Below are 72,089 nucleotides of genomic sequence, written 5' to 3'. Positions count from 1 at the left end.
CTGGAGTTGGCAGAGCTGTAGGGACCAGACTGAAATCTGGAAATATGAAAACTAGAAAGACCATCAGCTGTATTATTACAAATGCTCAGTAGATGGGATTAGAAAGTTATTTGATAGTGAATTCTGTATTAACTGCCACAGTAATTGCATAACAGGTGAACTGGAACAGACTTTATTGATAATATGAACTGTAGATTTGTTTTCGCAAAAGAAAAGTATTGATTTCTTTGATCAACGATGACCCCATATATGTGCTGCTGCGACTATTGGATACCTTTCAAGAAGATCTGTGGATTTTTGTGTGATTCCAGGCGATTGTGCATCAAAGGGTATCGTTGATAGTTGAATAAAAGCTTGCTGTCTTTATAAAAGGCCAGAAAGATAATCTGTGCTTGTAACGTAGTCTAAGAGTAAAATGTTGGCGTCCTGAACAATGGGGGATTGGATCTGCAGCTTAAACCCTGGATTGCAACAGAAAAATAAATACCATTACAAACAGAGCTTTCAAGATTCTGTGAATATGTCAATCTTTAAAAATACGCACTGGAAATGTGAGCCAAGAAATTCCGTTTAGCTCAAGTGGTCAGAATACTGGGTACAGTAGCATCAGGATTGAATCCTGCAACATAGCAGCGTCAGATGTGGAAGGTCAGTGTTGTGCAGAGTCGAAGAGTTGCTATGTTGGTAGGATAAAACAGGATACCGGCAGATTTCTTTAGCTATTTTATCTGCTGGATTTTGAATAGAGGAATGATGCCATCATATGAGATTTCTTGATTCACACCTAGTAGGTTATCATGTATGCCTAAATATCCCAAATATGCTTTTTAAAATTCTTTAGATATGAAGCTCAATTTTTATGCCAGTAAAGAGTGGTTTAAAGCATAACTTATTGATTTTAGTAATCTGCTATTATATTTTGCATCCTTATTTATTTATTTATTTTATTTACATGTTTTCAGGTGGGTAGTACTGCTTTTTGTAAAATTAAAAATATAAAAATGTAATATTTAGCTGTAAAGACATTTCCTTTAATATAAAATATATATATATTACGATATATATATATATATATATATATATATATATATATATATATATATATTACGTAAAAAAAATTATGTACTGAAACTTAAACTAAATAAAATTATGAAAATAAATATTCATAAATGTACCATAAATGTTTTCGTCTTATCGCTCGACCAACTGGATCCAAAACAGAGTCATTCATGGCCCCTCGACCTTTGAACCCTTAATTCCCTTTGTACAAGACTACCTCAGATATAACTGTCTCCAATGTTTGGTGTAAGCTGCAAGATGTTGGGTAGCTCATGGTCAAGTCTGTTGTCATTGATGTCATAAAATCTGCTTTGGTGTGAAGTGAACATTTCAAATTAATTTATTCTCTGATACAGTGTAGAAACACTGATCCCAAGACATCTTCCAATTGCAGTCCAACAAAATCCAACACTTCAAAGATGGTGATGTCTAGTAACCCTGAATCTAAACAGAGAAAAATAGGTCGCTCTTCTTTGCACTCTTTCTAGAGCAGCAATATCCTTTTCGTAGTGAGGTGACCAGAATTGAACACAAATTTCCCTTTCCAATACAATGGTGGACCCTGTCTGACATCATCAAAAAGGCATCAAGCACAGGTCTGTAGTCGTTCTTTATCCAGAAAAAGCTGAGAAAACCTTTCAATGGCCGAGTGAGACCGATAGGAGCTAAGAGAAGCCAAACAAAAAAAAGGGGGTGGATCTGAGCATTACACATTGTCCCAGCAACACAGACCTAACATGGACATAAACAAAGAAGACAGCTACTTCCACATCCAGCGCTCAAAGAATATCCCAGACATTTGCAGAGCTTTTTGAGATGTTTCAGTAATAAAGTAATGACTGGATCGCATTATTGAGGAGTTTGATGATAAAACGAGTGATCAGGAGATGATTTATCTGTACGCACGACTATGAAGAGGTATGTGAAAAATACAGGGAACAAGGAGTGGGGCTTAGCTGAAGATGTAGTACTGAGTGACCTGTTGCTATGCAGTGCCTTTTAAACCTGCTTTACTGTGAAAAATAATACTTTTAAACAGCGCATGTAACAATAAACTGGACCTGACACGCCTAACAGGTGCTGAATAAATGGACCGCTAAGGGTTAACACTTTTGCCTTTTTTTCTAAAGTTACATGTTGGTTGTATCGTCCTTTGTAAAAACTTGTGAAAAGTAAACCTTTAATATATTTTCCATATGTTTCTCTTCGTCTATGATTTTTCAATTTATATCTCTTAGACATTTTATCTCCTCTTTGAATGTTCTCTTGCTGTTATAATATTGGAAACACTTGTTGGAATTGGTTTTAGCCCCCTTAGCAATGCTCACTTCTATCTCTCTCTTGACCTTTCTAACTTTCTTTTTGACTTGTGTTTGCAGTTCCACATACTTTATTCTGACTTTACTTTCTTTTTGGTCTTTTTTTTTTAATGCTCTGTATATATATATATATATATATATATATATATATATATATATATATATATATATATATATTTAAACCATTTTGGCAATTTTGTTTTAGATATAGATTTGTATACTTTTGGGGTGTAATTGTTTTGTGCCTCTAGCACTACATTTAAAAAAAAAAAAAACAACCATCCTTTTTTCCGTGGATGTTTTCTCTATTCTACTCCAGTCTACTTCTACTTCTGTTAGTCTCTGTTTCATACCTTTATAGTTTGCTTTTCTAAAATTGTAAACCTTAGCTTTAGTCAGTACTTTTTAGGTTTTAAAGAGCACTTCAAATGAGACCATGTTGTGATCTGAGTTGGCCAGTGGTTTTCTGACCTTTGTTTTAGTTATTCTGTCTTTGTTATTTGATAAGACTAAATCAAGGCATACCTCCCCTCTAGTCAGTGCCTTGACAAATTGCATTAGGAAGCATTCATGTGTCATTTCTACCATTTAAATTTCATCTGTCATGCTCCCCACCAGGTGTTCCCATTTTATATAGGAGAAGTTGAAATCCCCCATTAATATGGCTTCTCCTTTGCTGCATGCATTTTTAATGTCATTGTATAACAGATTATTTTGCTCGGTGCCTGAGTTTGACGGTCTATAGCATGCCCCTATTATTATGCCCTTTGTATTTTTGTCCATTATTCCAACCCATATTGATTCTGCGTTGTTTCTTTCTTCCAGATTTAACATCTGGTCTTCAAGACTATTTTTGATGTATAGCGCTACACACCCCTCTGCCCCCGCTTCTCTTGTCCTGCCTGTCTTTCCTATACAGTGTATACTCACTAATATTATATTCTTCTCCATCACTTTCGGATAACCAAGTTTCTGTAACACATATCACATTGTAATTACTTTTTAGTGCAGTAGCTTCAAGTTCTAACATTTTGTTTCTGAGACTTATAGCATTTAGATAAATACATTTAATGGCTTTCTTACCAGAGTTGTTGCCCTTGTTTTGATGTAGTCACCCTTCTGCTTTTTTTGTTGATTTCTCCCCCCTTCCTTTCTAGTTTAAATGTTTCTAAACCTCCTCAAGGATCCTTTTTCCGAGTAGATTGGTTCCCTTATTTAAGTGTAGTCTGTCCTGCCTATATAGATAATTCTTGTTGTAGAATGTGGTCCAATGTTCAAGGAAGATGAAGCCTTCCTGTGTGCACCATGTTTTCAGCCATGCATTTAGATGATTTATTTCCAGCTGTCCATATGGTCCTTTGATTTCTTAGCAGACACCCTTACTCAGGGTGACTTGCAGTTGTCAGAAAATATACATGTTTCAAGAATACAGTACAGTTAAGAGCAAATATAGTATACGGTAACTCAAATAATAATAATGATAAGTATATATTATTATTATTGCTAACTGTTATCTTAGTTTGATTTATTGTTCATATTATCATTAGTAGTACGGTATGCTTTTTACCTTGGTCTTCCAGTGATCCAGATCTTATTGTTGGGATTCTGTAGGCATTGCCATCGGAGTTAAAAGACATGGAATTTATCTTATTTCTTAATAATTCCACTACAGTAGAGGCCAGTTAGGATTTAGTCAAAAATGGAAATTAGTCAATTGTTTTCGTTCAAGGAAAAGAAACAAGCACTTAAAAATGCTGCACTGATTTCTAGTTTCTGAAGCAATATTTCCAGAAGACTTGGGTCTCCTGAAGATTTGATTTGCGTAAAGCACCTCACAGATGGTGAAAATAATGAAAAAAACAAATACAAATAAGACATGAATTAAGTCCATAATTAATACAAATATCATAAGAAATAATTGATTGATAGTATGATTTATTTATTTATGAATAGGACGGCAAAAAGCTGAGTGTTTGTTATTGTTTGGAAGCATGGATGGAGAAGCCCCATCCCACAAAACCCTGTGCAGAAGGTGACCATCTCCAGATTTAATTAATTGACAAATTTATTGCTAAACGGGAGATGGTCACCACTATAAAAGCCTGCAGCTGTCCTTGTTTGGGGAGAGTGTTCAGTGTGGAGAACGTGAGAGACAGGCGTGGAAAAGAAATGAAAGAGAAATGAAAGTAAAACTAAAAACAATTGCAGTGTGTGTAGGAAGCACAGTGTTTGTTTAGTTTTTGTGTTTGTGATTTGTTTTTGTGCAACCTTTTATATTTGCTCTGTGAGCAGTGTTTTCTGTTTAAATATTTATTTTATTTTTGTGTTAATAAACACAGCGCCACACTTTTGCACCTGAATACTACCTGTATATAGTGCTTGTCTCTGGCCTGACATCTGGCTACCTTATCAGGTACCCTGTAAAACATGAATAAATTATCCTTTCAATACGGGCCATAGTGTTATGCTCCATTGTATTTTTTAATTGTAAATTCAATCATCCATATGTTCCTACTGTGTCTTATGCAGCATGAGGAAATGTATTTCTTAACATTAGTGTATTCTTTAATAGGGTTTAACACATGGCAGCCCTTTCGATTGTTCTCTTGTATCTGGGCCCTCTGGGTATTTTGTCTTGACAGTATAATGAACAGTGCAGTAGGTCCATGATATATGAAACAGTGAAACTGAAATGAAACAACATTAACGCAAAGTGTTCTGATGATATGCAGTGAAATTAAATGTCACATTTGCTGGGTAGTTCCTTTTGTATTTTTAGCTTTGGTGTCTGGTGTGAGAATTATTTATAAGTTAAGAATTGACATAGTTAACCTGAACCATTACTTTAAGCACCAGAGGACACAATTGGGAATTAAGTAGATATAGACTTAGGACAGAGGGAAGGAGTCACTGCCCCACACAAAGAGTGGTGAGGGTATGGAATGGGCTGCCTAGTAATTTTGTTGAGGTAGAAACACTTGGATCCTTTAACGCTTTGCAGTCCTATGTCAGACCAGGTCTGACATTACAAGTTTCCCTTTCCAATCCAATGTCAGGACCTGTCCGATATCATCAAAAAGACATAAAGCACAGGTCTCTAGTCGTTTTTTCTCCGGAAAAAGCAGAGAAAACCTTTCAAAGGCTGAGTGAGACTGATAGGAGCCGAATGAACCGAATTTTTATTTTTTTTAAAAAGGGCGTTTCTCATAGCCCCATGCATTACAGAGATAACACGGACATAACAAAGGCGATAGCTGCTTCTGCATCCAGGGCTCAAAGAATATCACAGACATTTGCAGAGTTTTTTGAGATATTATAGTAATAAAATAATGACTTGGATCAGAGGAGGATTTATCAGTATGCATGTCTATAAAGAGGTATGTGAAAAGTCCAGTGAACAAGGGGTGGGGCTTAGCTATAGATAAAGTACTGAGCGTTTTTTTGCGATTCAATGCCTTTTGAACCTGTTTTACTCTGAAAAAAAAATTTAAACAGCGCGTGTGAAAATAAATTGGACCTGACGTGCCTGACGAGCACTCAGTAAATGGACCGCAAAGGGTTAAGACCCAATTTAACAAAGTTATGAGATCAATCAGCTACTAGGAACCGGACAAACTTAGATGGGCCAAATAGCCTAATCTTGTTTGTAAACTTTCTTATATTCTTATGTTCATTACTGCATCTCAAAGAAAAGAGACAGGTAAAATATGTTTCCAAATGCATTTTCAAATGTGTACGTGCAAAATAACCACACACACCCGTGACAAGGCAGCATTGCAAAGCTCATCCAAGGAGGCACCATGAAAGAGAGCTCAAAAAGTCACTTCACCCCTGGTAGAATGGGCCATAATGTCCCACGGCATGGGGGAGCCTGTCTGTTCATACACCAAGGCTATGGCATCTGCCACCCAGTCCGCTAGACATTGCCTTGATAGGGCTTGACTTCTAGAGGGGGACACAGCAGACAAACAGCTGGTTGGACTGTTTCCAGGAAGCTGTCCTTTCCAGGTAACAGCGCAGAGCCCGCACCGGGCAAAGCGTGTGCTGTCTAAAGTCCTCTGACTCGTGCGGGGGAGGTCTGAAAGTTTCTAAAACCACTGGTTGGTTAATATGGAATGATGAGACCACCTTTGGCAAAAAGGCTGGGTTTGTTCTTAATGTTACCCGCAAGTCATTTCCAGTAAAAGCCATATATGTGTCATCGACAGATGCATGAAGCATCCCAGCCCTGGCTAGAGGCGTCCGTAGTGACAACTTCCCTTCTGTGAGGGGAGCTGAGGGGAGATCCAAGGTGCAGATTGCTGGGGCGGAGCCACCACTCCAGTGTCTTCCGGCTTTGTCTGGACATTCGCACCAGCCGGTATCGATTGAGGACTGGGTGCAACTTGGCTGCCATCAGCCCCAACAACCTTTGAAATATTCTGATCTGTAGAAGAGCATCCTCTCTGAATTGGGAGATTGTGATTTCCAATGACCGAATCCTGTCTTCTGACAGCGAGGCAAGCATGCTCACAGGTCCCCAGGAACACTGTGGACTGAGACAGTATGAAATTGCTCTTCTGTTGAGGTATGGAGATCCTTAACTTCGTCACATGTTCTATGACCTGTTTGGTGTCCACTTTGGAACGCGTGCAAATTACCAATCGTCCAGATAGTTCAGGATCTGAATACCCTGCATAGCCTGAGTGGAGCCAGTGCTGCATCCATGCACATTGAAAATGGGCGGGGCACCAGCGAGAGGCCAAATGGCAGCATGCAGAATTCATATGCATTGCTTTGAAAGACGAAGTGCAGATACTTTCTGTGCACAGGACGGATTGTAACATAGAAGTAGGCGTCTTGCAGGTCAATCAATGTGAACCAGTCGCCCAGCTGGATGGAGTGGAGGATACACTGTATGGTCAACAAGTTGAACTTCCTTTGTTTGAGGAACATGTTGAGGACCCTGAGGTCCAGAATAGGTCTGAAACTGCATTCCCTCTTGGGCACCAGGAAGTACCTGGAGTAGAAGCCGCTGAGGGCATCGCTTGGGTTCACCAATCACAAAGCGTTCTTCTGTTGAAGATTGGCGATGTCCTGTTCAAGGAGTATCGCTCTCGCTGATTCGACAATAGTGAGGAGCACTCCCTTGAAGGGTGGCGGGCCTAAGTGGAATTGCAGAATATAATCCTGTCTTATAACCTTGTCATGGGTTGTGTCCAGTGGTCAACCCAGTTGTGAGGGGGGAAGGAGGCAGCCGGAGCTCCTCAGGGATGGCCTCCCTTGGGCTTGGGAAGGGCACGTCTTTTTTAGGCCCTAGCCTTGGTCTCCAGCCGAAGAAAAGGTTACCCCTGGCTGGCGGTGGTCCCTTGCCGCCGGCTCTTCCTCTGCCTGCTTGTTTGGTCTGGAGTGGAGGGCGGTGTTCAGGCCCAGTTGCCACGGCAGGCTGGAAAGGCCACCTAGGGCGCTGGCGGTAAGCAGGAAGGCGCGAGTATGTGGAATCGACTTCTCTGGCCTTGTGGGACCTCTCAAGGCTCATATCAATGGGCGCTCCGAACGTCTGCCACAGTGTTATAGGGGCATCTAACAACGCAACCTTCTCCATCTCGGCGGTGTCCATCTCGCTTCTAAAGGTGGGGCGCCTACACCTCCGCACTGGTGGTGGGAAAGGGAAGGGTGACCCTAGGGTATGGGGTAGCTCCCTGGTCACAGTGGCAGGTTTGGTTATAGATGCTCTTTGAGGAGTACCATGGACCACGGATCTCATTCTCCCTTGCCCCGAGGAGAGAGAATCTACTGGGGAGAGGGCTGCCTCCTATGCTTTGTTCTTTTAGAGAACTTCTGGCAGGGAGAGCAGTCCAAATCACCCCCCAACACCCTGGCCGTGTGGTCTGGCCCTAGACAACTCGCACAAGAAGTGTGCCTATCTTGCTTGGGGAGTTTGCCCGCACACTGGTCGCACTGGTGGAACCCAGCGGAGGACCCTGCAGAGCACACTGACATGGTGCGGGGCGTCGGTGCCAAGCAATATGAGTCGGTGCCGAGCTGTCTGTGTTGGTGTTCGTAGTCGGTTTTGAGGTGGACGCAATTGGCGCCGAGCTGATCTGACAGGTGCCGAGTTAATCGGTGTCGGGGTCAGCGCCGAGGAAGATGTTCAAGCCAGTGCCGAGTTAAATTGGTGTCGGGGTCGGCTCCGAGGAAGAGCGCAGTCAATGCCAGGCTGATATAGCCGAATCAATTGGTGTCGGTTTCGAGAATAAGCGCAGTAGCGCTAGGAGAACCTGAGCCTTGAGAGGAGTGCGTAGGTCCGAGCTGGATGATAGCTGAGGCCGAGTCAAGCGGCATAGAGGACGGTACCGTGAGCCCGCGGGGTCACCTTACAGCACCACAATAGCTCTAGGAATGGTAATTTAACTACTTGAGGCAGTAAAATAGAAAAATAAACTTATCGCCAAATCTCAATAGAGGGGTTGAAACCAACTCTAATCAGTAGAAACTACCGACGCGAGGCTAAGGCAATGAGCAATCTCAAAAACCCTTATTTCAATTTGTAGGTCGAAACCGTATACATGAGACAATTTTCAGTACAAAGAAAGCACAAGGCAATCTGTGTCCTGTCTCAGTGAGGTGAGAGAGAAAATGGCGATATGCTACTGTGAGGACGTCCCTCTTCAGCAGGAGGTGGGAGGGACTTCCTCCTCACAGCAGGGCCCTGATAGGGCAGCATTTTTATATATGTTCAGAAATTGATGGTCAGAGAGACTTTTCCCATTGGGTAATGGTTGTCATTCCACTTGAAAGGGAACTGAAAGTGACCCAGTTTTCTATCTGGCCAAAAAAATAAGTTTCTCAGGGACAATTCAATGTTTTTTCCACATTCCTGCTAAAATTATTATTATTATAGCTTTGGTGTGTCGTTCAGGGAGCAGAAGTTAGAGCTCCTCCCCCGTTCTGTATATTAATAAAATATTTGTCAATCGCCTTTTATTAAACATTACATTTTCATTTGTGTATCTCAACACAGCCCTGCAAACTCTGACTGAATCATTACAATCTAAGATTATCAATTTAGATATAAAATGGCTTCTCACCCACTGCACTTTTCTTTCTCTTCAGAATCTAAATTGTCGAATGGTGACTGCATTTCTCCTTCTGGACATCTTTCAGCTCAAAATCCAAGCAAAACATTTTTTGAGAGAAATTTGTGTGTCCTAATGTCTGACATCACTTTTGATCCATCTACTCTTGCCACAGCCTGACCAGCTGTCTCAATCTTCTCCGATCCTGCTGCCCGATCCCGCTGTCTCAGTCACCCAGGCTCCTGAAGCTGCTATTATCTTCCCTGCCACTCTAAACGCCTTTGACCCAGAGATGCTTGTCCAACTGAGCTTTTCTTTAAAGTCTGGCCACTGACAAGCTTCTGGGCAGAGACCTGTGGTGGCATAGCGCTGGAATTTACTCCCGCATGGCTTATCTCCATCCTGGGCTGATGTCCCTGAGATCCACAATTGAAACACCTCATCGTATCCAAACTTGCAAACACAACACAAAGAAACAAGCCCCTGTGCCTCGTTTCTTTGCTTTGTTTCTTTTATTGTATAATAAACATACACACCAGTGCTTTCACTGCATCTTTGCAAGCCTGAGTCTCATTCCTGATGCTATCTTGCTTTATATGTATCATAAGTGGGATAGCGCTCCCTAGAGACCCAGAGTAGAAATGCAGTGAAAAAGAAACAAAACAAACAAACAATGCACAGGGGTGTTAATAAACAGTCTAAGCAAAACAGTTATGACTGTTTAGTTTGGGTGTTGGCCTTCACTAAACAGTCCATAACAGAGAACACACACTCAACAAACAAAAGATTTTACATCCTTTATATACATGTGGCCATTACCCAAATAGCCTTGATTACCTAACTGGGGAATGACCACACCTGTGATTGTTGGCAGGGACAACCTTACATTTCCCCTAAACGCCATTTTACATCTGCAGGTCTTTCACTGTTGCAGATTTCAAGTTAGCTATAACATTTTATATGTAACTTGAACTCTGCAACTGTTTAAGAGCTGGAAACAATTAAAAAGGTCTAATTAAGCAAATTATTGTTTAATTAAGGATCTATTTAAGTAATTGAGAGCTCAGTTTCATTGAAAACCAGAAGACACAGGGGTTCCCAAGGTCCAGGATTGAGAACCACTGCAATAGGTGATTTGCATAGCGTTCCACCACTCACACAGCATAGCAAGCCCACAAGGGGCGGCTCACACACACACACACACACACACACACCAGTAAAATAACAGTGATAATCACAATCCCCCGGCCAGTTCAGCACAGAACACACAGTCCCAACTTTAGATGTTGTTTGACTCAACACTACATTATTAAACATGGGAAAAACATTAACTGCAAACCTGAAATGACAAAACCAAAGCTTTCGTGTTTTTTCTTTATACACACTGTACATTTAATAGTATGTAGAAATGTCATTATACAGTTTGAGGAATTCATCAATCATGAAACCAGTATTTGTTTGACCCCATTGCCATAGTAACCAAATGTATGGCATTGAGCCGGACCATGTACAGCGCTACTTCTACTTGATAAAAGTATGAAATGAACAGGGGAGATGAAGAGTACAGTAAAGTAAAATACTATAAGGAAAATAAAATGCATATTTTTCAAGGCAGGCAGTCGAATACACAATTTCCGTGAAATTCGTGATATTGTGAATTTTCAGGGGTATTTCTTACGATGAAGAGTGCAGAGTCCTAACCTTCCTGAATAACCCAGGAACAGAGGGTGAGTACTGGGAAGGGAGACTATTTAGGGTCTTCATTACCCTTTCTGAGCTCTCTAAGGATGAAATTATAGTTCGATACCAGCTATTTCATTGTATACAATTATATCCTTATCATTATGTCTATTTGGTTTTATTAGTCATATAATAATTTGCCTGTCCAAATTACCTACCTATTGTTCAATTGAAGCAGCCCATTTGGAGGGGATGCTCTATTGTTCATATTAGTCTGTTAATTTGTACTACCAGTAGCCCATTTTGAGGGTTTCAAAACATCTGCACAGTGGACTTTTTGCATTTAAATGTGCCAACTTACTCCGAGCCTCATTAATTTTGGGCTAGTTAATACATTTGAGATGGGCTAAAATTTCTGGCATGGCAGAGTGCTACTTTACTTTATCGCTGTGTCAGTTGATCTTGATACGTGTCCCCCTTTCTGTCTTATAAATGTTTTACATGTTGAAAAAATATCTGTATAAATTGTTATCAGTAAAACAAATTCACCAGTTTGACAAGAAAAAGGATGTTTCGTTTTTTGAGTCAGAAATTATGTAAATTACATAATCTCAACTAGTGAGTACAAAAGTAATATTATGGGAAATGTAACAAACAGTCACATGGTGGTAAATCTTTGATGAATATGCCCCTGTCTGTTTAATACTTTCAGATCTTTTAAATGTGTTCATCCATAACTCTAAGCACTTAATCATAAAACTACAATGGTAAAACTATAAAGTCAACAACAATTGGACAAAAGTGTTTTTATCAACTTCCGGGAGAAAACGTTTGTTTACTTGTCTATTGTCTCACCTAATCGAATTCCACCTGGCCCTGCTCCTTTTGTGTAACAGTACACTAATATCAACCGTCCTTCAACAGCACACTTCTGCTGGAGCACACAGACCTCCCCCTTCCTCTCTCTCCCACTCCCTCCCTTGTGCTCCCAACTGCAGCAGCTGTAACTAATTTGCATGGAAGAGGGGCGGCACATTGAGCTACTGGCCAAACGACCAAATAATTATCCAGAGGATAAGTTGAAAGTTCACAGGGAAACAAAACGGTGCCACCTACCCCAATAAACAGCACACAGTCCGAGCACATAGCAAGACTGTCACCTGAATGAGTAAAGAGCACTACTGTACTATAAATCCCCCTTTAAAACTTCAATAGGGATTGTATTTGTGGAAAGCAGGCTGTTGATTAGCTCTGGAAAACTTGGTGAGTAACTCTTTTTTGTTTGCAGTTCTTAATACCAGGGGTTGTCTTAAGAGTACCAGTTAATTAAATCACCTATACAGTAGAAGAACAGTTCTAAAGATTGTACAAGGGAGATAGATAGATAGATAGATAGATAGATAGATAGATAGATAGATAGATAGATAGATAGATAGATAGATAGACATAGAGTTATGCCCAAGTTTTGCATCATCCTATAGAATTAACACATTTTGTTATGAAGTAGAATAAAACCTGTCAAATAATGTTACGTTAACTTACTGAATTACATACCGCTTTGTAGTTTTCATATACAAAAACTGACAAAAGTTGAAAAATGTGACATTTCGAAATCTAACATGAAATATTGAACTATTGTACAACAAAGAGTTATGGTAGACTTTTATGATATCATTTTGAAATTTCTTTGATTACATGATGTTAAATAAAATACTGTATCTAAATTATGTTCATTTTAGTTTTTTAAATTATCAATACTAAAATTCGAGGTGATTCAAAATGTTTGGCCATAGCAGTGTGTGTGTGTGTGTATATATATATATATATATATATATATATATATATATATATATATATATATATATATACACACATACATACATACATACATATATATATATATATATATATATATATATATATATATATATATATATATATATATACATATATATATATATTATATATATATATATATATATATATATATATATATATATATATATATATATATATATATATATATAACTGAGAGGTGAGAAATCATTTCTTATTAGGTAGCGTCTACCTTTTGTAAATGAAGGATGCCCTGGGATCTGGATCCATGCCTCTGTGTGAGCCAAAAATATAGACTACTAGACCAGGCTGACTCCCCAAATCTGTGTTTTATTATTGTATTGAAACATTGTTTAATAACCCCCTATGGCCTTGGTGGTAATCAAAAAATAGGTGGAGGTGAGTAAGAGTTTAAATTGGATGCCAATATCCATAAAGATCTGTCTTCATTTACTTTATGTTTTTGTTTAACATGGAGAACAAAAATAACTAATTTTTTTTTTTTTCCACTTTTTGATTGCTTATTTCTCATATCTATCAACATGGTATTATCTTGTTTTGTGGTGTTAAAGTTCTAGGTCTGTACAGAAATGTAAACTGGCATTCTACTATTGGGTTGCGACAATGGTTTTCTTTTAAAGTTTGTGTTATATAGAGGGTTACAGTTGCTCCAGCCATAATTCTAACTTGGCAGGAGTAACTACAGTACTGTGACTTTCGATTTACTTTACTTACCGTCTTCATTATTGGAATAAATGAAAGGTACTTAGCTTTACTGGGAACTTTAATTGGACTGTAATACATAGAATAATATACATTAAACAAATATTTTCTTGTTACTGTTACTGTAATATTTAAAATGGATACTTGTAACAAAGTAGCTGAGTGGATGCATGTGCAGGGGTGATGCAGTGTGGTAATGGACAGACAGAGAGGTTTTATCCGGTTTGGAAAAAGTGCTGTTTATTTTTTTGTATGCAGGTGTGGTGATCAACAACAATAATAATAAACAATAACGGATTTGCAGACCCAAACAATAACAATAACCCACACATATTGGCTCCACAAGTATACCTACACGGTCACCAGTCCTGGGTGAGTGCACTAGTGCGCCTGGTGGCTGATGCAGTTTATTTTGTGACAGTAGTGGTGCTGTTCCGGCTTTAGTGCTTGACAGCTCCCGAATCGTGTTCGCTGTCTAGTGTGGTGTAACAAATAAAATGATTACACACAGACAAACAAACCAAAAAACACTCACGATACTGCTTTCTCTTTAACAGTCTCTCACCGTCCTTCTCAGTTTAAATGTAAAACCAAATGCAAAGGAACAGATTACGATTCTCCGTCCCCTTCTATACTGTCACACATGACCCCTTGGTAAATGACTGCAACTGCCTCTCCAATCTGAGGCTGCCACTTCATTTCCCTTCCGGGTTAATGTGTTATTGCAACAGAGTCTCACCCCCTTCCTGGCTGGCCGACTTCGCTTGAACACTGGGAAAGAATTGTCAGACCAGCCCGTCCAAGGAACTCTGTACTCGCTGCTTAGCTCCCTCACAGATCGGGAGAGAGATTTACAACCAAGAATCATTTTATATTGCTGTCACAATACTGTATCTGATATCTTGTTATTATCGGGAGGCTTATCTAAATGAAAAAGACCACTAATTCAGGTAAGTGTTTAACCCTTTGTGGTCCATTTATTCAGCGCCCGTCTTTTTGATGATGTCAGACAGGGTCCGATATCGGACCGGTCCTGCACTCTTCTGTGCTTCCACTAGCACTGGTTTGGACTGTGGCTCTGGATCCTGAATTGTGTTCTGCTCAGGTATTTCTGGTCAGTCAGACTTATCCTATGTGCTTTCCTTGGTGCTTTCCTTGGTGCGGTCCATCCTCAGGCGTCATCTGTTCCTCCTGTAATGCTGTCCTGATGCAGATACAACATTATAGGATTTTGGCTCTGACCTCTCTGCCTGCACAATAGCTGGTTTCCAACTTTGAGCAGTCTCCATGCACACTCTATTGCCTGGCAGCAACACTGGGAGTGATTTTGCTTTTGCATTGTAGTTTTGTTCTTGCTTCGTTAGAAGAAGTTTCAGCCTGGGGTGCACTGGAACTTGTCAATGTACTTCAAGACTGGACCATAAGCATCTGTGCAGGAGAGTATTCCATGCCTGCTTTGGAGTGTTCCTGAAAGCGAGCATTGCCAAATGTGGTTCCATGCCTGTTTGTGCTGCTTTTTTTAAGCATCAGTTTTACTGTCTCTATTGTTCTTTCCGCCATTCCATTGGACTGTGGGTAACCTGGGCATCAGTGTGTCAACTTTATTCCCCACAACACAGCAAAGCTTTGCATCTCTTGACTTGCAAATGGGAAGTGGTCACTGACCAGTTCTTTCGGGATGCCATGTCTTGCGGACACTTTAGCTTGGCAATTACTGTGTGAGCCGTTTTGTCAGCTAAGTCCAACACAACACTAGATATTTTGAGAATTAACTATCAATAGATAAGGCTGACCCTTGAGTTCAAATATGTCAGCCGCTACCTTGTGCCATAGTCGTTCAGGGATTCTGTGTGACCACAATGGCCCCCTTTGATTCCTGGGGAGATACTGTTGACAAGTCTTGCAAGCTTCAACCAAGATTCTGTTCTATGTCCCTGGTCATCCCCAGTCAATACATGTGGGATCTCACTTGGGCTTTTGTGCGGTGAATGACTTAATGCGCAAAATGTAGTTTCTGCAGCATTTCTGGTTTGTCACTGTGAGGGACTATTATCCTATCTCCTATCATTAGCAGGCCTTGCTGTACTGCTATAAAATGCCTAATAGGCCAGTATTGTTGAAGTCTGAGATCCAGCAGTTTCTTTCTTCTTTGATGCACCTCCATTATTGCTTGTTGAACCTTGTTTTTTGACGTTGGTTCTTTCAACTGACTTAAATCTCAGAGCTGAGTGCTCTGTAGCTTGCATGGCATAAATTACCTTCTCTTCTGTGAGCTCATCACTGCTCGGAGGAGCTTGTCCTACAGTAGCTCGAGACAGGGTGTCTGTGATGTGCATCTCTTTCCCTGAAGTGTATGCGACCTGAATGTCATAGCGTTGCAACTGAAGTAACCACTAATTCAAACAGCATAACTGTATACTTTATTACTGAGCTGCGTATACATGAGGTAAGAGCACTCATTATAAACCATTATTTACATCATCATTATACACATGTAATGCCCTTTGACCCATATACTACAGATAGAACCGTAATTCCTGAAAAATGCACATCTTGTTTACCTTTTAAATGTTTTTTTCATAAGATAAAGTTTGCTGTGGGTTTGCCAAAAAAAATAAAGTTTTTGAGTATTTCTATGAATACATTGTAAATATAGCATTCCCAGAAACAGGAAACATGCATTTCCTCTCTAAAAGGTAATGTAATTAAAATAAAGCTATACAATCTGCCTTTTCCCTTAGTCTCATGATGTTTTCCCTTAGGCAGTGCTCCCATGGTTCGGAACACAATGAATAACACATTCTACTTCATTGTCAAACAACATGCTTGCTGTGAGGAAATGAATGCATGACCTGAAATAACATTGATTAGTTACAAGTTGTTTATGTTGATAGAAACTTCTTACTCAAAGTGTCATTGGCCACATTTACCCACCTCTTTGGAAGACACAAAGAAAAGAAATGGCATAGATGGCACAGTTTAACCAAACATCACCTACATTTTAATATGTAACAGGAACAGGATGAGAAAGAGGCAGTCTCTTTTAGTGGATCTGGTGGATCTCACCAGGCCCAGAGTTAGGAAGAGGCAGTCTCTTTTAGTGGATCTGGTGGATCTCGCCAGGTCCAGGGTGAGGAAGAGGCAGACTCGTTTAATGGATCTGATGGATCTTGCCAGGCCTAGGGTGAGGAAGAGGGAGTCTCTTTGGAACCTGGAGTTGAAGACAGCCATGGTGAAAGCAGCATCCACGCTGCTTACCTTAAGAAAAAGGAAAACAAAGGGGGGCTTAACCTCACTTTTGAAACAGGTAGTCAAAATCAAGAAGAGAAAACCTGAAGCACTTGCAAGAAACCCGTCTGTGTCAGAAACTGTTCAGCGTGAGATTCTTGGTTATCTCAGCTTACCTGAAAGTTATGTCGAGGTTGATCCACTAAATTGGTGGAAGATGCCTACCCAGTCATTTCTACATCTTTCAACTTTAGCTCTGTATATCTGTGTTGGGCAGCCATGAGTGCTCCGTCTGAAAGGCTGTTCAGTGGATGTGGATTGATAGTGACCCCCGCAACGACAATCGTCTGCTCAAACTGTTAATAATTTATGGATTTTTTATTTTATTTTTTTTTTCTGGAATAACTAGCCTATATTGCAAAATTTGAAAAGCTACCAATCAAACAAATTTGGTTTTATTCATTTAGCTTTTTTGTAATCAATCATTGTTTCATAACTTTATTAAAGATACTGGTCTTTGAAAATGGTCTAGTTTTATTTCTTTTAAACTCATAGAGGCAGTTGTCATGTTGCTCAAGTATAAATAGCTTTAAATTTGATAAAAATCCAGACATTTTACATATGTTATTTATTGAGCCAATAATCATGATTACCGTGATAATTTACAGCCGATAATCGATAACTGAAAATGTCATTATCGTCCAACCCTACAGGTTAGTTGTATTTTATTCATATATCCACCAGTTATTGGTGTTAAGATCCGTTCTACATTCTTACACTGTTTGATGAATGGTGTGTGTTTATTTTAAATGATTTTGTAATTGTAAAATGTATAGAATGTATATGATTATTATTATTATTATTATTATTATTATTATTATTATTATTATTATTATTATTATTATTATTAATACTAATAATTGTAGCCTATCCTGACACCCTGTAGTCAGACGCAGTTGGTTTGAAGTATTAAAAGCACTGTGACTGTCACTGAAGGGAAGTGTTTCTTAATATGTCAGTGCCTTTGATAGTAGGTCTTGTCATGTCATTTCTGAAGCGCTAACAATAAAATTATGAAAGTATTGTTAAAATGAAAGGTTGTAAGAGTTTGCAACTAACAACAAAATAGGTGTGGTCTCTTAAACATTCTGGCCAGGTTGTTTTGTTTTGACAGTATGGGCCTTATTTTCAGAGCATTTAGTGCAGTCTTTATATAGCTAACTTCTATTTTTTAAAGATAAAAACACAACAGTACAAAACTGAGAAACAAACAACTAGGTTGTGCTTAGGAAACCTTCAATAACATGACTTAGAATGTTGGTACTAGTTTTGTAAAATCATAATTTCAGTACACTATCTTATGTGTGTCACCCTGTGCAATTCTAAAGTAAAAATAAATAAATAAATAAATAAACATTAACTCTTTCATTGTTAATTAGTAGTCCCTGAGTCATCTTTTGTGAGTTACAACAGAAATCATGTTACACAGCTTTACTTCGAAACTATGTGTATCTCTTAACAATAAGAGACATCCTATTCATTGTAGGAACAATTCAATAATTGATAATTTAATGTTTATCTGGGTTGATTAGTTCTCTTATTAATAATATTTAATTGACGTGTCACGTATTTCTTTTTTTAAGTACACAAATATTAAACAGAAATCAGAGAAGTCAGAAAGTAAATCTCTTAGTCTGTAAGCACACGTCCAAGTCAAAAAGATCTCACTACACTCATGTTGGTTAGTGTCAAGGAAATTCATTTTAATATAAGCAATTTCAAGATATTTAATTCAGACTCTTGTCTGTGTGTCATGCTGTGGGGAATGGGTTGTTCAAAGGTTGTAGAACACAAACTATGTTAACTCTTTGAAGCTCATCTTTTACAAATGTCTGATTGATTGTCTCCTAAGGTGTCATAGAACTTGACAAGTGACAATGAAGTTGTACCATTTTTGTGTTAAAAGCTAGTTAAAATGCTTTTAGAATCATTTCTAATTACATAACTTGTAGACACAAGTTTAATAGTTGGTTTTAAGTAAGTTTTCCAATAAATCTGAAATGTTTATTGTATTTTAAATGGATATTATAAACTATTTTTTTTTTAATATTATCCTTTGATTGTATTATGATGTGTTTTTTATGCTTGCAATCGTAATTTGGTATAGAGAATGAAACTGAAATTTGTATGCTTCTCCAATGAATGCAGCTAAAGTTATATTGAATATGAGATTTAAATGATAAATATAAAATCCTTTGATAATGAAATGGGTGGATACATTCCATTTCTAACACACCCTTTTTGTGTGACACGCAACTGTCTATCAAATACTGTGAACCAATGGAAGGACCGACAAGCATTTGTTTACAATACAAGGGAACGCCTATAGATCGTGTTATTTAATCTTAAAACAAGGATTTTCACTCACTCAGCTGCTCTGTCTTCTCTGAATTCTCACTGGATTCAATCTTTCTTCAATCTCTTCGCTTTCAACTCATCAAACTCTGAAGTTCCTCAACGAAGACTCTATGAAAGCTTTTGCCTACTGTACAGACTTCACAGAGATATTGCACTGTTCTGCTTCCCAACAAACTTCTACAGAGAGGATGGCTGTGTTAAGAAGACTCTGTTTTAAACCTTGCACAAAAAGAATAAGTAACAAACTTATATTGTGTGTTTACAAGTAACTGAACTGAAGCCATGATACTGATATTGTCATAATACTTAATGTGTGTCTATCCAACTAGATGCTGAACATTGTACTTGGCCACATGGAAGCTGGCGCATGTATATGTAATGTGTGATGAACTATTAAGACTGCTTCACTAATGCAGAACTCTATGACCAGAGAGCACATCAAGTATTCAGTTATGAACATTTAACAATGCATTACTTTTCCTTTAATGTTTTATTTTGTTTCTTCTTTATACATGTTTTAAACTATGAAGCCTAACCTTTATTCTTCTTCCTTTGAGAATACGAATAAATGTAATAATAATTTGGATTGTTAGGTTTATTTTTGTCTTATAAAAAAACATTTATGATTGATTTGAAATACTTAAACATACATAATATTAATTGTTAATCTGTTTTCATCATGAATCTAGGAATAATTAAGCCAGAATCGTTAGTTCTTATTGAGGTATTGTGTTTATTATGGTTAATTATTACATTATGAGCTATAATGGGTATTTTCTTTAATGGTAATTGGCGAGGACACAGTTGTCACATAAACCCTAAATATACAACGTAAATATGCACGACATTAGCAGGCAAATGAAATATGACACCGCCTGTCTCCTCACACACAAAGCAACAACTCAGCAGCTCAAGCAAGCTGTGATGTAGCTAGTAACTTGCACACACACATACACACCCACATACAAACTGAAATGATGCAGACAATCTTAGAATATAACACATTAAGCTTATTAATGATATATAGATTATGGATATGGCAAGTTTACTTTTAAAGAAATTCTTCATACAACAATATGGGGTAGATTACTTATAGTTGCTTCATAAAGTTTCACTAAAAGTTATAATTAACAGTTCAATTCTATGTGAATGTGTTACAATTAATTAATTTAGTTCCATGAAAGGAAAATGCAACTCAAATTATGCTCAACAATTCCTTGAAGCTTAGACTTTTGGTCCGCTGGTTTAGTAACTCAATCTGTTGAAGTGTCCAGTACAAAAAGCTCTCCTCTCAGCAACAAAGTCTTCAATTCCACATTGCTTCAAACTCGGCAACAAAGCATTCAATTCTCGCTGCAACTAAGTCTTCATTCCTCAGTATAGTATCCACAACAGCGCCCCTCCTCTCTGTCCTCTTCGCTGAATCTTTAGCTCTGCTGGTAGCAGGGCACAGCTTCTTTTGGATACTGTGGTTTTAGGTGTACAACAGACCCAGACTGGTTTGTCTGATAACAGTTGCTGTACGTTTTACGGCCATCCTGCAGTTGGGCCTCAGTCTCATTGCTTGTAGTATTGACTCGCTTGCAGCTTGCTTCCTCTTCTTAGGTCTGTCTTCAGTCCTTTTGTGTCCTGTCTTGGGTCCGTTTTTAGGCAGAGTTTCAGCTTTGCTTAGCAGAGTGACAGCACATTGTTTAGCATTTATGGGAAGCACAAAAATGTTTCGTTTTGCTTGGATATTTATATTCTTTTCACTTTCATGAGATAATGTGTGTATCTTGCCTTTTATTAAACTGACAGTCCTTTGATGCTTTAATGTCCCTTTCCACCGGGACATTACTAGTTTATGTCTTCCTTGCGTCAAAATGATTGTTGTTGCACATGTGAATTATCTGTAAGGAATTCAATGGTCCGCTCAGCCTAATCCAGTCAGGGCGCAGGTCCTCTAATCAGTAGGTTACATATTTCAGTATGTCTGTAAGCCAGAGGCCCCCCCTCTCAAGACACAGCAGTTTGCCATGTTTCTCAAGACACACAGTTTGCCCTGTTTCTCAAGACTCGTTGACAAGCAGTCTCAATCTCTAAATGAAACCACATAAATAAGGCTAATTTTAATTAAGTTATTTGAAGAAAAGCATTCAGGAAATTAATTTTCAATTGTATGTAACGTTCTCTATGATAAGTCAAATTAAAATATATTTTACTAACAAAACTTTTCCTAGTTAAAAGATATTTTAATTTAAATCTCAATTTATAATGGCAGGAATCATCCTCCTCTTCATTTTAATGGACTATATGACTTCATGGCTGTGGCGATATCTCAGGACATCACTATGGTTCTCTTAACCTATTTTTGTTTGTTGTTTTTAATGTCTATCATATCTATTGCAAAATCACAACACGGCACGCTAGGGTGTGTGTTGTTTTGGGATAGCACTGCTTCAAATAGCGCATAATGACACACACCCCATCGTGCTACATTGCTTTATAAACACTCGGAATCAAGTCAAGTCAAGTTGGATGGGGACCTTTGGTGAACAGCAATTTTAAACTTTTTCCACATATTCTCAATTGGATTGAGGTCCCGGCTTTGACTGGGCAACTCCAGGACACTGACTTTTTTGTTTTTAAGCCACACCAGTGTGGCTTTGGCTTTATGTTTGGGGTCATTGTCCTGCTAGACGATGAATCTTCTCCCAAGTCCCAGGTGTCTTGCAGACTTCAACAGGTTTTCCTCCAGTATTTCTCTGTACTTTGCTGCATCCATTTTGCCCTCTATCTTCATGAGCTTTCCAGGCCCTGAAGCAGAGAATCATCCCCATAGCATGACGCTGCCACCACCATGCTTCACGGTAGGGATGGGGTTCTCAGGATGATATGCAGTGTTAGGCTTGCGCCAAATATAGCGCTTAGCATTAAGGCCAAAAAGCTCTATTTTGGTCTAATCAGACCATAGAATATTCTTCCACTTGGTCTCAGAGTCTCCCACATGGCAAACTCTAGCTGAGATTTGAATTGAGCTTTTTTCAACAATGGGTTTCTTTTTGCCACTCTCCCATAAAGGCCAGTTTTGTGAAGCACCCAGGCTATTGTTGCCATATGCACAGTGTCTCCCAGCTCAGCCGTGGAAGACTGTAACTTCTTTAGGGTTGCCATAGGCCTCTTGGTGGCCTCCCTGACTAGTGCCCTTCTCACACGGATACGCAGTTTTTGAGAACAGCCTGTTCTAGACAAATTCACAGTTGTGCCATATTCTCTCCATTTCTTAATAATGGACTTTACTATGCTCCAGGGGATATTCAATACCTTGGAAATGTTCTTATATCCTACCCCTGATTGGTGCTTTTGAAGAACCTTATTCCGGATGTGCTTTGAATATTCCTTCGTCTTTATGATGCAGTTTTTGTTAGGAAATGTACTAACCAACTGTGGAACCTCCTAGAGACAGGTGTATTTAACCTGAAATCATGTGAAACACCTTAATTGCACACAGATGGACTCCTTTCAACTAATTATGTGACTTCTAAAGACAATTGGTTGCACCAGAGCTTATTTAGGTGTGTCATAGCAAAGGGGGTGAATACTTATGCAATTTTCTGTTTTATATTTGTAATTAATTTAGAACAATTTGTAGATTTTATTTTTCACTTTGACATTATGGACTTTTTTTGTGTTGATCAGTGACAAAAACTCCTAATTAAATCCATTCTGATTCCATGTTGTAACACAATAAAATGTGAAAAAGTCCAAGGGGGGTGAATACTTTTGAGAGCCACTGTATGATATAATACTTTTGCATCCCCACGGTGTAATCTCTATGTAGTGGTCAAACTGGTTAAGTCATCTGTCTGTCCCTATAAAGCAGGCCTTCCCAGGCTAAGCTTAACTTTATGTCCTTGTTGACATCTTCAAGCTCTAGTATAGCACAACCATGTATTTTTAAATGGTGTTTTATACACTATACTTATTCCAGACAAGTTAGGATAAAGGTAGAGAAAACCTACAGACCTACACACCGAACTTTATGGTAGCTATCGCCATCAGGGTTCCAGCGTGGCTATACTTGTTAAGTGCACAACCATGTGGTGTGTAAGGTTAGTCACACAGTCAGGGGAGCGCAGGTTTGTGAACTGGTTGCGCAAAGTCACCAATATTTTTACATTTGCTTTTGTGGTCCTACAGGTTAGGGTGGCAAAATCTGCAGTTACATTACAGTGCTACAAGAACCCCTACTTGCCAGGCTGTTCAGACATCCACTGTCAAGGTCCTAGGTGTATAGAGGTGACCGGCTTAGCTGTGGGATCAGAGGACATCCACTGACCTTCAGTTCTCCTGAACTGTTGTGGAGTTTAAAGCATTTTAAACAGGGGAAAACAATCAGGGTAAAATAATTAACCACTCTAAATATAATCTCAGTTGTATGTCTTGCTTAACTTGGCCTTTATGTTTATATTAATATTTTATTTTAAGTTTTAGTAGATATCTCTTTGTAGAAATCTCTTTACATGCTTTTCGTCAATTTATTTTACAAGGTAACAACTTTTATTCAATTTATACATAGCTTCTAAGACTTGATCACAGATCCTGTGTGGGGTACTGTAACCTTTAAATTAAGTTAGGCCCCTCCTCATGTGGGACTGAGTAAGTAAGAGTGAGCAAGAGACAGAGAGTGAGAGAATGACACATGTGCTTGTTTCCTTTTCCACTTGTAGAGCTTGAGATTGCACCACAGAATATCTTGACTACAAGACTCTCCCCTGCAGGGTACCAAAGCCTTCCTTTGAAGCAGCTGTCCCATTCAATCTCCCTTTCCGCGGCCAAGGAGCTTCATTAGACACCAGATACCAGGAATAGAGGGACCCTGTCAAACTGAAATATGGCTGAAAATAATAATACAACTATGACCCCTGGTAAGTGCAATACATCCTTCTTCATATAAAGTAGTTATATCCCTGCTATGGGAACTCTGTTATTGAGAAAGGTCATCACAAGAAGCTACTTATGGTCTCGTGTGTCAAGATAGGGACTGACAGATGAGCTCTGGTGGTGATACAGCACATAGTTTCAATGTTGACTCTTACAGTAAACAGAGTAGCACCTTCAGTGTTTTATGTTAGCATTGCAAAATAAAATTTAAAGGATGAGGTGTTCCTTTGTCATGCTGTGTTTGTTTTGTGGAATGATGGCGACTTCTAAAGTGGAGTTTGGAAGAATTGGTATAAACATTTTGTACACTCTAATAATAGTACTGTGTATTGCTGGTTCGACTACAGTATTACGCACATTGTAGTTTTGAATGGCAACATGCATTTTTTTTAGCAGTGCTTGCTTGAACAGGAAACATATTTCATAATTTTCAGAAAATAATAATAATAATAATAATAATAATAATAATAATAATAATAATAAATAATAATAATAATACATTTAAATTAAATAATAAATATAAAGCTGTACATAAAAAGGCTGTAATTTTGTAATGAGAATTTTTCAGTTCGATGATTTATCAGTAACACCATGATGGAATGATATCCTTACTATAATAACAATAATAGTGATGTAATAAAAATACAGTGGCTCTTAGGAATGCCTCCAGATTGACAGAGGAATTAATTTCTTGCGGACAACATTAAGAACCCACCCCTAAGCTTCACGCTTACAATATAGGACGGAGTTCAACCGCTAACCAGGCACGCTTTATACAAAACCTCTTCAAACTCGTTATCCGGAGTAGAAGTTGCCACTTTAATATTGGCTGCTTTATTTGAAAAGGGTCTTCAGCTTTGGGCTGCATAAAAACATAAGCTCCTTTCTCCAGGTGGTGTTTTTTTTTTTTTGTGAAGAAGACATCAATGCAAAGAGATAAGGGGCAGTTTAGATTTTAGCAGCTGTAAAACTAGAGTGAGTTTCCATCCTGTTTCCTAATATGAACCAACTCATAAATATTGTATGTGGTTTGTGAAAAGGTCATTTGGAATCACCAATTGTTTTACCCCTGATTTTCTCCCAATTTGGAATGCCCAATTATTCAACCTGGCTCACAGTTGCAACCCCCGCACTAGCTTGGGAGAGATGAAGATGAGCACTTGCATCCTTTGAAACGTGTGCCATCAACCATCTGCTTTTTTTGCACTGCAAGCCCGACGTGTAGCTATTACAGAACTATAGCGTCAAAGGACCACGCAGGCTCCCAGTCAGCCACAGGGGTTGCCTGGATTCAAACTGGCAATCTCCAAGTTATAGGGCACATCCTGCACATCGGGCAAAGTGCCTTTACTGGATGTGCCACTTGGGAGCCCATATTGTAGCCATTCTTAACAGGTTTTAACATCAAATGATGATTGAGTTGTCGCAGCTCTCACATACTGCCTGTATCCCGTTCTGCTTCCCTACACATTCACTTTCTCCTTGCTGTTGTGATATTTACTTGTGAAAAATAAACTTTTACCCATATTCACTTCCAGAATCTAAATACATCAGGTCCATAACATAATCTAACCACCTTCCCTAATCACCAAGCAACACGGCCCATTCATGCAAGGCTTAAGTAATGCCCCTAAAAGTGACAGTGCTCAATGTCTTACTACCCTTATACATAAAGCAAAGGATTAAAATATAAACTAGAACTTCCAGGCAGTTTTATGGATCCCAAGCACCAGTATCAGTACCCATCTAAGCGTATTTAGTTCTCAATGTGCCAAGTTTAAAATCAACAACTTCAACAGTTCCACAGAAGAAGATTTTGAAAGTTTTGTTTTTTTCAAAAATGCGTCAGGCGGCCATCTTGTTTAACGCACAAATGCCATTTTAAAAATGTAAATTTTACAGACACAGACACGATGGTTTTCAAATTTCGAGTTAATCAATTGAACCGCTTTTAAACTGAAGCAGTTTTAAATATAAGAAAATGTAGTTGAGGCAGCCATATTGTTTCACGAAACATAACCATTTTAACATGTTTGTATTCCATTGAATACGCAAGATGCATACCAAGTTTGGAGTCTGTTGGTCAGACAGTTTTCAAATAAAAGCAGTCTGCTGTTAAGGGCACATTTCGGTGAAATTTGTGGCAGCCATTTTACTACTGAATTGTAACACAGCAACTTCTGCTTTGCAAGCAGGTTTGGATGGTGACAATGTATGCCAAATGTCAGATCAATCACTTCAACAGTTCCACTGAAGAAGTTTAAAATTTCATATGTAAATGTAGATATGGTGGCCATCTTGTTTTATAAAACATAAAACCATTTTGACATATTTGTATTCCATTGTTACTGGGTCAATAACTACCAAGTTTGGAGTTTGTTGCTCAAACGGTGTTCAAATAGTAGCAGTTTGCTGTTAAGGGCTCGTTTTGCTAAAGTTTGTGACAGCAATTTCAACATTAAAATTTGTCGCAGAAACTTCTGCTTCACAAACTTGATGTGGGTTTGGATGCTTGATATATGCTAAGTGTCAGATCAATCGCTTCACCGGTTCCCAAGAAGAAGATTTCGAAAGGTTTCTAAAAAAATACGTCAAACGGCCATTTTTGTTTCTTCAACACCATTTTTTTAAAAGTCAGTTGTATTGACAGAGTATCAGGGTAGATGCTTGTGAAGTTTGGAGTTAGTCAAGTAAATCATTTGTCAACTGATGCAGGTTTCAATTTCAAATGTAAATGTATAACTGGTGGCCATGTTGTTTTATAAAACTTCACCATTTTCATATTTGTATATTTGGTCAAACGGTTTTCAAACAGCAGCAGTTTGTTGTTAGGGGCACATTTCGATAAGATTTGTGGCAGCCATTTTGACATTAAAATTTATCACAGCAACTTCTACTTCACAAACTTGATGCGGATTTGGATACTGATGATATATGCCAAGTGTCAGATCAATCGCTTTGCCGGTTCCCAAGAAAAAGATTTTGAAAGGTTTTAACAAAAACTGTGTCATGGCACCAATTGCAGAGACGCAGCACCACAATTTTTTCAGCATCTGACAGCCAATGTACCCAGCTTGTTACCTGCCAAGACAGAACCTGATCAGTCACACAGCTTCGAAGCAGAAGCAGTTTCAAGTTTTGGGAAGAAAAAAAAGAAAACTTTAACAATAACAATAGGCTTCCCAGCCTTTGGCTTGGAGCCTAATAAAAAAAAAAAAAAAAAAAAAAAAAACTTTATCAATAACAATAGGCTTCTCAGCCTTTGGCTTGGAAGCCTAATAAAAAAAAATAAAAAAATTTAAACTTTAGCAATAAATAAGCTTCCCAGCCTTTGGTTTGGAATCGTAATTACAAGTAGATTTTTGCAATTTACAATAAGCTGTAGGTTTGATAACTAAGCCTTTAAACCTGTAATTTCTCTCAGTAGCACAACACAGTATTCCTTTTTTTTACTTTGGTGTGAAGGCCATTTATCCTGACTCAGCAATAAGTTTGATGAGAGTACTGTACAGTAGTTATTTTGTCACTTTTAACAGGACCCCACCTGGTGCAAATGTGCAAACTATTAGAATGCAAGTATAAGGGTGGCTCAGGCGGGGGTCCTATTACATCTAGCAAAGGATAGTTTTCTTATATTTGACTTTGCCCTTGCAAAAGGGGAACTCTGACTCGTTATTTCTCTTTTTGCTTGACCACTCTGCTTCATGCTAAATGCTACAGTTTAAAGTTAGTACAGTGACAGAAGGAATGCTCACTTCCCCAGTAACTGCCTGCAGCTTTGCTTGTCTCATCTCCAGCAGCTGGATCCTCACCAGTAAGGCCAGGGGACAGGCAGCAGGATCTATTAAAATAGGGCTGTACTGTATCTACAGCTGCTAGGAAGAAGATGGTAGTATTTGTTTTGTAGGGGCCTAGATCGTCTGATTTCCTGTGACAGTCCAGAGCAGGGATAGTGAGGGTCTGTCCCAAACCAGACCCAGATACATGTATCATTTTTATATCATGTTACACCATGCACTTCATCCAACAAATTGAGACCCTTATGTGGTCGTCTTATTTGTATGTCTGTCTGTCTGTCTGTCTTGGTGAACACGATAATTGCCTTAATTCTGATCTTTATCAAACATTTATCATACACTCAATCCTCCTACAGACTTTCCCAATTGCATGTGGCTACAATCCATTGAATGTGCATCTTTATAAACATGTTTTTCATCTTCGCGGTACTATGCAGTTATTGTATGATTATGAGGACCCTATGTATGTGTGTGCACCAATTTTCAATATAAATCATGAAGTTGAAGTCATGATTTATCTGGATTAAGCAATGTCAGACCATGCTTGGTATATTTCAGTATAAATCAAAGGCTTCCATATTTTTTTAGCATCCTTTAAATGACAGGACATTTGGGAATGTCCAGTTCTTTGGGACAATTTTGTTCAGATCATGTAGATCCTGTGGTGTAGAAATCTATAAACCTACAAGGCCCTTCATCACATAGGTCCAGAATATATCTCCAACCTGCTGACCCGCTATGTCCCTGCACGCAAGCCGAGGTCCTCTGACTCTGGCTTGCTATACACAAACAAAAATGCACCACGCTCAGAGCACTCTTAGCTTCATGGCCCAGACTCTCTGCAACTCCCTCCCAGCTTTAGTGTATGTATCTCTGTGACAGGATGACAGAGGGCTGAGGCTCAGAGATAACAAAGTAAAAAACTAAAGGTCTTTATTTAAACAAAAATAATCAAATAAACAGGTACAAGGGCCAAAAGAAAGAGGTTCAAACACAAATAATCAAAATGAACTTACAAAATAAATGATCAGGTTCCAGGTCTTTTAACACCAAATAATAAAACAAACAAAAAGGCCTTCCTTCCTTCCTTCCTTCCTTCCTTCCTTCCTTCCTTCCTTCCTTCCTTCCTTCCTTCCTTCCTTCCTTCCTTCCTTCCTTCCTTCCTTCCTTCCTTCCTTCCTTCCTTCCTTCCTTCCTTCCTTCCTTCCTTCCTTCCTTCCTTCCTTCCTTCCTTCCTTCCTTCCTTAACACAAAACTCTCCAACATAAAGCAAACTCCCAAACAAAAGAACACCTACAGCCAGGGCCTCTCCCCTGGCTTTTATCCCCTGTGGCTGGAGCCCAATTAATCAATAATCATTCAATTAGAGCTCCAGCCACATTCTCACATGTTTTCCTGGCAGGGAGAAATTTAACCCCCTCCCTGCCAGTTCCAAACACATTCATATAGACGGGGCAGTTCCCCGTCACAATCTCCCACAGTCGCTCGCTTCAAATCAGCTCTCAAGACCCACTTGTTTTCTTTTGCTTTCAATGCTCTTTAAGCCTGATATCAGTTATTAGCTGTTGTCTAAATTTCTATTTCAGGTTTTTCACTCCATCTTATTCCTATGATTCTGTATGACACATGCATCCACAATGGTTAAAATTCATATCCTAGCCTGTATTTAATGCATTATGCCTGCATCTAATGTATTTGCATTGTTTTTGTACTGTTTGTATTTAATGTCCTATTCCCTGTATTTCACTGTATTTAATGTATTATGCATTGTTCCCCACTATCTTGTAAAGCGCTTTGTGATGGTGGTCCACTATGAAAGGCTCTATATAAAATAAAGATTGATTGATTGACTGATTGATTGATAAGTAGCTATTTAGTATGTGACATTTCATATAAGTTAATAAGTTGTGTGTATGGTGTCTCGAATTGTATAAGAGATGCCATCTCATGCTATTTTGGGTGAGAGGACCGTAAAGCAAAGCTGAGAGAAATAACATCACTTACAGAATAAGAGGCACTCTATGTTATAAATTTATGTAGGTTATGTAAATTTATGTTATAAATTACGCGTACAGATTATATATATTTTTTAACAGCAAATATACAGATAAATACACTGACATCAAAATTAACATCAAAGTTATTCAAGCACTTTACAATAGCTTGTGAAAAGGTGTGCCCTTAGGCGTCATGTGGGCTCTGAGGCTATCGCCGTGAGGCTGTACGGTCGGTAATCTGGAGCCACGACAGCTTCGGTACAGCTTCCCATCCGGTAATGGTTGTCATTTTTGAAAGGGAACGTTAGGTTATTACCATAACCCTGGTTCCCTTAAAGAGAATGACAACCATTACCCTTCGAGGTCGTGTCCCCAGCTGACCTCTGAATTTGAAAGAAAATGGTGATATGTTACTGTGAGGATGTCCCTCTTCAGCAGGAGGTGGGAGGGACTTCCCCCTCACAGCAAGGACCTGATAGGGCAGCTTTTTTATATATGCTCATTGACTGACGGTCAGAGAGGGCTCTTTCCCATTCGGTAATGGTTGTCATTCTCTTTCAGGGAACTAGGGTTATGGTAATGTTCTGCAACCCCCGAAAACATCAATGCATATTCTCCCCACTCATTCACTCACTCCCCTTTCCCATCAAGTAACGACATGACCCATTTCCCTTACAATACATGTAACATAAAAGACAGGCGAGACAAACAGAACAGACGCCAAGTCGTCTAACAAAGTAATTTTTCGTTACAATATTTTTTTTTTTATTTGAAAGTAAAAATATATGAAAGCGTGATGACATTTATGTACAGAAATACAAAGTACTTCACTAATATACAATTGATCAAGAACTGTTGAGTATTTATTTTCATTTCATGCAGTATTAAAAGGCAGTGTTTATATCAGATAGTGAAAAAATAAATGTCTTTGTATTGATTTATGTATTCATTTATTTCAATATTTATTTATGTTTTACTTTTACCAAATATATAGGCTATCCTTCAGCATAGCTAATTCTCAGAAATGAAAGTTCCTTTTTGTTCAATGGGGACCACAAATGGCATTACTCACATTAACCATTATCAAGAGGAAACCATATTTCCTTGCGTCAATAGGGACCACAATGACTGTTACTCTGATACAAAACCAACATATTTCAGAATTCAAGATCAGAATCTCAGATTTTTTTTTTTTTTTTTCTGCCAAAAAAACGTGAGAAAAAGAAGGACATTTGTATCATACTTGGGCTACTTATTTCTCTAACTGTATGACAGATATTGACTTTTTTTCTACATTTCACGTAAGAGTGTTGAGAACTACAAATTAAAAGTGAAATGGTGCTTTTGACTGATTTACTTTTGCTGCACCAGTACCTTAAAAACATGTAAAGTAACCTTGCCTTATAGAGAGTCTCTGACAGTTCTCTCTGATAACATGGCACAAGAATAATTAAGTTATCACTGATATAAAATAAGTAGTTATGTTGTTTTTTTTATGATTTAGTTCCTGAGAAGACTAGTCGCTGCAGTTATTGTTATTGGGGTGTACTTGCTGCTAAACCTTGTTTTAACATTGTTTTTATTACACCTGCCAGAGATCCGCGCTTACAACTGCATTGTCATATTTGCTACATTTTCTTTAAATTCTCAAATTAATAATCAATTTCCAGGTAGTAAAAAGAGACCCTGTTCGGGTTGGGTAATTTAAAACTCAATGAATACCCAGGTTTTTGGGTACACGCGCCAACGTCTAACATATATATATATATATATATATATATATATATATATATATATATATATATATATATATATATATATATATATATATACAGTGCCTTGCAAAAGTATTCAGACCCCTGACCAATTCTCTCATATTACTGAATTACAAATGGTACATTGAAATTTCGTTCTGTTTGATATTTTACTTTAAAACACTTAAACTCAAAATCAATTATTGTAAGGTGACATTGGTTTTATGTTGGGAAATATTTAAAAAATAAACAAAAAACTGAAATATCTTGCTTGCATAAGTATTCAACCCCCACACATTAATATTTGGTAGAGCCACCTTTCGCTGCAATAACAGCTTTAAGTCTTTTGGGGTAAGTATGTACAAGCTTTGCACACAGTGTCGGAGTGATTTAGGCCCATTCTTCTTGGCAGATTTGCTCCAGGTTGTTCAGGTTGGTTGGACGACGCTTGTGGACCGCAGTTTTTAAATATTGCCACAGCTTCTCAATGGGATTGAGATCAGGATTTTGACTGGGCCACTGTAGGACATTCACCTTTTTGTTCTTGAGCCATTGCAGTGTTGCTTTGGCCTTGTGCTTGGGATCATTGTTCTGCTGAAAGGTAAATTTCTTCCCAAGCTTCAGTTTTTTAGCGGACTGAAGCAGATTCTCTTGCAGTATTTTCCTGTATTTTGCTCCATCCATTCTTCCTTCAATTGTACCAAGATGCCCAGCCCCTGCTGATGAGACGCATCCCCACAGCATGATGCTGTCACCACCATACTTCACTGTAGGGATGGTGTGTCTTGAGGCATGGGCAGTGTTAGGTTTGCGCCACACATAGCAATTTGAGTTTTGGCCAAAAAGCTCTATCTTGGGCTCATCTGACACAAAACATTTTCCCACATCGCAGCTTGGTCGCTCTCATGCTTTCTAGCAAACTCCAGACGTGCTTTCAGATCGTACTTTTTGAGTACGGCTTCTTTCTTGCCACCCTCCCATATAGGCCAGTGTTATGCAGAGCTCTTGATATGGTTGACTGGTGCACCATTACTCCACTCCCAACCACTGAACTCTGTAGCTACTTCAAAGTGATTGTTAGTCTCTCTGTGGCTTCTCTCACAAGTCTCCTTCTTGTTTGAGCGCTGAGTTTTGAGGGACTGCCTTTTCTTGGCAGTGCCTGGGTGGTGTGATGCAGTTTCCACTTCCTGATTATTGATCCAACTGTGCTCACTGGGATATCCAAACACTTGGATATTATTTTGTACCCTTTCCCTAATCTATGCATTTGTATTACTTTATTTCTAACTTCTGTAGAATGCTCTTTGGTCTTCATTTTCCTCTAGATTCACAGCCTTACCAATGATCCTTCAACAGTGGGGTTTTTTAGCCAGAATGTGACAGCAACTTTAATGGTTCACAGGTGGAGGCCAATTGTAAGGTAATTGTGTCCTCGTTAGGGCAATTTCTTTCATCGGTGCAAACTGGGAACTTCGACAGCACAGTGGTAGAATACTTATGCAAGCAAGATATTTCAGTCTTATATCAGTCTGCTATCAGTCTTCTTTGCTCAAAACTGGATTCTTCTTATCCGTTCAATCAAGACTGGATCCTTGCTTTCATCACACATGCAAGAGACTCTCTCCATCTGGCTCTAGTCACAATTAAATAATACATTAGTGGGATCCAGTATCACTATTGTTTTATTGGCAATTTTTCCCCTGTCTTGCTGTCTATCCCAACAGTGTGTCTCACACTGCAAGGAATCATCAAGCATAAGCCAAGTACAATTTAGCATCAGTAATTGCATCCAGTTATCATTCAGCCTCTACCATTAGGCACCATACTCTCTCCAAACATTTGAAAGCTGACAATAGAAGATATCCGTTTCCACAAACTGGAAAAATAGTTTAACCCATGTCAGGCACGTCAGGTCCAATTTATTTTCACACAAGCTGTTTATTTTACACACGCTGTTTAATATATTTTTTTTTTCCAATTAAAACCGGTTTAAAGGTCATTGCAATGCTAAGTGACATCAGTACTGCATCTCCAGCCAAGCCCCACCCCATGTTCTCTGTATTTTTTACATACCTCTTTATAGACTTTATAGGTTATTCTCGGCTTTTTCAGGAGAAAAAATGACTAGGGAACTGTGCTTAACGTCTTTTTTATGATGTCAGACAGGGTCCGACATAGGACTGGAAAGGGAAAATTGTAATATCGGACCTAGTCCGACACGACTGCAAATAACCATACCCCACTAACACTATTTTAACCTCTCAGGTTAGTCTTGTATGTTCCTTCATTTCCCATCTTTTCCAGCTGTTTTTTTATGTTATGCACTGGCACAACTATTGTTTTTCTCACAGTGAGGGTCTCTGTGTGGAGCCGTTGGTCCATCCTTAGGGGGGGAGGGATAAGTGCGGATCCACTCCCTTGAACTCAGGTCAGCCACACTACTTCATCCTTGCAGTAGCGGGGTTCTCAGGGAATGAGTCAGAGGAGACCCCCAGCCACACTATCCTTTCGCAGCTCATGCACCTATTCTAGCTCACCACATGAGCCGCTGTCCTTCCTTTGCAAGGGACATGGCCCACTTTACACTCTCAGTGCCCAAATCCCAGACTAACCCATCTCTCTCTGTTGCATATTACCTGCAGGATGCCTTCCCGCTCCCGGCTTCAGAGGCCTGTGCCTCACCTCTCGCGAGACCAGTCAGGGGAACCCTTTACTATCACTCCTTTCAATCCTTAGCTGTTGGACTATTCTTATTGCCCTGAGAGGCGCCTCTGCTGAGCCGAGCCCTTTTATATGTCTTCAGATCCTTAGGGATGTGACCTTTAACCAAGCTCTTCCTTGATAGTAGAGAACTCATCGGTCGGGGTCTCTTTTCTATCCTAATTTCAAATCTGGGTCTCTTTAAGCCCGCACCTACTTCCAAGTTTCGGGCTCATCACTCTATCCTTGGCTGAGCGTCCTCTGCGCGATACTGCCTTACTAACAGCTTGTTTCTGCTTACTCTGCTCTGTCCTTAGAGCCCAGTGGACACCCGTCAAATGGAAAGTTTTAACATACACATAGGGTTTGACATATTGCATGTCCCATTCATTTTCAGGTACTGCTTTCTAAAAATCTAATACTCATCGCTACATACCTCAGCATGAATTACACATTTCTGAGTACAATGAATTCTGTTGTTTGTTAAAACAACCATTGTGGGAATGTTAATGCAGTTACTCAACATGTTACCAATCACAAGGACTATGATTTTCCAGTGTTTGTCAATTTGGCCAGTCTTCAGGGAGAATTTGTCATGTGCTAAGTGATGTCATGCCGATATCACTGATGATGTCATATGTGATGTCAAGTGTGACAGGTTGCGTGGCTAGTTGAGGCACCTTTAGCAATAATAACCTCAAACGATTAGGATATTTGTCAATGAGCTTTTGGCATGATTCTTTAGTGATTTTTGACCATTCTTCAACGCAAAATTGTTCCTGTTCAAAATCCGAGGACTTCTCTTGGGCATAGCCTTCTCATACCAAAGATTCTCAATGGATTTAGATTGGGACTTTGACTAAGCCATTCGAGAACCTTGATTTTATTCTTCTTTAACCATTCTGAAGATGATTTTGATGTGTGCTTTGGATCATTGTCGTGTTGGAACGTCCAGTTGCACTTTAAATTTTGTATCAAAAGGTTTCAGATGATTGGTCAATATCTTTTGGAATGCTATGAAATCCATTTTACCATGTATTGGAACTAAATTTATTGTACCATTAGAGGATGAACTGACCCATAGAAGGATATTACCACCTCCATGCTTGACAGTAGGTATGTTGTTCTTTTCTTTGCATACCTCACCAGACTTTCTTCAAATGTAACGACTATCAATTTGACCAAATAGCTCAATTTTTGTTTCATCACTATACAAAACCTTTGACCTTTGGCTTTTTAATTGGCCTAAGACCATTGAGACATTCACCATTCAATACTGGACCTATAGTTCAAATGGAAACCCCAGTCCCACTTGCAACCAATTCAATATCTTTGGCAGTCAGTCTCGGATTGTTATTAACCTTCCTCACAATTCTTCTGCTTGTTCTTGGTGAAAGAACCTTCTTTCTTCCAGACCGAGGGAGCGTTGTGACAGTACTATGAGTCTTGTACTTCTTGATAATAGAAACAATAGTTGAAACTGGGTGTAACAGGGAGAGATCTGTGCTGACTCTGCTGGCGTGTTCACGGGCTGCAGGAAGAGGGTGGCAGTCGCCCATCAACCGCCTGTGAGTCATGGCAGTGACACGGGGAGGTGGGAAAGTGTGTGTGTGGACTTTCCCCCTCTCTGAATGGCCGAGAGGAGGGTCTTGGGTGATTGTCGGTCCTATAAAATAACGCTCTGTTGTTTCCTCAGGTCTGCCCACTTAGACGCGCTAAGGGTGCGGACGCTTTGATTCGGGACCGGGAATCAGCGGGAAGAAAAATAAAGAACCACAGCGAGACAGAGAGAGAGAGAGAGCGGGGAACCCTTGGGCAGACCCCGGCATATTGTGAAAGAGCAGGCTAGATAGCCGATAGAGTAGGACGGTGATCCGGGTCGTGCGGGTAGCGGCGACCGGGATAACGCTGCCGAGTGCAGCACCTTTTATTTGTAGTTTTATTACTGTTTTATTTTCCCTTGTTCTTTTCGCCTTCTATTTTCATTATTATTTCTTTGAGCACCTGCGAGTGCCCTTCCTGTTCACGTACCGACTGTGGTATTTCCGTGGTGCTGTCTATCATCGTTGATAGGCAGCCCACGGTCAACAGTGCCCTCTGCCGGAAAAAGTAAGAACTGTCTAAAAATAAAACTGGGCACCTGTGTGGTGTTTTCAAGTACACCTGTCTGTCTCCTAATCAGTGAATTACTCACACCCCTTCCACACTGGGATATTCAGATACTTGGAAATCTTCTTGTATCCTTCTCCGTCTTTATGACAATAAATAAGTTTCTGCCTAAAGTCTTCAGGTAGCTCTTTACCATATTGACTTATTGGAAATGACAGAAATCATCCTATGTCTAACCCTTTTGTACACTCTAAGAATGTTCTCTTACAATCCAGTATTTTCTAGACTTTTCTAGAATTAGGTTATGCATTTTCATATTGAAATTTATATCACCTTGTAGACTGTACTATCATAGCATCAAATGATATGATTACTTTTGAATTAGCATTTTAGAGTTTTGCCAACAGATTGCTGAAATAAATAATTATAGACATCTATTTCTTGTAAGTTGTTTTCCCATTTTATTCATTGGGGTATGAAAACTAAATAAATAACCCATACTTTATATATATAATATATATATATATATATATATATATATATATATATATATATATATATATATATATATCACACACATGCACTGCTGTAGAAAAGTCTTAGAAATGTTGCATTTTTCTACTCTGATGCAATATGAGCATCAACAATTTATTCAGTCTCCACTAATGTTTTCTACTATTATAACAACCTTGACTCGCATAAAGAAAGAAAAACATTTTGTTAAATAGCTCGCATCACTTAACACTAGCACCACCATAGCCGCTTTTTGAACAGCTTTTGCATATTAAATATCTCCACGTATGTGAATATCTCGTGCATGTCCGTTCTTAAGTGTTACTAAATATTTGAATTAAATACCCATATGGTGTTTCAGCTGCAGAATCGTAAAAATGAATATGTTATAAGTACTTGCTTCTTCAACCGCCAGACTCTCAGTTTATGCAGCATATTGAAATCAATGCAATATAGTCAACAATTTAGAATGAGCTTTGTAATAAAATCAACGGCATTGTGAAATAACGTATTATAATCCTGCTGAGTGCTTGAAATATTGATGAAAGTCATTCTACACATCATATATTATTATTTTTTACACTACATTTCTCAGGAGAAATAACTGTGCCACCCTGAGTGTGAAGGTGCAAAAAATAATAAAAATGTACATATTCTAAGCTCTGCAAAGATCAGTGACCATCGGGACTGATGCTAAATGAAAGCCAGAGACTCTTGCATTTTACAATGCAACAAAGTACTGTGTGGATGTACTGGATCAAATGACATGGCTGTATTCTGTCAAAGGTGGTACTCGCAAGTGGCCTGTGGCAGTTTTTTTATAATGTTTTGGACCTGGCAGCCATCAATGCTTTGGTTTTGTACAAGGAGTGCACCGGCAATACAATCACTCAGAGGGATTTCATTTTGCAGCTAGCCCTGGAGCTATGGCAGAAACATTTTGATAAAAGACACAAAAGCCTACTGGCAAATGCCCCGCAACTTTCAGCCAGCACTGCGCCCACTGGCACACGGAATAAAAGACAATGCCAGGTTGCTAAATGCAATAAAAACAGAACTTTTGATGTCTGCGCCTGTTGTGAAAAGCCGTCTTTGGCAAATACACTGGTACAGTTGCAAAGTATGTTGTCTGCGTAGATTGAACTAGAAAGCTGTAATAGAACTTTGAACAGACAGACTCTGTTTCACTCAAAGTGCTTTCATGTTGCATAAGTTATATTATATTTTTGTTTTATGCTATTTTTAAAACTAGTTACTTATGTTTTATAATTTTATATGTGCATACAGCTTTCTACACCTGTTTACACAGACGTTTATTGTGTAAAGTTTATTTTATTACAGTTTTTCAAGTTTATGTATATGTGCTCTTTTTGAAAACAAAAATAAGATAACAGTTTTCAATATAAATACAGTGTTTATGCTCTGAAAATGTTATGTATGGTATTCATAAATAAAAAAAATTAAGTTGTATCCAATTGTTTGTTTGTTTTTCATTTTCATATTGAAGCCATTTGAAAATTGAGCTGCACATTTGCGTGTGCGGCGGTTGTTTGTAGTCCAATATTTCGTCGGTTCTATTGTTAAGAACATAAGAAAGTTTACAAACGAGAGGAGGCCATTCAGTTCATTTTGTTTGTTTGGTTGTTAGTAGCTTATTGATCCCAGAATCTCATCAAGCAGCTTCTTGAAGGATCCCAGGGTGTCAGCTTCAATAACATTACTGGGGAGTTTGTTCCAGACTACCACAATTCTCTGTGTAAAAAAAGTTTATTTTCCACTTCTGACCCCTGGTCCTTGTTTCTTTTTTCAGATTGAAAAAGTCCCTTGGGTCGACATTGTCATTACCTTTTAGAATTTTGAAAAGGTTGCTTGTATCAAATGCTTGTATCAGGTCGTTGTGTAATCTTCTTTGTTCAGTGCTGAATAGATTCAATTATTTTAGCCTTATTGCACTCTTTCTAGAGCAGCAATATTATTTTTGTAGCAAAGTAACCTGAACCGGACACAATATTTTAGATGGGGTCTTACAAATGCATTGTAAAGTTTTACACCATGTAACAATTTTTTTTTTTTTTTTTTTCCTGGGTAGTAAGTGTTATTTCCTAATTGCTTATGCCTCAAAAGTATAGAAAATGCCTATTATTCCCCACAAACTTTCCTTTTGTGACCAGGACAGTGATATTTCAAAATATCACTATTTCCAATGGGAAAACGGGCAAATGTGTGTCTTTTCGTTCACATAAAGTCAGAAAAAAACAACATATGAATCCAAATTAACAAATTTGCTTTCTATACCACAATCTAAGTAATTAATTAATAAGGAATAGCAGAGGACCTAATACTGACCTAATTCTCTGTGGTACTCCACTAGTTACCTCTCTCCATTTTGAGGTTTCTCCTCTAATCAGTACTTTCTGTTTTCTACATGTTAACCACTCCCTAAACCATGTGCATGCATTTCCTTGAATCCCTACTGCGTTCAGTTTCATTAATCTTTTATGCAAGACTCGATTTTCAAGGTGTGGTATACGAAGCATAATCAACAAGTACAGAGAAACATCATCTGTAACTGACAAACCCATCAACAGTCCAAAGCACCTTTGACCATTGTTCCATGGTCCAATTTATGTGCTCTTGTGCATATTATAGCCCTTTAGTTTTGTTCCCCTTACTTAACAGAGGTAATCTTACTTCAACACATCCTTTAAGTCTTGATTTCAAGAGTGACCTTCATACTGTTGATTTGATGGACAATGACACCTAATTTTATATTTTCAGCTGGGAGTTGGGTGCGTGTTAATTGCTGTTTTTAAGATAGGGCTTGGTAACTGTGCTAAATGTGAGACAGAACATCTCAAATACCACAGGAAATACAGACACAAAATAAATCACACATGGGAAATCTGAGACATGAGGTCAAAGAACAAAGCTGCTGAAAACAAACTTTGTAAATAATATGCTTTCAAAAACCTGGACATTTCTGGAAAATGATAAATTCTAGTCGTAAAAGTGCAGAAAAAGAGCATTTCCTATAGATCATGGAACAATTTTATCTTGCAATGATTTATTGCAAAAGTAAAATTTAAAGATGAAATAAGTACTAAATACAACTTTTCCATTAAAAATGGGTCTGATAGTATGGTAAACTACTGTTTGCACAAAAAGTTTAAATGTTTATTATATAAATTCTAAACCAATGTTTAATAATAATGAAAAAATATAACTGCAAACTACCAGATAACCTTCTGTGAGAAAATATCCTGGTAATGATAATGGTCATAGAAGCATGAACTTTCAAATTACTTTTCAAATTGTTGCTACAATATCCCTAAAGCATCTAGAAACTTGTCAAACTGGACTGCTAGCCTGATAAAACACGAAGATAAAGAGTCACGGGAATTGGCAACAGCAAAGCTTATATTCCTAACCGTGTCCAATCTGAATTCTTGATCTTGTGACAAAATTCCCTTCCAATTAGCAGACCAGTTATCCTGTATTTAGACTATTTGTAAGGGCCGTGCAGGGAGAATAATAAAACAGAAAGAGTCTGGACAGATGTTTTCAGAGATATGAATAGAGGTTCCATTACTGTTTCAAAACCACAGGAAGATGTGACCTCAGGCAGACATCACAAAGACAGGACTCTTTGTTTGATGAAATGTAGTGTTGGAAACAGAAAGGGGATAGGGTGGGGGCTGTTCATATTGTTCTGGCCAAGATTAATTGCAGAGGGGTTGTTTCACCTGCCTCTGCTGCCTGCCCTGGAGCTGTCTCTGCCATGCATGCTGGGCTTAATACTAAACCTTATCTGCAGAAGTCAGGTTAATACAGATAGGATTGTTCTTCTCAGAATCAGCCATGTGGATTTGACTTCCTGTGAATATGGCTGTCTTTTACAGTAATTAATCATCTACTTGTCTGGTATAGTTCAGGTCAGTTTGGCTCCCTTTGTACTGTCCCATATTTATTATAAACAATAACACATGACAGTGTGCTGCAGATCTTTCAGCCAATCTCAGTGCACATTTTGCATACTTTATTCACAGAGAAACCTAATTCATGATGTTAACTGAACCATAATGTGTTTTGTTGTATTCTCAATATTAGTATGGTTGACGTCACTTACTTTAACAAAATATCATACCTGAGGCTCCTCTTAGAATTCGATTCAACTGGGAAGTCAATTCAAAACTGTGACATCACAATCGGCCACCTACAGTACCTCAGCCACTTGTTGGTATTTTTTTCAAGGACCTCTTTTTCATTGAAAATGGCAATGGAGTAAAGAGAGGCTGGTAATGATTAGAAAATAAATATAGCTGGATTATTAATAATAAATCAGTTGTATCAACACTTTCATAATGTAAACTGTTCACGTCTACTTGTGCCGATATTACCCACATACATAGATGCTTGATGTCCTATAGCTCTCTGGTGTAGTTAAGACACAAGGCAAAGACTAGTTTATTATCTATTAGTGTCTGAATAATAAACACATGGAAATGTATTACATCTGTACTTCCTAGGTCATTTCACATCAGCAGTGTCTTCTGGGTCACAGCATGTTTAAGACTAAAAGCATGCCAATCAGTAGGAGAGGCAGCTAGTTGGTTAATGACAGGAAAGAATCAGCTGATGGGGTGGGGACAATTTCAGCCAGGTTAAATGACCAAGGAAGTGCAACACTATTGGAAAGTATGGCTTTTAAACAGTGTGTAATATTAGATATCATGTTTTAAAATAAACAAAAAAATACATGCAACTATAACGTGGGTTTATTTCAAAACTCCACATTTGAGACCTACATAACAAACAGAAGGGCAAAGAAAGATTATGTTGCTGAAATTACTTTAAGTTTCCATGCAGTTGCTGTTGACAGAGGTGCTCTGATCAGTGCTGTCAGATGTGCCGCTGTCAAGGCACATTTTGTAAGGGGAAGTTGCGTCATGAATCACGTAATGTATCAAGGATCTCATGTTAAGACTGTTTATACAATAATCTTTAAATAAAGTACTATATTATTTAAAAAGTCTGCATTTGTACTGTAATTACACAAAAGTGGTATCTCTAAAGGCGTATTATAGAGTAATATAAAACTAAGAAACTAAGTCTACTTCTTAAATGTACTCCTGTTATCCCAAGCTGGGGATGTCTGTGTGTCCATCCGTCCATCTGTATGTCACACTTACAACTTTTTCATCTTACAGGTAGCTCAGATTTAGAATTAGCTTCAAAAACAGTCATATATTCTAAATTAAAACTAATAATAAATCAGGCAAGAAGTCTCAATTTCTCAATATTTCTTAATAGTTAATAGTTTTACTTTAGGACATAAAAGGCGCCATAAAATGTTTCAAACAAATGCAGGGGTGCTACATTTCTAACATTAAAAAATAAATCATCACTAACATCTGGGAAAAATGGAAAGAGATGTGTTTTCTGTATTCTGTATTATTATGCGCTTCTGCAATATTTGCTACAAAATGTAGCATGGGTATAGAAAAGACAATCCCTTTGTTTAAGAGAGCTCCTCGTCTTCTTTAATGTGCAATACTATTATGATCAGGAAACTTAAACTGTGAGATACTGTTGCCAATGTAACACATTCCTTAGTTAACTGGAAAATGTCCACGAGACAGGCAGTACATGAATTCTTTCCTGACAAAAAATGTCTGTTTTTCACTGGGTCTCTGGCAGTATATCCATGATTCTTCACTGGGAACTTTCAACTTGGGTTGGGCCCCAATCAGTTTTGCAGCTGCTTAATATGCTGTGTCATTCTATAAGAGCTGACACATTTAAAGCCATTCTGTAATGAATAATGCACATGCTGCCTGGGGTTAAACTAGAGCTCCCAGGAGCTCAGACTCTATTACAGAAGAGCTGTTGTCAGCCAGCTTTATTTCATTTCACTTAAGCAATGTACAAACAAACTCCATATACTCCAGCTGTTAGAGTTCTTCACTGGAAATGTTAACCCTACAAGAAGCAGCTGGCCTATACTCTCCTCAAACCAACAGTGAAGAGTGACTTGGTATGCAGGATGAGATGAAACAGCATAGTTAACTGATGTATTCTTATTGCCAGGGCCGGCGCAAGGATTTTTGCCACCCTAAACATACTAAATTTTGCCACCCTCACTCAGTGTTCATATATATATATATATATATATATATATATATATATATATATATATATATATATATATATTGAACCACTGTGTTGGAAGTAAAACAAGACTCAGGCAGACCAGGTGGGTTTCCAGATTTGCTGTTTTTAATTACTGCACTAAATAAAATAAAATAACAGTGAATCCCTGCTTGGGCCGGGGTTCACACCAAATCAATAAATAAAAATAACTCCCTCGCTCTCCCTGCTCTTCCTCTCTCTTTCCTCTTCTCTTTCTTTCCTGCAACACGGTCACTCACTCTCATTCTTTGTTCTTCCAACTCACTCTGGGCTTTCACAGCTTCACAGATAGGTACTCTCTTTAGCCTTTAGATTTGTCCCACACAGTCTTACTCCAGTCGAGTCTACATGCGTTCTCCCACCCACCACACGACACACACTCCATACACACGCACACACTTACACACACTAATGGCGTGCCCTGTACCCTTACAATGCACAGAACACTAAACGAGAAACAACAAACAAGACAAACACAATGTCCAGGACGATATATATATATATATATATATATATATATATATATATATATATATATATATATATATATATATATATATATATATAGTAATACAGCAGGGAGGGGGTTAATATCCTCCCTGCCAGAAACATGTGAAAATGCACACTGGTTTAATTGTTTAATTATTTAGTTATCCCCTGCACCTGGTGTTAATTGCAAATTAGAGCCAGGTGCAGGGTATTTAAAGAAGGCAGCCAGGCTGTTTGGGGCTGCTGGTGCGTGAGGAGTCTGATTTGTAGGTGTGTGCAATCATAGTAAAAGGTAGCGTGTGAAGGCCTTGTTTGTGTTTTGGTCCTGTTAGATTATGGCTTGTGTTAGTTAGTGCTCCAAGAAGGAGCTAGGTGTTTGGTTTATTTTTATTTGTGTTAAAAGTGCGCGTCAGCGCTTTTAAAATCCATTTCTGTGTCCTGGGTCTGGTCTTAAAGGGGCAAGGAACCTGTGAGTTGCGCAATCTTGTTTATATATCAACGTATAAACAAATTATTGTACACCAGATTATGTTTTTTTTTACATTGTCACAAAACTATATACAACTATAGCATCACTCTGGTTACAAATGGTAGTGACATCTACTGTCAGCTCTACAATGACAACATTTATTGTTCACTACAGCAAGCGTATTAGAATACTACAACCCAGGTATACAGCCTGCAGCCTGAATGTAACAAACAGAAATTCTCCTTAACAAGGTAAAATGGTGTGGCTAATAGTTTGAAAATGACATATGTTTTACACTAAAAATTGATCATGGTGCACTGAAAGGCTTGCAGTAACAGCATTGTAGTTCAGCTAAAGTCTTGTTTACGTACGCCTTCACCAATCCCAGGCATGCCATTCGGACCACAATCTCCCGCCAGTATTCTGGGAGTACAAATGCATGTTTAGGATTGGTGAACCTGGACAGACTGGCAAACTTCCCCCCTCTGCAAGCTAGTTATGTGGCACAGCAACACATTTAAATAAGTGACTAATCTTTAATAAAGTTAGAATATATATTTTTAAGATGGATACACTATTACAATCACTATTCATAATTGTATTAACATCAATATATAGTCAATTCTCATTCTTCATTCCACATTAAAATGTAGTGGAGGATTTAAAAGCCCATTTAATTGTATATATTGTTTATATTAAACGTTCATATCCTGTATATGTTACGAGGTGCTACCCCCCTTTTATTTTAGTTTATTCATGATTATCTGTGTAAACATGTTATTTAAAACTTCTACTTTCGACATTCACAGGAATGTGGTGCTTATTTAGCAGTTTATGCCCATTGCTTTATGTTTTTATACAAACACCCTGATTTTCATAAGGTATATTTTAGAGAGAAAATGGAAGTCACAATGCATATGCACTGCGAGTTCCCCTTCAATTCGAAGACAACCACCAACAACATTAGATATGGGATATGCCTGCCTGGTAGGTATTTTCTGAGCTCTCTATACCAGAGCTGTCAATAGGACCCTTCCTGGGATGACGCCCTCGGTCCCGCCTTTGAAGGGATTAAAACAGTCATTAGGAGGAAGCCATTTCTCTTTTTTGACTCTCAAGACGGTAAAGTAAGACCCTTTGTGTTGGTATCTGAGTGTGTTGTGAAAAAGAGCTTCGAGTCTACTGCAGTTCCCTTGCCTTTCAGGCTGAAAGCTGGCATGCCACTTTCACGGAATCAGTGACTCCTGATTTAGCCTTTTTCTTTCTTTCTTCCTCAGCAACCTGCTCGTGGTTGCGTTGCAGGCTTCTGCTTTCCTATCTGTGGACAGTGAGTCGACTGCCTGCGCAGTATTGATTTAAAGGAGTGGTGTCGCCTTTTACAGCCTTTCACTCGTGTGGGAGCATGTCCTTGACTAGGGCTAGGCTCTACCTTATCCCCGCTGTCGAGCGACTCGAGCTGGCTGCCATGTGGCAGTTTTGATACATATAAAAAATATATATATATATATATATATATAGATATAGATATAGATGTAGTTATTGTTGTTGACTAAGTACCCTTGCTGGCACTGCTGCAGTGCGCACACGGTATCCCGCTTGCCTGTGTTGTGCAGCAGCTAGGTAAAAAAAAAAAAAAAATAAAAAAAAAAACAACAGCAGGCCTTGTCCTCCACAGGCTGTATTTTTCCAGACCCGTTGTAGAGTAGACCTCGCCGGCTGCCCCAGCCCGCCAACATTGGTGCGTCGGGCCTTCGAAATATCAATCTCTGTGCATTTGGTGCACCCGGTGCGCTCGGTGCTTAGTGTACTTGATGCGCACGGTACTCTGTGCATAGAGCCTCCGTGCATTCGGTGCACACAGTGCTCTGTACACTCTGTGCTTAGTGCACTCAGTGCTCATGGTGCTCGATATACATCGCCTTGGTGCATCTGGTACACACGGTACTAGATGCACTGGGTGCACGCAGCGCTAGCTCCACTCAATGCACAGAGTGTTTGTTGCAATTGGTGCACACGGAACTCGGTGCACCTGGTGCACATAACGCCCCGGTGCATGGTGCACTTCGGGCATACACTGATCAGTGCACTCGGTGAGCATAGCACTCCGGTACACACGGGTTAATTGCCATATATGTTTGCCGCACTCGGTACTGGCAATCATGGCGAGCGTTCCATTTGACGGCTGCACATCTTCCAAGGTGAATATACTGCCCAACGACAAATACCCACTCTGCGTGCAGTGCTTGGACGTCTGTGGCAAAGCGTAAGCCTTGTACATGGGGAAATATGTAGTTTGTTGTATGTTTTTGTATTAATTGTTAACATATTGATTTAATTAATTGTTTAGCTGCTGTGGCGCTCCACCGGGGACGATTACCCGTCTGCGTGGAGCAGCAGCTGAAAGCAATCGGCTGTTCCCACAGGCGGATGGGCGTGTTTCAGCGGAGCGTCAGTATAAAAGCATGGCGATCGCTGTGATCGGGGCTGCTGCAAGGCCTGTCGTTTTCATGGCACCTTTGATTTATAGTTTGTTGTACTGTTTTATTTTGCACTTTTTGTACAGTTTTGTACTTTGTACTAGTCTGAGCGTTACCATCGCTGGTAACGTCACATGACCACCTTTATTTTACTTTCATTTTCTGTTTGTTTAATAATAAAACCTGCACGCCTGTGCCGGCATTTTCACCCACTCATTTACCTCAAGGAGCAGATGGCTCAGAGCAAGCTCTTGCAGCATCGGTAGAGGCCCAGGCCCCTACCTCCCGCAACAGATTTGGCCCCTGGGTCTCCCATTGAAGCTCAAGTCAAGCTGAAGCCACAGCCCTTGATGGCGGAGGAAAACACGCTATCTTTAGCGGCCTCCTGGGATGAGGACCCCTTCCCCACAGAACTGGAGGAAGAAGAGGAGGTGGTGCCATTGATTGTGGCAGAACTTAGTTCCGAGATTGCCTTGGAGACTAGTTTACTGCCATTGCCCAGCTCCATGGTGGTATTAATGGGGAGTGCTACAAATTTTTTGCAGATCCCCTGGGCAACACCAAGCAGAGCCCCACCGGTCCATGTTTCGAACACAGGCAGTAGCTCCCAAGGTACAGCCATTCACACCCTTCCTGATTTTATGGAGGAGGTACTCTTCTCTTGGGATTGACCATGGTCAGTGCCGAGTATTTTGAAGCAAGCTGCCCGACTTGCTTCATTAAAAGAGAAGCTGGGCTTGGCAGGATCCCCCCCGCCCCCCCGGTTGACTACACCATCGCAGCCTTGTCCTGCTGATGGGTGGATTGTCAAGGGACCCTATGTGCCTGAACGATCAATGTAGGGTTACGGAGATACATTTCAGGAGGGCTTACACAGCAGAAGCGCAGATGACCCGACTGGCTAACACAGCGGGTATTCTCACCGTGTATTTAGATGCCGTGCTCATGAGGGCACGTCCGCATTTTTCGGTGACCTGGTTTTTCAAGGGCGCTCACCAGTTACATCCTCCCAGGAGGATGGTTCTCCCCGAGTGGAGCTTTGATGTTGTACTGGAGGCTTTCACGAAAGCCCTGTCTGAGCATATAAAATAGAGTTGAAGCTTATGTCTATGAAGACAGCCTTCCTCTTGGATATCACCTCCACTAAGTGGGTCAGTGAGTTGCAGGAGCTGTCGGTGCACAGCTTCTGTATACACATTTAGGATGATGGCAGCAGGATGTCACTATGAACAAACCTTGCTTTCCTCCCCAATGTGATTACAAACTTCCACGTGACAGTCTGTGGAAATGAAGTCTTTCCATCCACCTCAGTTTGCTTCAGAGGACAGGAGATTAAATTTCTTCTGCCCAGTGCGGGCATTGAGGTGTTATGTGGATAGGACAAGAACACTGCGTCATACTGAAGCTCTTTGTCTGTCACGGTATATGGACCCTAGGACAGCCCCTCTCAAAGTAGCGACTGTCGCATTGGATTTAAGACACAGTCTCTGTGGCATATGACAGTGCTGGCTTACCCCCACCTGGGAGAGTAGCTGCGCTCTCTACTAGAGGGTTGGCCACACTGTCCGATATATGTATGACGGCTAGCTAAGCTACACCGCATACATTCTCCAGGTTCTACCACTTAAATGTGGTAGATCCCTCCTTGCCTTCAATAGGCACGGGTGTCCTTGAGGTTGCACGCTTGCACCAAGTGAACTTCAGTTATAGCGTTCTGATGCGTCCCTCGTATGCTGCTGTTCCTTTTCCCTTGCGATGGCTCTGGTATACATTATCCCATACCTAATGTTGTTGGTGGTCGTCTTTGAATTGAAACAGAACTATAGGTTACTTACCGTAACCCTGGTTCCCTGAAAGAAAAGACGACCACCAACCACGAGGTTGCATCTGTCGCCCTCGCGGGTTCCATGCAAAAAGAGAAATGACCTCCTCAGAATGACTGTTTTAATCCCTCGGTAGGCGGGACCGAGTGCATCATCCCAGGAAGGGGCTTATCGGCAGTTCTGGTATAGGGAGCTCAGACAATACCTACCAATAGGCAGGCATATCCCATATGTAATGTTTTTGATGGTCGTCTTCTCTTTCAGGGAACCAGGGTTATGGAATGTAACGTAAGGGTTTTTTTTTTTTTTTTACCACCAATTAAACATCTCAATTTTCAATAGGGGCAGGTTAAATTCTCTTACTTGTAACGCCCTTTGCGACTCCTGCTTATAACAAACCAAGTAGTCACATTTCAATAGTATGGACCATTTAGCTGGAAAACAACAAGGCAGCATACATGTAGTAGCAACAATTGTAAAAAAGAAAGGAAAAATACATTGTTAGCCAGCCAAGTTGAGCTTTTGCTTCATGATGTTTTAGCATAAGTCCAAAAAAGATTCTGGGACCTTAAGTTGTGATGCACCCCTTAGTCTCTAAGTCGCTTTGTATAAAATCGTCTGCTAAATTACTAAATAATAATAATAATAATATTAACAATAATACAGCTTGCCCATAGAAAAAAAAAATCCTCAATTTATTTGAATTTCACAATGTATTCTCTGCTGCAATATTAATATTCATATACTTTACATGCAATAGGCTATCTGAATGTTTATGTATGTTTGTGAAAAAACATAATAAAAATGTTAAACAATATGCGATTGTTACATGTTTTCAAATGGCCATATGATAATTATGTATTTAATATATTTTTAAATCATATTTTAAATAAAAAATTGAACTAGCTTGCTTGCATAAGTATTCAACCCCTGTGCTGTGGAAGCTCCCAGTTTGCACCGATGAAAGAAATTGCCCTAACGAGGACACAATTACCTTACCACTGGCCTCCACCTGTGAACCATTAAAGTTGCTGTCACATTTTCTGGATAAAAATCCCACTGTTGAAGGATCATTGGTAAGGCTGTGAATCTGGAGGAAAATGAAGACCAAAGAGCATTCTACAGAAGTTAGAAATAAAGTAATACAAATGCATAGATTAGGGAATGGGTACAAAATAATATCCAAGTGTTTGGATATTCCAGTGAGCACAGTTGGATCAATAATCAGGAAGTGGAAGCTGCATCACACCATCCAGGCACTGCCAAGAAAAGGCCGTCCCTCAAAACTCAGAGCTCAAACAAGGAGACTTGTGAGAGAAGCCACAGAGAGGTCAACAATCACTTTGAAGGAGCTACAGAGTTCAGTGGCTGGGATTGGAGTAATGGTGCATCAGTCAACCATATCAAGAGCTCTGCATAACACTGGCCTGTATGGGAGGGTGGCAAGGAAGAAGCCGTTACTCAAAAAGTACCATCTGAAAGCACATCTGGAGTTTGCCAGAAAGCATGAGAGTGACTCAGCTGCGATGTGGGAAAAGGTTTTGTGGTCAGATGAGACCAAGATGGAGCTTTTTGGCCAAAACTCAAATTGCTATGTGTGGCGCAAACCTAACACTGCCCATGCCTCAAGACACACCATCCCTACAGTGAAGTATGGTGGTGGCAGCATCATGCTGTGGGGATGCTTCTCATCAGCAGGTACTGGGCATCTTGTTACAATTGAAGGAAGAATGAATGGAGCAAAATACAAGAAAATACTGCAAGATAATCTGCTTCAATCCACTAAAAAACTGAAGCTTGGGAGGAAATTCACCTTTCAGCAGGACAATGATCCCAAGCACAAGGTCAAAGCAACACTGGAGTGGCTCAAGAACAAAAAACTGATCTCAATCCCATTGAGAATCTATGGCACTATTTGAAAATTGTGATCCACAAACGTTGTCCAACCAACCTGAACAACCTGGAGCAAATCTGTCAAGAAGAATGGACCAAAATCACTCCGACACTGCAAAGCTGGTACATGCTTACCCCAAAAGACTTAAAGCTGTTATTGCAGTGAAAGGTGGCTCTACTAAATATTAATGTGGGGGGGTTGAATACTTATGCAAGCAAGATATTTCAGTTTTTTATTTTTCTTAAAAATATTTCCCAACAAAAAACCAACGTCACCTTACAATAATTGATTCTGAGTTTAAGTGTTTAAAAATAAAATATCGAACAGAACAAAATTTCAATGTACCATTTTTAATTCAGTAATATGAAAGAATTGGTCAGGGGTCTGAATACTTTTGCAAGGCACTGTATATGTTGTACTGCTATTTGTTTAATGTAGCCGTAGTGTGCAACTGTGAAATGTTTACAACTGGGATATCGAATGCTGGCAACAGAGCTATTCGGTTAGAGTTAAAGCCTTTACCCACTATAAACACAAAATTTTCAGTGAAAAACGACAACAGTAACGTTATACACTTTATTACTATAAAATGAGAGTTAGGGCCAGACCAAATCAAACTTAGCATTTAGCGAACGAGGACACGAAAGCATTCGCGGTAACAAAACACAAGAAAAATTCCAAGCAAAATCTCGCTGAACCAAACCAAGCCCTTTTCGCCCTTCAAAAAGCAGATATCGCTTGTTGACTACAAGTGGGTTGCGAATGGGGAGTAGTTTGCTATCTCCCAACCAAATCTACTCAATTCCAGCTATAAATCACATTGCAACACTTTCACAGGGCCAGATTTTATAGTCAACTTCGAACTTGTTGAAAGCTATCGCGTGTTATGCAAATAGTAAAAAAAAAAAATAAACATCCTGCTATTTGCCGAAAAAAAAAAAAAAACATACATTCGTCAAGACGCTCCACTGAACACACAACACTGAATAATTTAAAATGAATAATTTACAGTATAAAATATTAGTATATGTATTATTCCTATTATTATTATTATATATGTTGTGTTTAAACGAAACACACACAAGACTTCTTTAGCTTATTTTTTTTTTTTTTTTGCCACAGTTCAAGTTAAATGTTTAATAAACTATTTTCTACTCAGAGGTTTGCTTGAAGCAGTGTCTCTTTCAGTGATGGTAAAGCTTTTTAGATATATTTTCTTTTATTTCTTATCTTTGTAGTAAGCTACAACTACAGACAGTACACTTTTTTTTAAGTCCATGGACATATTCACATGTCATCTGTGACGTCACCTACCTCTGTTCAAATTATTCATTTCATAAAGGCACAGTGCTCCATTATGATTTATATTAATGAGAGTAGATGTTGAACTTCATGCTGATTTGAACTCGGCTCTCGCCAAGATAAGCACCAACTAAGACGTAGCTTTGAGGTAAACTAATGTGATCCTTCTGCATCTCAATCCATTTGTGTTGTTTTCCATCTGATGATGTAGATATCCTTCTGCCTGGTGTTGATTGCTAAAGTGTAATGCTGGCTCCAGGGATCAGCTCATTTAGCCTCCCCAGCACATCTGCACACACAACAGCTGTGATGCTGGCTCTGGGGAATAACCGAGGGCGGTCTCCCCAGCGCATTAGCATGATAACCGTCTGGATTGAGCTAAGTAGGGTACATCTCTGGAGTCTTCAAGTGGGCACCTTCCATCCTCTGTGTTTCGTTGACTAGCCCACGACATCTGAAGAGGGCTCAACAGTGATTCTGGTGTCCCAGCATCACCCCCCTCCACCACCCAATCAGCTCAGCCCAGCTTACTTACCTGTACATCAACCTTGCTTTCTTTCTCTTGTGCTTGAGATCCCCATCCAGAATCTTTCCGTCTCAACCAAAGCCAGTTGATGCTCCTTTCTGCTGCTTCAGATAAGTTCTTCACTGTGCAACGCAACACTTGGCCACTGAACCCGACGTTTCTGAGAAACTTGGTTGTAGCGTGTGCCACAAATCATCAACACATCTGATCCTCTCCTCCTGCTTTTGCACCTCATTGACTATCAGCTTCCTCCGTTGAGCCAGGGTTGCCTTGTGTCATGTAGGAGGAGCAGAACTGAGACCAAAACCTCCTTTTCATGCTAAATTTGCCCCCTAATATCTTTGATTTGAAGGGCAGCCTCAGCATCTTACACAGCTTTCTTTGACATCCATTTTCTTCCAGTTTTCAACACAGGTGCTGCCTCCCTCACACATTTGTCTCGTGAATCTACTAATGTCATTTCCAGTCGGACTTTGGCACACTTAAATTCCTCGGTTAGAGCAGAGATTGGTAGCTACAGTATTCCTTTACCATAAAGTCCCACTCTGCTGAAGCAGCGTGGAAATCCAAACCATTTCATGACATATGAACTGATTAAAGCTTCCAGCTTCTCAACTATTGTCAAGGAAACCTCGTACACAGTCAGTGGCGATCAGCAGTCTTGGCAGTAGACCAAACTGAAAGCACCAGAGTTTCAGTTTTCCTGGTAAAGCGTTACTGTCTATGCTCTTTAAACCTTCCACTGCTTGTTGTCTAACTTCTCCCATACAAACTGTGTCCTTTAGATCCCCATCGTGCCATATCCATAGACTTTTCACTGGCTTCTCGGACATTGTTGGTATTGCCTTACCATTAATGTTGAACCTTTTATCTACTACTGTGTGGCACTGAACCATATGCAATAGCCAAATCCAGGAATGTCACATGAAGCTCCTTCCTCTCCTTTTAAGCTGATTGATTTTGTTGCCAGATTACGCTGATGTGTTCTAAGCATGCTGGGAAATTACATTGAACTTCGCTCAAACTCAAGGCTAACAAATGTAAACAAATCAGAACCAGTTTAAAAATATTAACTTTTAGCTTTAAACATTTGGTTACTCTCGTAAAGTACTTCACCAAGTTGGCCTACACAGAAACATTACGAAGCCCAAATTATCGGCATGTAAGAACAAGCCCACCGTTCCAGTGCAAGGGAGCACATTGTGGCTATACAGTGTCAGCATTGACACCTAGAAAGGTCATCTCAGAAGCATCAAGATGAAGTTTTTTAATTTGCTTTGGGTTTGACAGAAGAAATAATAATAATAATAATAATAATAATAATAATAATAATAATAATAATAATAATAATAATAATATGTTGAGGTCCCTAGCAGCGGCTGCCTAAGTTTTTACTTTTCATTATCAATTTGACATATTTGCAGTTTTTGGACACACTTTTTTGGACAAGGTAATGTATGCTGTAGCTCAGGTGTGTCAAACAAACGCCCCCCAGAGCGATGTCACCCGGTCCAAAGAATATATGTTTTATTCTATAGGATACAGGTAAAAAAAAAAAAAAGGTAGCAAAAAATCACTAAATATAAATAGATACAGATTTTTTTTTTTTTTATTTAACACTCACCAAAAGATAAAGACAAAGAATATTAGTGACTGGGATCGTTGCTTGAACCAGCACATCAACATCTGGAGCAAACGACTGGGCTGAGGATATCTTGACTATTGAATTAAGGTGTGTCAGTTATTTGAGAATGAAATTTAGATTTGTTGATATTCATGACATAGAAAGCTTGCTGCTTCTCAGGACACATTATTTCAGCTGCTTTTAGCAGCATTTCTTCAAAATCTCCATCAGAAAATCATTTTCAAGAAACAGCTATTTCGTGGGCAATCACATACAGTAGCTAACCCTATCAGCATCACTTATGTTACAAGCATTAGTAAACATTGATTGATGATTTTTATCTTCACGTAACTTTCCTGTATATTTATCAGATCTCTTGCATGATTTGCTTCATAGTGTCGTCTTGTATTCTTTTATAACAGCAACATGTTGCTTACAAATTAAGAACACAAAGCAATACAAAATTCCCCATTTCTCTTGAAACACATGGCACACTTGGTCCACCTTTCTTTTCATGGATAAAGACATGATGACACTTGTCACTAAAGAAATTACAACTCAGAACTAAAATCATTTTCTGGTATCACTGGTGTTGTAATTCAAACCAGCTAACACACTGCAGTCTCACCCACGTGGTGGTCGATTGCCAGCAATCACAGCAACATGACAATCTGTATTGCTCATGCGAAGGAACTTGCTGGAGACAAGTTTTAAGAGATTATGGTGAGTGAAATAATCAATATGTGTGTTATTGGGGAATGTAAATATGTACACAATTTTTTGTTAAATACAATATTTTTGAGGTTCTGGGTTGTCTTTGTATTTTTATAACTGTCATTGGCCCACGCAAAGCGCCAGGGTATTGGAGCAGGCCCGCCATACGAAACAAGTCTGACACCCCTGCTGTAGCCTATAGAGCAGGGGTGTCAAACTCAATCGTACAGCGGGCTGGTTTGGAATCAAATGCACATCTCGCAGGCCACACAGTTGGGCATATGAAAATGAAAAGCATAATAATAAGGTATTAATTTGCTGAACATCGGCTGTATAAAAACGGTAGCTAAATTCACGTCAACAACCCACGTAATGTCAAAACACATTAATAAATAAAATGATATGTATACTCACTTAGTGCTGTGACTGCTTGCTTCCTGATGCCTGACACTTCTTTGTTTGGACCACTGCATAGAAGTTCGGAACAAGTGACTGGGCTGTTGCTACCTTTAGCAGAGAGTTTAGGCGTGCATCGGTATGTTGCGAACACAGTTTTGATTTGTTCACTTTCATGACGGAGAACAGCTGTTCGCACACATAAGTTGTGACTAACATGGACAAAATTCTCGCAGCAAAAGACTTCAGCTTGGTGTAGTTTGGTCCTACGTACTGATAGAATGCTCCCACATCAACATTGGAGAATTTCTCCTTCAAAGCAGTATCACACTGCAAGTCAATTACACTATGTGACACAATTTTTGTTCCTGGGTAGTAAGTGTTATTTCCGTATTGCTTATGCCTCAAAAGTATAGAACATGGCTATTATTCCCCACAAACTTTGCTTTTGTGACCAGGACAGTGATATTTCAAAATATCACTATTTCCAATGGGAAAATGGGCAAATGTGTGTAATTTCGTTCACATAAAGTCAGAAAAAAAACAACATATGAATCCAAATTAACATGTATTTATACTAAAGTAATACAAAGATGACTACAAAAGATTTAGAAGTGAGTAGTTTTTCGAGATTTACAATTATACTGTAAATCAAAAGACGCACCCCCTTTTGTGACAAGTTAAGATAGCAGCATTGCAATTGGATAGATTTATGCTTAGTGCATCAAATTCACAAATGATGAGGCTTGGAGGCCGTATGTTTGACAGCTCTGCTATAGACTGAAGATTACATTTAACTTTTTTTTTTTTTCATTATTATTCAGGTAAAACATAATTTAGCCTACCAGTCACTGTATAATGAAACGCTAAACGTTCTTAATTCACTGTCTGGGTGGTGGTTGCTTGTTTGAGGTAAAGGTGATGTCAATGCTTATAGTTATGGCTGCTAGTCACACATCTCGTGGAAGCCACCACCCTCTGAAAGAGGAACTAATCTGATGAGGCCAATAATGCATGACGTTTCAAATTTAAAAAAAAATAGACCTTCTCAGTTTAACTACAACATGAAAATCATTTTTAAAAGTATTTGACCAAGAGGTATTTTTCTTTTTTGACACCTAAAAAGTGTTAGTGCAAAGCCAAAGGATATGTACTCTCTTAAGCTCATTAGTGTATGAACGTTCAATCAGCAAGCCCTCAAGAGACAACAATGACAGGAAGCAGGTAATCACATTGGGAGTTGCTTTGTTTACATGCAAATGCTGTTCTCCTATCTTGGCAGTACTTTCTTTGCATTTCCATAAATTATAGTTTATCACAATCCAATTTGTCAAACATGTAAACTTACTGTACCACTGTGCTTTAGAATCCTGTAGCTTGGAATAAACAAATGGCACAGCACATTTTAAATACATGTTGGGATGGATGAATAATTGCATGCGTTCCCCGTTTTACCCCACTCACATCCCTTCTTCACTGTCATTTTTAACTTCAGTTCAGGAGGAAGCACTGCCCCAATAAAACATCATGAAACCTTTCAGTCAAAAAATAAATTGACCTGTCATTTACACCTCTTTTTGTCCACAAATACCAGCTTTTTTCAATTACGTCCAAATGGGTTTAAGCCAAATGTGTTAACATGTACCATACTCCATTATCCTCAAATAAATACTGTGTATTACAAATGCTGTGTCCTGAACTGAAATATGAATAATGTAACAAATGTGCAAGTTGTATCAAAACAATATGTATTTATAGCCTATAGATTTACTAGGCAATAATCCCATTACAGCTATTACAATCACAAAAAAAATCTAATTTATTTAATGCAAAAATGTATTCCTTATTTTACCCCCTATAATCAGTTTTACTCTAGTAACTGCATACCTAGCAACTACAGAATAATACACCACCACAGGCCCGACTGGGCCAGTTACATTTAACTAGTATAATATATATATATAGTGCATATGGCTTCCGTTTTATGAATCCAGGAAAATGGTCCAGTGTCTCAAAAAGCTGAAAATTAATTTACAAACCATTTTTTATAAATATAACAAACTAATTCTAAAAATCAATAAATCATAAAGAATGTAATTATAAAAAAAAATGAAGACAAACATTTAGAGTGGAGGCTTCATTATGACAGAGAAAGAAAAAGTAACGTTTAGCCTTGTTTGGCATCAGTTTCCCAGACTTGCAGATAAAACAGTAGCTTTATTTATTGTTAATTCAACATTTTGTTTACATCATATCCAGTCTCAGAGTAAGGTGTCCTGATGGATACCCAGATACGCAATCGAATTGTCAAACTTATTTGGCATCCGATGCATTCAGGTCAAAAATGCCAGTCACAATCTTTCCAGGACTTGCGGGTATCACAACAAGATTGGCGTTGACTTGGGAAAGGCTACACAAGCGACAACGCTTTATATAGAAGTGCAATTATTTTGTATTATGAATGTTGTTTTAATAGTGTTTATAATTAAGATTAGGGGTGGGAATTTCGAATAGTTTCCTATTTGAATACACAGGGTGCAACCTTTGTGTATTCGATTACCCAAACTCTGGTCCTTTCCGCTACCACTGCACTAATTGGCCAAGCAGTTTATGGGAAAGGGGAGGAATCGTAACAGGATCTGGATTGCAGGCCCTCCAACGCAACGCCAGCAGGCTTTCTTGGTTTCAGCATTGTCCCCACTATTACCAAAGAGAGTGAAAAACCAAGGCTATCACACTGGGTTTACTTGAATTTAATTAAGCTCAGTAAAATAGCCTATCTATATATTGCATTAACAAACAGGTCAAACACAGTTAACTATCAGACGGGAAAAATATCATTAAACTAAAATATTTATTAGGCATCTAAGACATGCATACATAAGTGTGTTGTAATTAAAACATACAAACCGAAAGGAAGGATTTAATATGACCTTTCTCTCATCAGTACTTGTTATTGTTGCAGATGTAGTTGAGAACCACATACAATACCCATCTGGTTTATACAAAACAGGAACTGGATTCATTTTTAAACTTGCAAATCTTGTAATAGTTAAGTGACATTTTTATTTCAGTTTCAGTGGCATTAACCTGCTTTATGGTATGTAAAAAAACAAATAAGAAAGCATATTGCACTGAATGAATTGCTTGCTGTCTCTCAAATTTATTTATATTTTATTGATGTTAATAACACACATTCCCTTCCAAGGCTGTAATTTCAAAATGAGGCCTATCAGTATGATAACAAAGTTGATGGCCATGATATTGATCAAGAGTAACTTCAGCCAGACTAACCTTAGGATATCATACAGAAAACATTGTTGTGTTCTCAAACTTGGTATCACACATGTTGCTCCATATGCCTGTCCCACATACCGGTCTCCTTACAGCACTAGAACAGCTCCCCACACGGTATCTGAACACTACACGATTCCTCGTGCAGTGAAAATAGAGTAATGGCCGCTTACCAATCTCCGGAAGAGGGGTTGAAACCAGCTCTAGTCAGTAAACTGACAAGAGAATCAAATAGTGGCACTCTCAAAAAAGTCACGAAAGCGTGATCCTACCATAGAAATTAAATTTGATGGTGAAAAAAAGACAAATCAGCCAAATTCGGGCAAAGAAAGCGCGAAGCAATCTGTGACCTGTCTCAGTGGAGTGAGAGAGAAAATGACAATATGTTACTGTGAGGTTGTCCCTCTTCAACAGGAGGTGGGAGGGACTTCCTCCTCACAGCAGGGCCCTGATAGGGCAGCTTTTTCACATATGGTCAGTGATTGACGGTCAGAGAGGGCTCTTTCCCATTCGGTAATGGTTGTCATTCAATTGAAAAAGGGAACAATATTTTTAGAATGGTTGAATTTATTTTACTCAATATGCAGTCCAGTACTTAAGCAACCCATTCAATTTCAAGGGGAAAAAAATCTTTTATTTTCGTCACTCCAGTGGAATATTTTTTGCACATTCTGAATTTCCATTAAATACTTATGTTATTCATTTTTTTTATTTACTTAATAAGGGGGGTGGGGGGTCATCATGTCATTCTGTGCATGAAAATAACAGAATTGAAATATACAGGAGGGACCATTCTCAGTGTCTTCTTGGTTTCTGGTCTCCAACTCCCCCAGTGACAAAGAATGCTTTTAAAAAGAGTCTTAAACTAAATACTGGACACGTGGCTCATCTTCACTGTCGCTGAAAGATCCATTCGGCGCCACAAGCCAAACAATTCTAGGAGTCTTCACGTTAGACGGGAACCAGTCCTTGTCGTAAATCCAGCCGACACAGGGCCAGGTTGGTATGAGAACAACCAATGAAAGACACTTCACGTGGACTCAGGCACTGCCCAAAATAACCTGATTTGCCAATCATAGCATTGAAGAGAATCAAAAAACCCGCTAGTTTCTGTTGTGTCAGCGAGCTTCTGCTGTGTGCTGCTGCTTCCAGTCGAGCTGCTGCACCCAGACAAAGGAAGTGTGCACAAGTAGTGTCCTCCTGCTAGAGTTGTCTTGAAGTTCGGAGGGATGAAATGGATGCTACACTGCTCTGAACAAAGTTGCAGGGCCATAGGAGCATACATGCTTGAATTCACAGAAGACAAGGAAGAACCAGTGTTCTGAATAATGGCTAGAATCATCTTCTGAGGAAGGGCCCTGCCGTCTGTCCTACGAGAGACTGGATCAGTAAGCGAGATACTGCATTAATCAGAAAGCGGATCTTTGTTTCCATGTATCTGCACAAAACGAACTGAAGTGAAATAAATCACGTTCTTTCAAATTGTTGTGTATATGCTTCACAATTATAACTATTACTGCAGTATTTAAAAAGTAAAACATTCACTGGTGGCTCTGACAAACCAGAAGGCGATCCTTCACATATTCAATCCATTTATACAAAGTTCTCCACCTTTCTTGAAAAAATCAGCATTTCCCTCATTTTTCATTTCTATTGTTTATGCTGTCAGTAGTATCCAACCTAATATATTCAGCATCCGTCATTTCTCGCAGATTCTACTGTACTTGCTGAAGAGTTTTTCTCCCACTACTAATTTTAAAAACAAATGTAGCCATCTAGTTAACAATTTAATCCTGAGGGCTACAAGTAACGTTCTGTCTTTAAATTGGGACTTTAGCGAAGACTGTGTGTGTACATGAGTACATTATTTATTGTAGGTAGTAATTCAGTTATTTAATCACTCATAGGCTGTAACCCTCAACTCCATAAATCTGCCACCATTTTTCTAAATTTTATTTGTGTCATCAGTGTCAATTTCAGGCGAAGCTTCATGGTAGGCAAGGTGAAACATCTGTCAGTTTCTCAGCACATAGCACAGTAGTTGCTCAGTAACGAGGTGAGAACAGATAATTGATTTGCGTTTATTAAGGTGTCTTTGTTAAAAAACAACAACACTGACAAAACTATATGGCACTTTTATTCCTTTTATTTCCTACCTCTCTGAGTACATTTTGAACATTATTGTGCACATACAATTACAACTAACAATACATGTAGTGTGCAACACGTTATGGCATGTAAATTAGTCAAATAGTTTGCATTTAAGTTAATGCGTTTTCTGTTAGTAAATGGGGCAGTAAATTTTGATTTATGGTCCACATTAGGCTCACTACTTAACATGCAAATTACACCTACAGTGCCTATAGAAAGTCTACACCCCCTTTCAAATTTTTCACCTAATCCTTAATCCTTAATCCTAAATTAGCTCAGGTGTAACCAATCACCTTCAAAATCACACACCACGTTAAGTGGCCTTCACCTGTGTTAAATTGTAGTGATTCACATGATTTCAGGATAAATTCAGCAGTTCCTGTAGGTTCCCTCTGCTGAGTAGTGCATTTCAAAGCAAAGACCCAACCATGAGCACCAAGGCGCTTTCAAAAGAACTCTGGGACAAAGTTGTTGAAAGGCACAGATCAGGGGATGGGCATAAAAAAAATATCAAAGGCCTTGAATATCCCTTGGAGCACGGTCAAGACAATTATTAAGAAGTGGAAGGTGTATGGCACCACCAAGACCCTGCCTAGATCAGGCCATACCTCCAAATTGGATGACCAAGCAAGAAGGAGACTGATTAGAGAGGCTACCAAGAGGCCAACGGCAACTGTGCAAGAGCTACAGCCTTTTGTGGCCAAGGCTGGTCAAAGTGTGCACGTGACAACAAAATCCCAAGCACTCCACAAATCTGGCCTGTATTTTACTCAAGAAAACCACTTTGAATCCCTTTTGAAGTATGCAAAAAAGCACTCAGGAGATTTTGAGGTCTGACAAAAGTAAAATAGAACTTTTTGGCTAAATGCAAAGCGTTATGTTTGGTGCAAACCCAACACAGCACATCACCCAAAGAACACCATCTCTACTATGAAGCTTGTGGGTGACAGCATCATGTCATGGGGATGTTTCCCATCAGCAGGGATTGGGGCTCTTGTCAGGATAGAAGGGAAAATGAATGTAGCAAAGTACAGAGAAGTCCATAAGGAAAACCTGCTGCCTTCTGCAAGAAAGATGAAACTGGGATGGAAGTTCACCTTTCAGCATGACAACGATCCAAAGCACACAGGACTGGCTAAGGAACAAAAAGGTAAATGTCCTTGAGTGGACCAGTCAGAGCCCTGACCTAAATCCAGTCGAAAATTTGTGGCATGAAGATTGCTGTCCATCAACGCTCCCCAAGGAACTTGACAGAGCTTGAATAGTTTTGTAAAGAAGATTGGTAAAATATTGCCAAATCTAGGTATGCAAACTTGGTAGAGAAGTATCCCAACAGACTCACAGCTGTAATTGCTGCCAAAGATGCTTCCACCAAGTATTAACTCAGGGGGGTGGAGACTTATACAATTATAATCTTTCACTTTTGTATTTTTAATATACAATTTTTGTTCTCAATAAAAACTTTGTTCCCCTTAACAGTGTGGAGTATGATGTATAGATAAGTGGAAAAAAATCTCATTTAAATGCATGAAACTCTGAGGCACTGACAAAACAAAATGTGAAAAAAGTTCAAGTGGGTGTATACTTTCTATAGGCACTGTACATGTAGTGCCCTTTTGTAAAAACAGAGTTGTAAATTAAGATGCATGGTTCCCTCTATGGGCCAGAGTGGGAGTTAGGCCAATGTGGGGCACAGCATGTGGCAACAACCACATCTATCAGACCCTTGCAATTTGCTTGCCACTATGACTTTGTAATACAAATGGGTTTTCTTGCAAATGTTTATTGTTATACGGATATTAAATGATAAATAAATTACCCTCCAGCATGACAAAACACAAAACAAAACAAAAAAAACAAATCAGCTAATAGCTTTGTTATCAAAAGACAGACACGACAATAAATGATGAGATAATAGACATGAAATGACAAAAACAGTTGTCCCGCAGACAATAGGGTAACAAAATCAGCTGATATGCAATTTAATTGTAATGCTCATCTCTGTTCAAGGAAAAAACCAAATAGCCTACAGAAAACTGTTGATATAGTGTGTAAACCTGAATTAACATGAACTGGTTTTATACCATTGGACCTTTTACTGCCAAACTGAATCAACACTAACCCTGTGCTTTAGGGTTAACCATTGTTTTCACTGTGATTTACCAAACTCCTCTGTGATTGGCATTGCTTGGATATGCGTTATCATGCTTTTACTAGGATTTATAATACTATAACTGTGATTCTACCAGTGTTTAAAAAGTATTTGTAGAGCATTAAATCTCTTTCAAAGTAATAATTATTTTTTACCAAACAGATATTAGTAGTTTGGTCCACTCATGAGCACCTCAATACTTTTGTAAACGTGATAACTATATTAATTAATAATACAAATACATATAAATCCTACCTACTTTACACATAATTGAACTGAGGCTCTAACTTTACAACATTAGCCTTTCCTCATTTCTTTACTACAATCACTGAAAGGTTTGATTTTGAAAAACCAAACATCTAGAATGTCCCAGCCCGACGTTAAATGGATTGTAGCCTGCTATACCATTATTTTAGAGAGCACCTGAGTACATAGTATTGAGAGTATTTTAATGACCTGCAAGTGATATTCAGCTTCACATTCCAAAATGTGTAAATCCTGCAAAAGTAAGTTTAAAATAATTGTAGCAAACACAATCATGCCATAAATCTTACCTGTTGTGCACTTCCATTTATTGTATATGTCTCAAATGTCCAGTTGTGAAAGAAAAACATTTTACTGTAAACAGGTTTCTTTTTTTTTTTTTTTTTTTTTTTTTTTTTAAACATATCTGGTACTACACCTAGTTAAATTTATTCTGTTTGACAGCAATGCTTTTAGATAGTGTTGCTTACCTGTCCTATAAGCCACTCTCGTTATTGGCTGACATGTTTTCAAATGACCCAGGAAGGGCAAATATAACATATTTCCTGTAAAGAAAATATTTTTAATAATGGAAATACATGTTTGTGATAACATGTGCTTTATTCAAAACTGTATGTAGGTAATGGAGGTTATTTAGTAAATTAGATAGATGTATGTAATTCATAGTGGATGAATGGCAACAGTGATGGTCAAAATAAAAAAAAAAGAAACTGTCCTGTCTGAGTTCTTAATTGATTTAAAATGATGTTTTTAAAGTTAATTTTAATAAACTCTCTCCCATTGATGAGCAGTATAAAAAATGTGTTTGGCTATGGCTCTTAGCACAGCCAGAAGCTCTTTGGTCTCTATGCCTGTAAGTGTGACATAGACTTAAATTTAATATAACTAGATTTCTCTCATTAGAACATTTTCATTATGACCCAATAGTTATTTTCTTCCTCACAGGAAATGGGCCTATAGAGTTATAGCACAAATGAATTTAGTTATCTTTAAAATACACTGTAGTATATAGCAAATATCATATGATTAATAATTTTATGTAGTAAGGAAAGTTTTTCAGGGCTACAAGTGAATTGTCAGAACCTATAAAAGTACAGAAGACTGTCACACTGCATTCTTTTTTCAGTTGCAAAGAGTCTGCGTTGAACCTGTAAGTTTTTTGTTTTGTTTTTTATTTCCCTTGTTGTTCAAAGACCACTGCCTCATCAAAACAAAACAATCTATCTAGATTATTGGGCTAATCAAGAGCTAGACCAGGTTTATGTTACCTACTTTTGTTGCCTCCAGAAATTGTAATTTCCCAAGGTAGCTAACTCACTAACCTGGCAAAAGAGTATTACTGTTTTATTCGTGACTTTGTAAAAACCCTAATTGAACAGTATTTGTAAAGGAAACTCTTATCTTGTTTCAGCCTTGCAAACTGAGCAGACAGGTGCTTTGAAAGCGGCTCTTTTTTCCAGTTAGCAATAAAAAATGAACAGCACTCCAATTTGTCTCATTAAAGACCTTGGTGATGTCTTAACAACTGTTTTTGTGTTCTCTTCTCTTGCAGGTGTCGGAGAGAATGAAGATGGAATAGATGCAGCAGTCATTGGAGGTAAATGAGAAAGACTGTTGGACCAAAATCTGTTTTATATTGTTCAAAGTCTAATGCACTGAAAACATTATTAAATCTCTCTTTAAATAGGGGTCTGTGGCAACAGTGTGCAGGTGCAAGTGATCAATGAACAGACAGACAATTATAATCCAGGTGCAAAGGTGTTTAATGAGTTTGTATATCCAGTGCCTGATGGCAAAACAAACAATAAACAATAAATGATGCTAAGTAATACAGCGGCGTGTATTACTTAATTTGTAATCCCCGGGTTTGTCCAGAAATAATAGTCCCGTTCTTTATACACCCACACAAAACACAAGTTCGTTAGTGAGTGAATTAGTGCTCGTAGTGTAAATACAGTTTATTCATGATACAGTGCAGTGCTGTTCCGGGTTTGTGCTGGCCCTTGGCAACAGCTCCGGAATGTGTTAGCTGTCTACTAATAACTGGACACAAGTAGAGACAAACAAAGAAAACATTCATGATATGTTTACACAAATCCTCAGGTCCTTTCGGATTCTTTTTCATTAACCAAAACGAAGGAACGGATTACATCGCTTCATCCCCTATTTATACTGTCACACATGACCCCTTGGTAAAAGATTGCAGCAGATCCTGTAATCCATGGCTGCCACATCATTTCACATCACCTTCCTGGTCGATGAGTTAATGCACTGAAGCTCCGCCCCTTTCTAAATGGCTGACTTTCTTTTAACCCTACGAATGAAGTGTGAGGCGAGACAGTCCAGGGTACTCTATTCCCTTTACTTAGCGCCCTCACAGGTCAGCAGGGAGATTTACCACCAAGAATCATTGTCTTTCTGTCACAGGGTCCCAGAGTGGCTCACCTGGTTAAAGCACAGCAGCGTGGTGTGCAGGTTGACTTGTACTGTGCAGGTTCCCGTCCTGGTTGGACGAAGTTCCTGGTCTTTGCTGGGGATTCTGAAGGGAGCGTCACATTGGCTCTGGCACTCCAATGGGTTAGGTAGGCAAGACCGTCAAGGACTGCTTCTCCTCATCGTGCTACAGTGAACCCTTTCTGGCTAGGCACCCGATGAGCTCAAAAGCAGACACTTGCAGGGCTGGCCTTTGTCCTCCAGTGGTCATTAACTTGCTGATCCACTCTCGAGTTCCTGGGTGTAAAAGAGGATGCTGGCTCGGTCGTGGGGTCGGAGGACACCCACTGAACCTTCTCTTCTGTTCTCCTGAGCTGTGTGAGGAATTGCTGCTGTGAGGGGAAAAGTGATTGGACATTCCAAATTGGGGAGAAAATTGGGGGCAAAACAATAAGACACACTACATTTTAAAAAAATATATATTTTAAATAACACAAGTTACAGCTCTGTAAATGTATTTTCAAACTATTTTGTTTTCCTAATTAGCTCTATTTTTTTAAAGGAGAAATTACCACATGGTATTGTATTACTATAGTAATAATGTTTCTAATTTTGTAAAATGAGCTCATGTTTTTCTGCTTTTAAAAAAAAAAAAGCAGATAAACAAAGACAGGCTTAAAAGCTTGGGAAAAAGTTTCATATGGCCATATTCTCAAAGCTTTTAACTCCAAATTGGTAATCATACAATTGCTTTCTGAAAGAAAATCCAAAAATTAAAATGAATTAAACCATACTAGGATAAAGAAAGCTCTCGGTCTGCAAGCCCTACTCCTGCCATTCTGTTTCTGTTTCACTTCCAAGGTCCTTTCATCTTATGTGTCTTCAGGGTCAAAATATATCATTGACTGCAATGCTTGTCGGTCATTAGGGGTACCTGACAGTAAGACATGCAAACACCATTTCATTTACAAGGGGTTTTGGGGAACATCAATCCTGTCACATGACTCTAATACATTTACTCTAACAATATAAAGGCAACAAATCAAACATCAACATTTAAATATTACAGAGTCTGTGCTTCTGAATTTCTGTTTGCTCATTTCTTATACTTCCAGTAGACCATTCCAGTCAACTACACATCGAAACACTTGCTTTGCACATTATTTTCATATTTTTGGGACATGGTACACTTGAGTCATTTGATATCTCAAAGAATAGTGTTGATTAATCTCTTAATTCAGAGGTTAAAAAATGTAACTTTGCCAGCCCAGTTTAAAGAGAAATGTACCTAATGAACATTGTGTCTGGCACAAACAGAATGCTAATGGGAATTTGGAGTAAAGAGCTTTGAGACACACTACAACTCTATAAAACCCTTACAAAACCTCATAGATCCACAGTATAAACTTAGAGACCGCTCTTTGTGTTTCTTTCAGGTGTTGTTGGTGCTGTTGTGTTGTTCCTGATTTGTCTGCTGGTGGTGATTATGCGATACCTGTACCAACACAGGGGCACCTACCACACCAATGAGGCCAAAGGCACCGAATTCGCAGAGAACGCAGACTCAGCCCTGAAGTGTGACCCCTCCCTTCAAGAGGCTGTGGACGAGAGCAAGAAGGAATACTTCATTTGAGAAGAATTGCAAGCTCTCTCTTCCCGTTCTGTGTTTCTGGAACTGTATAACAAAACACGTGGATAAAAACACCGCTTTCCTATCGCCTCCCCTTCAAGGGGGTTAGAGAAGCTGTTATTTAGAATGAATGAGCTGGTATTAAAGATACCCCAGGGGTATTCAGCATTCTACTTTTCTCAAAGATTATATCTCTCTTGTCAGAATCCTTGTTGAGAATTCCAGTAATTGCCACCAGACAGTAGCTGTGCTAGCTCACTTAATATCAATTTTTAACTGCATTGGTTTTTTTTGTGTGTTTTTTTTTTTTTTTTTTTTTTTTTACTTAACAAGGTCTAACCTGATTTGACCCTCATTTGGTTAACCATTACCACTGCTCTTGGTATATGGCATCTTCCAACCATGTTCAAGCCAATTTCAGTTTTAGAGCATGATCGTATGTCAGTACCAGTGGTTTACAATTGATTATTGTCTACACTCTTAAATAAGCTAAATGCTGAAAACCTGTGCTATGGTTTTATATACCACTTGTTTGATTATGCTAAATCACCAGCTCTTAGTGGTCACTCAGGCTCACAAACATTTGCTGAAATTTTCAGCGTGGACACACAGCCATCATTGGGTTCAACATGCAAGTGTTTTATGACCAAAAAATAATTAATGCCTGTTATAAGTTTAAGGGTTTAAAAGAAGGAAATAATCCAAATGCACCCAAATCTATTGTTTAAACAGTTTTTATAGAAGTGTCAAATATATAGGGGTTTTCCAAATGCTTGTAGCTGAGAAAAGTCTAGGTTCTTGTTTACAGTGGCTCCCAAAAGTATTCACCCCCCTTGGACTTTTCCACATTTTATTATGTTACAACATGGAATCAAAATGGATTTAATTAGGAGTTTTTGCCACTTATCAACACAAAAAAGTCCATAATGTCAAAGTGAAAAATAAAATCTACAAATTGTTTTAAATTAATTACAAATACAAAACAGAAAATAATTGATTACGTAAGTATTCACCCCTTTGAGTCAATATTTGGTAGAGGTACCTTTGGCAGCAATTACAGCCATGAGTCTATTTGGATAAGTCTCTACCAGCTTTGCACATCTGGACACTGCAATTTTTGTCCATTCTTCTTTGCAAAATTGCTCAAGCTCCATCAAGTTGGATGGGGACCTTTGGTGAACAGCAGTTTTCAACTCTTTCCACATAATCTCAATTGGATTGAGGTCCGGACTTTGACTGGGCTACTCCAGGACATTGATCTTTTTGTTTTTAAGCAACTCCAGTGTGGCTTTGGCTGTATGTTTGGGGTCATTGTCCTGCTGGAAGATGAATCTTCTCCCAAGCCCCAGGTCTCTTGTAGACTTCAACAGGTTTTCCTCTAGGATTTCTCTGTACTGTGCTGCAGAGAAGCATCCCCATAGCATGATGCTTCCACCACCATGCCTCACGGTAGGGATGGTGTTCTCAGGATGATGTGCAGTGTTAGGCTTGCGCCAAACATAGCGCTTAGCATTAAGGCCAAAAAGCTCTATTTTGGTCTCATCAGACCATACAATCTTCTTTCACTTGGTCTCAGAGTCTCCCACATGCCTTCTGGCAAACTCTAGATGAGATTTGATGTGAGTTTTTTTCAACAATGGCTTTCTTTTTGCCACTCTCCCATAAAGGCCAGTATTTTGAAGCACCCGGGCCATTGTTGCCATATGCACAGTGTCTCCCAGCTCAGTCATGGAAGACTGTAACTCCTTTAGAGTTGCCATAGGCTTCTTGGTGGCCTCCCTGACTAGTGCCCTTCTCGCTCGGATATGCAGTTTTTGAGGATGGCCTGTTCTAGACAGATTCCTAGAAGTGCCATATTCTCTCCATTTCTTAATAATGGACTTTACTGTGCTCCGGGTGATATTCAAATCCTTGTAAATGTTCTTATATCCTACCCCTGATTGGTGCTTTTGAAGAACCTTATTCCGGATTTGCTTTGAATGTTCCTTCATCTTCATGATGTAGTTTTTGTTAGGAAATGTACTAACCAACTGTGGACCTCCCAGAGACAGATGTATTTAACCAGAAATTATGTGAAACACCTTAATTGCAGACAGGTGGACTCCATTCAACTAATTATGTGACTTCTAAAGACAATTGGTTGCACCAGAGCTTATTTAGGTGTGGCATAGCAAAGGGCGTGAATACTTATGCAATCAATTATTTTCTGTTTTATATTTGTAATTAATTTAGAACAAAATTTGTAGATTTTATTTTTCACTTTGACATTATGGACTTTTTTGTGTTGATCAGTGGCAAAAGCTCCTAATTAAATGATTTTGTATTTTAATGTGATTTCAAGGTTTATATTAACCAATTCCTTAACATAACAACATTGCTGTGAGTTCCTAATTGCTTTAGATATTAATTTCCTGTGTCACAGGTAATATGACCACACCAGAAAGATCAGATGTGCCCTATTACCTGTAACACCCATATATACAGTATGTATCATGTTTGAACCATGCTACACCATATTTGGTAGATGGTATGACAGTCAACTGTTCAACTAATGCATATTGTCATTGTCAGACAATGGAGTTTCAGAACACTGCAATATACAGTCATGGTTATATTATGAATGCCCAAGAAACTGTCATGGTTTGCAATGCTACCATGGTTTACCAGGGAATACTTAGAACAACATCAGCAGCAAATCAATAAGGAACTTGTGTGAATGTTAGTCAAATTAAAGATAAGGTTATTTGTAAAACTTTGGTGATTAGAAATGTAATCAGTATAGCTATAACATACCACCTAAAGTATCAGGGCTTTTTGGCTTTTAAAGCAGAGAAACTACATTTCAAACAATATTTTGGCTTGTTGTTAAAACAAATAAACACTGTGATGAAGCCAGGTTTATGTTTTATATGTCTACAAACAGGTTTTGTTTTTTAGTCCTTATGAAAATAACTTTTCTAAGATGCTTCCTGTCCTAACAGCTGCTGTGTCCCTGGATGATTGTTTACGACATTCTACCGCATTATTCCTTCTGAGCTTTATTATTCCTTTATTCCCTCTGCTTCATTGGCAACCAGACCTTGTTGGCCTCTAAATTTGTGTTTACATTCCCTAAGGGTAGTTTGAGCGGCAGTGCACTTCCTGCCTCCTTGAAATGACTGAATAAACATACATGCTCCCTTTATACAAGCTCACTGGCGGAAAATGTGCTAAACGCATAGCAAAGTGTTCGAGAAACTGCAATGAAAGAACAGGGGAGTATGTTATGGTATGGTGGGTATAAAAAAATATTAACTATGTTAAATAGTATTAACAGGGGAAACATGTTTTTAATTGTGTAAATAGCCAATACTCTGATAACAGTCCCGCTATTACCTGAACAGTAGGAGTTTATGAATATTCTGTACAAACGCTACTGTAGCTCCAGGAAGCAAAACAAAAATGTAAACAAAGGAGAACAGGAAGGTCTTAATTTTTCCCCACTGGTATTTTATTGATTATTGACAGGATTTACTTGTTGAGCTCAGCCTTCTAAAACATGTAAGAAATATTTTAATACCATATGTGGCACTTTAAAAAGAGATATAACCATATAATCAAATTATTATTATTATTATTATTATATTATTATTATTATTATTATTATTATTATTATTATTATTATTATCTCTGTTCCCTTGTTTTTTTGGTTCTTCATTTATTTTTTACAGATTCAGGATATTTCAAATACAATGATAGAAATCAATATCTAGAATATGCTGTACGTCGCATTGCAGCTCACTGGAGTGAGTTAGAACTGCAGCATATTAAATGATTTAGTACCAGGATAGTGTTGCTTTTTAATATCTGTATATTCCAAATAAGAACGAAAATATTTTTTCACACAAAAAGGATAGCAATTATGTTGCTCGTGCCTTGCTTGTTTAGATCTCCTTTGATAACTATATTAATAAGCTCTTAATGCAGCGCATGAAGTTAAGGTCATGAAGGGCAAGGCAATGTTGCCTTCCGTGGGCATGAAAATTCAGGGGCACCAAGGCAGTTCTAGGGGGCAAAAAGGCAAAACATAAATCCAATCCAAGGGCACCAAGGTGATTTCATACTCATTCATAAAACAACAGAAAATAAATACAGAGAGCCTATTATGTTGTTGAAATTAATTCAGACAAACACAAATCAATGTTTTCTGAGTGATTCACAAACGACTTGTTACAAAAATAAAATATAGGTCACTTTTCCATTGTAAAAATAGAATAGTATAAAAAACCCAACAAACTTTTATAATGAAAAAATACAAAAGGTAATTTGGCATATAAATATTCAGGGTAATTTTTTTTTTTTACTAAACTTGGTCACACAGCACTGACTAATACATTGATTAGAGGCATTGGTACAGCCTTAGTGATACAACCAGGTGGGCACAAATGTCTGACGGGGCCCACCCGTCACCCACCCACCCATTTACAAAGCCCCATTGCCTCATTGTGTAACTTTTTCACATATTAGGCATTTTGTTTTGATTATGTATCCCGTTTTTAGTGTGTATTTAGTTTTATGGGAAAATCCGAAATCGTTATTTTTAAAACGGAAATCAGAATAATGCTAATAACATAGATTTAATAGGGTCCTACATCTGCTAAACAATAACACACACACACACATCAGCACAAAACGCAACACTATTTGCCCTCAATGCAACAATCACAAACACTTAAGTCACACAATGTACATAACCACATGAAAACACAGCCTGCTCTCTGTCTACACACCAACCCAGAGTCAGCAACAAGCAGCGATATCACCCAAAGTGATGACCATGCACTATTAGCTATAAAATGACATGATGCCACATTCTTGGGAACAAGTGCTCCAACAATAGCTTGTGGTTTCTCAGTGATGGGACTAATTCCTTGCGCATTTATTTTCTGCCCAAGATATTTTACTGAATCCTGGAAGAAACTACATTTGACTTCTTTAAGCCATATGCCGTGACTTTCTAGCCTAGAGAGCGCCATTTCCAGGTTTACCAGGTGTTCCTTGTCATATTTCCCCATTACCAGTATGTCGTCCAAATAACAGATGACCCCTTCCAGACCCTGCAAGATCTGGTCCATAATTTGCTGAAAAACAGCAGGGTCGCTAGCTATG

The 72,089-nt window shown here is 38.7% G+C and overlaps 1 protein-coding gene across 2 annotated transcripts; it reads left to right on the top strand.

Annotated features, from left to right (window-relative positions):
* The first annotated feature begins 12,199 nt into the window (after positions 1-12,199).
* On the top strand, positions 12,200-67,832 carry LOC121321461 (glycophorin-C-like). 2 transcript variants are annotated; one of them, XM_041260423.1, is made up of 4 exons: positions 12,200-12,379; positions 24,082-24,228; positions 64,431-64,475; positions 66,748-67,832. In XM_041260423.1, the coding sequence occupies exons 2-4, from the start codon at positions 24,195-24,197 to the stop codon at positions 66,942-66,944; spliced, it is 276 nt and encodes a 91-aa protein (XP_041116357.1). In that variant the 5' UTR covers positions 12,200-12,379; positions 24,082-24,194; the 3' UTR covers positions 66,945-67,832. The 2 variants fall into 2 exon arrangements, with proteins under 2 accessions (XP_041116357.1, XP_041116356.1); XM_041260422.1 differs by having other exon boundaries at positions 12,204-12,379; positions 24,031-24,228.
* The last annotated feature ends 4,257 nt before the right edge of the window (positions 67,833-72,089 follow it).

This window comes from Polyodon spathula, chromosome 10 (assembly GCF_017654505.1).
Source record: "Polyodon spathula isolate WHYD16114869_AA chromosome 10, ASM1765450v1, whole genome shotgun sequence".
Lineage (NCBI taxonomy): Eukaryota > Metazoa > Chordata > Actinopteri > Acipenseriformes > Polyodontidae > Polyodon > Polyodon spathula.
Note: the sequence above shows the minus strand (reverse complement) of the source record. Positions and strands in the feature narration are given on the sequence as shown.

Bases quoted from the DNA above. Each gene is read 5' to 3' on its own strand.
- LOC121321461 (XM_041260423.1), top strand. From the start codon at position 24,195: ATGGCTGAAAATAATAATACAACTATGACCCCTG. The intron at 24,229-64,430 runs GTAAGTGCAATA...CTTCTCTTGCAG, and splicing joins TAATACAACTATGACCCCTG to GTGTCGGAGAGAATGAAGAT. The intron at 64,476-66,747 runs GTAAATGAGAAA...TGTTTCTTTCAG, and splicing joins AGATGCAGCAGTCATTGGAG to GTGTTGTTGGTGCTGTTGTG.